Source organism: Medicago sativa, chromosome 8 (genome assembly GCF_051527215.1).
Source record: "Medicago sativa cultivar Bolivia chromosome 8, Bolivia_mono, whole genome shotgun sequence".
Classification (NCBI taxonomy): domain Eukaryota; kingdom Viridiplantae; phylum Streptophyta; class Magnoliopsida; order Fabales; family Fabaceae; genus Medicago; species Medicago sativa.
The window spans coordinates 5,968,802-6,029,749 of NC_140756.1; the positions used below are offsets into that span (position 1 = coordinate 5,968,802).

The 60,948-nt window shown below is 33.3% G+C and overlaps 3 protein-coding genes and 2 pseudogenes across 11 annotated transcripts; 2 read left to right on the forward strand and 3 right to left on the reverse strand.

Annotated features, from left to right (window-relative positions):
- Window positions 1-26,719: 26,719 nt before the first annotated feature.
- LOC146896426 (putative clathrin assembly protein At1g03050) lies at window positions 26,720-30,256 on the forward strand. The gene is made up of 3 exons (XM_085733508.1): window positions 26,720-27,094; window positions 27,628-28,394; window positions 28,838-30,256. The coding sequence occupies exons 2-3, from the start codon at window positions 27,713-27,715 to the stop codon at window positions 29,920-29,922; spliced, it is 1,767 nt and encodes a 588-aa protein (XP_085589634.1). The 5' UTR covers window positions 26,720-27,094; window positions 27,628-27,712; the 3' UTR covers window positions 29,923-30,256.
- Window positions 30,257-31,178: 922 nt separating this feature from the next.
- On the reverse strand, window positions 31,179-35,642 carry LOC146896427 (ATPase, F1 complex, delta/epsilon subunit). The gene is made up of 2 exons (XM_085731526.1): window positions 35,274-35,642; window positions 31,179-31,739 (listed from the first exon to the last, which is right to left on the reverse strand). The coding sequence occupies exons 1-2, from the start codon at window positions 35,520-35,522 to the stop codon at window positions 31,395-31,397; spliced, it is 594 nt and encodes a 197-aa protein (XP_085587652.1). The 5' UTR covers window positions 35,523-35,642; the 3' UTR covers window positions 31,179-31,394.
- Window positions 35,643-42,832: 7,190 nt separating this feature from the next.
- LOC146896428 (transcription factor bHLH25-like) lies at window positions 42,833-46,339 on the reverse strand (annotated as a pseudogene).
- A 929-nt stretch (window positions 46,340-47,268) lies between these two features.
- On the forward strand, window positions 47,269-49,123 carry LOC146896429 (hydroquinone glucosyltransferase pseudogene; annotated as a pseudogene). The gene has a single exon (XR_015021489.1). The product of XR_015021489.1 is annotated as a hydroquinone glucosyltransferase pseudogene (transcript).
- A 1,707-nt stretch (window positions 49,124-50,830) lies between these two features.
- Window positions 50,831-60,700, reverse strand: LOC146896430 (protein ENHANCED DOWNY MILDEW 2-like). Of its 8 annotated transcripts, none has more exons than XM_085732681.1 (19): window positions 60,516-60,700; window positions 58,784-59,221; window positions 58,602-58,698; window positions 57,618-57,668; window positions 57,112-57,530; window positions 56,885-56,981; window positions 56,667-56,765; window positions 56,014-56,261; window positions 55,779-55,868; window positions 55,143-55,664; window positions 54,889-55,036; window positions 54,659-54,760; window positions 53,731-53,823; window positions 53,269-53,310; window positions 52,576-52,686; window positions 52,055-52,126; window positions 51,836-51,954; window positions 51,483-51,546; window positions 50,831-51,388 (listed from the first exon to the last, which is right to left on the reverse strand). In XM_085732681.1, exons 2-19 carry the CDS (start codon window positions 59,191-59,193, stop codon window positions 51,059-51,061), a joined length of 3,114 nt encoding a protein of 1,037 aa, XP_085588807.1. In that variant the 5' UTR covers window positions 59,194-59,221; window positions 60,516-60,700; the 3' UTR covers window positions 50,831-51,058. The 8 variants fall into 8 exon arrangements, with proteins under 8 accessions (XP_085588807.1, XP_085588802.1, XP_085588809.1 ...); XM_085732676.1 differs by having other exon boundaries at window positions 57,112-57,533; window positions 60,516-60,669; XM_085732683.1 differs by lacking the exon at window positions 60,516-60,700 and adding an exon at window positions 59,609-60,496.
- Between the last annotated feature and the right edge of the window lie 248 nt (window positions 60,701-60,948).

Genomic DNA, 60,948 nt, shown 5'->3' on the forward strand with positions numbered 1-60,948 from the left:
AACCCGGCCAAGTTATAACCCTCAAAGACCTTTTGATCCATGTTTTTATGCCTTTTGAAATGATATTTGGATGGACACATAACTTGATTGGAATGTTAACCTGATTTCCGGATGTGTGTTCATAACCCTCGTTTATATGTTTTCAATTGTTTATCTACTTGCAAAGAAGTGTGTTAGGTGTGGTTCGTAAATAATTGTATTATTGTCTTGAAATATTTGACATGAACTTTTTACTTAGGACTCATCCCATGTTGGTAGTAGAATTTTAGATTAGTTGGAAACTTAGACTTGCCAGCGCATTCAGTTTTAAATCATTCATCTGAAGATGTTTTCAAAACCTTTTGTACTTGTGTCTTGTTCTATTAACTTGTTTGATTTTCAATCTTTTGTTTGAGGACAAACAAAGAGTTAAGTTGGGGAGAGTTTGATAAGTGCTAGGAAGTGATACTTTCATGTTATATTTTAAGCACTTTTGTTACTTGTTTTGCAAGTAATTTAGGGAAAAGCCGAGATAAAAGTGATAATTGCCTTATTACGCTTTAATTGCCTTACTTTACCCAATTGTGCAGGATTTGACCTCAAGACACTAAGCAAGTATGAAAAAGCCAAGAAAAGTGCAAAAGGGCCGCAGGTACCCCATTGCTCGCGAGGCGAGCACAGCAGCTCGCAGTGGCGAGCATCAAAACAAAGCCAAAAAGCCGTGAGCACCCTCTTGCTCGCGAGGCGAGCAGAGCTACTCGCCGTTGCGAGTAAGGGCGGTTTCACCCTCCCAGGGTGACGTGGCAGAATCTTAATGGTGAAGGAAACAGAACTCGCCATGGCGAGTAAGGCTGCTCGCGAGGCGAGCTCAAGCATAGTGGGAATTCTATAAATAGCCCACTTGCTATTCTTTGTATATATCTTAGGAAATATCTAGGGTTTTTAGTTTTTCTTAGGCCTTCATTTGTAAGATATTTTATAGAGAGAAATAAGGTAGTTCTTCATAGAGTGAGAGTGATTTTGGAAGTTGGATCTTTCTCCTTTGTTGAGACATCACAAGGTGTAATGAATCTTTCCTTTTCAATCCATCCTTGCAAGGCTCCCATGATGATGTGTAGCTAAATACTCTTTGTTGGGATGAGAGGTACTTGATCCTTGCTAAACATGTAATCTTTTGATCTTGCAATATATGGTTCTAGCAATTTATATTCAATATTGTTGCTATTCTTGTGTTAATGCTTTCAATGAGATTCAAGATGCTTTGGACACAAACTCTTGAATCTAGAGCTAGAGTAGCAATATATCTTAGGTTAACTTACTTGACATCTTTGTTAATCTTGTGATAATCACCATAATCAAGAGTTAAATGCTTTCGGATACTTAATCAGGTTGGACACGGTCGATTAGGTTATTTGATCGACTTTGTTATCGTTTAAGGGATTTGGACACGATTGTTTAAACGATATCTTAGAGTTAATTATATCACTTTGGACACGAAAGATAGTTTAGAATTGATTGTGATAATGTTGTTTATAAAGCTAGAATTTGTATGGATCATTAGGTTACGTGTGACGCTTGGTTAAGGAACGCTACTCCTAACAAGTTTCAATCCTTATTTATCTCAACTTTTACTTTTTGCAAATTAGTTTAGCTAATCACATTTCAAACAAACAAGTACTCTTAATACTTTGAATGATAATTGATGTTAAACTGTCATTGATAACACACTATTCCCTGTGGAGACGATACACAAATACTTATCTTGTTTGATGTTAAAAACAACTTCATCAACGTCCACCATACTAAGGCATGATGCCTGAAGGAACACGCCAATATCAGTGCACCGTATCACATTTGAGCATGCCTCCGCACGCCAATCACCCTACACGTGTCCTCTAACTGCTCCCTAATCGCACGCCGCATATCCCGGAGACGTTATTCTCAAACGAGCGCTATATAAGAGTGACTCAGCTTCACCCTCAAGGTATGATTCACTTTTCACCACACTTCTTACACACTCTTTCTCAGTTCTATTACTGACTTTAACGTTGGAGTGCTAACGTGTCTGCATGCACCTTTCGTCCCACAACACAGTCTCATCACCACCGTACCGAAATACTTTCCGCCACCGTTGCCTCTCATTCATCTTCACCGGACAGATTAAAAATAATAGTAATAATAATGATGATGATAAAATGACTCAAACTAATGACAGAAAAACAAGAAAGAAGAATATAAATAAATCATGTCTCAAGACTCAACTAGGTTCTCTTCACTTGGACTATTATTCCTTGGGCAGGGGAATCCTTTAACTTTGTATACTTTAACAAATTTTTAACTATTTTTATTTTTGTTTCATCAAATTTTTAACTATTAGATGATACACTAAGTTCATTTGCTTGCACGAATGAACAGAACGTGGCACATAGGTAATGATGAAATGCTAAATTAATTCATACAGCATGATCAATTTTAAGATTTGGTGTCATATGGCAAGTGTATCAAATGCAAAGCCTTTACGTTAAAGGGTGACATGAAGGGGGGAAAACAATGAAGTGAGAATCTTTCTTTTGCTTGGTTGGTATGTCTCATAAGTCACACAACTTGCATGTGAGGTCTATAATCTAAGTTATATAAAAAATAAATATGTGTATAAGTTAGATATGACGCATTGTATTTTCATATGCTTATTCATGGAGCATTTTGACACATATACTCCCTCCATTCCTTTTCTTTTGATGTTTTAGCTCTTGACACAAGTTTTAAGGAGTAATTAAAGTATATAAACATTTGTGTGTGTTTTACTTAAATGTCCTTATTTATCATTAAATTCACATGTGATAAACCAAAGGTCACAACTACTTCAATAGTTTATTGTGTTTTCCAACAAGGGTAAACTTGAGAAAACAATAATAAATTCACTAAAACATCAAAAGTTTTGGAATATAGTTGAAGTTCTAAAACATCAAAAGAAAAGGAATGGAGGGAGTATATGCTTAGACTTTTTGAGTTAATATAATATACACCTTCCGGTCACTAATATAAGCAAAAGTTTGATTTTTAGATTCATTCATTAAATGACGTATGTAGTCTTTATTATAGGCTACATACGTCATTTAATGAATGAATCTAAAAATTAAACTTTTGCTTATATTAGTGACCGGAGGGTGTACAAGCCCAATAGAATATGGGTTTAACAAATAACAACTCTTCTGAAAGGAAAAAAAAAAACAACTATACATGGATCCATTATTGTGTTCATTAGAAAAACAAATAGATTTCTTAGAATTTGGATTTATTATTGTTTTGGAATACAGAGAAATTTTAGCTGATTTTGTAAGGACAAAAATAAATGTGATTTGATTGCTCATTTCTTTGTTAGAGTGAGCATGTTTTTAAAGTATTTGTGAGTTGTTTTCACCAAAAAAAAAAGCATTTCTGAGTTGTAATTTCTTTTATTTTTTTCTTTTCTTTATGAGTTGTATTTATATATATAAATTGTAGTTTAGACGTATATTTTTTAATGAAGTGACATGAATTGGTTTAAGTTACAAAAACTATACATGAGTATTTTATTATAATTTAAGACCTCTTGATTTAATATACTGTTTATGAAATTAATATAGATTATTATATTTGATAGTGTTATCATATTCTAGTGTTTGCGTAATTTTTATATCACTTTTTGTACAGTTCTTAATAGTTATGTCAACTGTATAGAGAAATACATATTATACTATTCTCATTGATTAAGATGTCTCCCCTTTTAGCCTCTCCCTTTATTACCTAACAGTGGCAATGCTACCGATCCTGCTAGGTCTAGATGTCTAGTAGTACTTATTTAAATTAAGCTGGTTAATGGCAATATTTAAACAAAGATTATAAACAAAGATGATGAAAATGAGTCATCAACTTCTCATTAAGGCTTCTTCTTGAGGAAAATATATATATATTTTTTTTAAACAAGATGCAAATTGCATCGATTCATTAGAAAAACCAAAAAAGAGTACAAGAAAGAAAAGGGGGACTATGCCAAAACCTCTTCAAAAGGTGTTGAATCTAAAGTTGGGCATTCCCAACCTATTCCTAGTGTACTCTCCCTAATGAAATCAAGGACACTATCAGACCAGAATAAATCCAGAGAACCTAAAGAAAGGCCAAGGTTAGCTAATCTGTCCGCACAAGCATTGCCTTCCCTATAAATGTGAGACACAACAAATCTAATATTTCTCAGTTTTACAAGACAGTTCTGCCATCTATTTCTAAGTCTCGAAGGAATTGTAGAGTTTGTTTTGAAAGCCAAAATGACCAGTTGAGAGTCTGACTCCAGCCATACATTCTGAAAACCTCTGATGTGAGCAATCTTGATTGCTGTCATTGCAGCCACCAACTCAGCATACAGAGCAGATTGAGCTCCCAGGTATTGCGTGAAACAACCAACACGGATGCTATCTGAATTCCTGAAGATTCCTCCTACAGAAGCTTTGTTTGGATTTTTGGTGGAAGCACCATCAGTGTTCACCTTTATCCAAGAAGAGAAAGGAGGAAACCATATGACTTCTTTGATTGTAGGCGCTCGAGGAGGTCTGATGTTGACTTTGAAAGCCTTTAAGATACTAAATTCCAATATATCCCCTCTAGCTGTTTCTTTTGAATTGTTTCCAGCAAGAGAAGTTTGAGCAATGATAGTTGAAATGGCTGACTTCCAGTGCATGGATTTGTCTTGGAATCTGATGATATTTCTTCTATGCCATATTATATTAATGAGGTTGATAATGCAGGCTTTTATAACCAAGTTACATTGTGGGGACCAGTTTCTGTCTAGAAGGGACCAGATATCCAAAGACGAGTTGAACTGAATTGAGGTATTGAGAATAGAAAATAACCAGTTCCAGAGATGCATTGCAAAAGAGCATTCAAAAAAAAGATGGAAAGAAGTTTCACTATGAAGATTGCAAGAAGAACACATTGAGGGAGAGTGAATACCTCTTGACATCAAATTCTCATTTGTAGGCATTCTATTGTGCAACAATCTCCACACCATCAGGGACTTTGATGGAGGGATGTCAGGACTCCACACCTTCTTTGCCCAGCTGATGTTTTGGCCAGTACCATATTTGAACTCAAAAGCATCCTTAGCTGAAAGGTTTCCATTTGTAGTGTTCTCCCAGATCAATTTGTCATCATGAGCTTCAAAAGGGATGATTACTTGTTCAACCAGATGATTCACCTCAGGAAAAGTGTTTAGCACAGAAGGGGGAATGTTTCACTGCAAGTTTACTATGAAATCACTAACCTGAGCAGTTAGGTTAGGGAGTGATAGAACTCTGGCAAGTGCACCAAATACTATCGAAGTAGTAAAAATATCGTTCCCACGAGGACTGTTTTTAACTTCAATAATTCAATCGCGTTATAAAAATAGGATGTATAAAGGTTTATTTTTGTTTGCCACTAGGCAGTAGATTTGGTTTGATTTTATGAAATCAAATAAAAGAATAAGATTTGATTAAGAAAATATGGAGAGAGATGAGATCAGGTCTTCGAATCCTCTATGTTTCCCCTAATTGGTTACTGCACCTATTATTACTAATGATTTTCTAGTTTCACGATAGTTAACAAATTAGCCCTAATCAATCCCTTGAGTTAGGACCCTCTTCTTAAACTACAGCCCCTAATTCCTTAGGTGGTCTAATAATCCTTGAAGGTTTTATGAACGTTAACCTAATATCACTAACAAACGATTATCTATTCCTAGACTAACCATGTTTATCAGAACAATTCAATTAGGTCTAAGTCGAAAGCTATGGTCAGTAGTCATTCGATCTCACAAAATCATGTTTATATTTGATCAGGATATAAAAAGCATTAAGAACAATTGAATTGAATAAAGACTAGAAATTCATTAATAAATAATAGAGTTTCACAGCAACATATGATCAATTAGGGTTACATAGGTTCATCTCCGACCTAATCTCTAAGAGATTTAGATACTCATAATTGAGTTTACAAATAGCATAATCAATGGAAGAATTAAAACATACATAAACTGGGTTAGAGATGATGAAATCCTCTCCGCTGCAGCCTTCTGGGTATTAAAATCGCACTTTAGCTCTCCAAAATCGTAATCCCTTTTGTTTGAGACTGACTTCAGCTTAAATAGGCAAGTTCTGATCGCCCAAAATCGTACCACGATGGCACAAATCGTACCACGATTGGTACTTTGAACCCTAATTTCCTTTAAAACCCTCCTTGAAATCGTATCACGATGGTATGGATCGTATTGCGATCCAACTCTTCAAAAAACATGCTTTCTGACTTCAAGAAATCGTATTGCGATTAGCAAATCGCAGTACGATTGGCTTCTTCCAGTTCTTCCATATTTGATGCTTTTAACTGCTCCTGGACACTTAATGTTGCTTAGAACTCTATCAAAATGTCAAAATAAGTCCTAAAAATTACGTAATGACAGCATGTCATCACAACCCCAAACTTAAACCATTCCTTGTCCTCAAGGAATTTGCTTGCAACAGTGACAAACGACAGTAAAATAACAGTTACCTGACAAAACGATAGTACCCAAAAGTTCATTCTCCTTCTAGCTAAAGATGAGCTAGTTTGACTTGTTCGCATCCACCAATTCACAACTCCACGCATTCAATTGAAACAGGGTTCTACCAGTCGACATGCAGGTCTACATATTACCATACGCTTGAAAAGTTTCTAAACATCAATCAAAGTCAATATCATTACACACTTTTGAGGTCTTTAGGGTTATAACGGGGCTTAGGTGAAAGGTGGGATATATTTGGATAAGTAGGCTACACAAAATTTGAGTTAGGCATTCCTACGGAAGTTAAAGCACAAAATTCATTCCTTCATTCATTCACCTTGTGGAAATACAATCAATGCAAAGGTACTAGAGAACATTTTTAACATTTAGGGACACTCGAGTTTGAAGTTACTCGGATTTTCAATGTTTTGTCCCTTTTTCATCATTCAATTTCTCTTTTTTTTTTTTTTATACACCATTTTTGTGTGTATTTTGCATGACAATTTCTTTTTCTTTCATTTTTGTTCTCTTATTCTCTAGTACCCCCACCCCAAACTTAATTGGTTGCAAATTCCAATAGCAACCCCAAACTTAATCTTTAGCAACATTCTACAATGCCTTAACTCAGAAAATACATTAAGGGACAAGTCCTAAAAGTCTCTAGGCTTGTAATGTAGTTTGTCACCGAACAAAAAGTTCTAATCCTACCGGCTCACAATTGGTTAAGAAAGGATAAATTCAACAAATTAAAACAGGGTAGGCTTCAAAAAGGCTCACAGGACCAAGCACTTTTGCCTCAGTGTGTAATTGACAAAGACCAATCAATAATAGAGAAACAATGCAAGTTCTAGAAATGTAGTTGCATGGAAAACTAATCTAAATATGAGTAAATTGAAAAACAAATTTGGCAATGAACCTTATGGCTGAGATTTCTGGGAGTATGTGACTACCTAGCAACGCCGTACACTTCGCCTTTGAATCAAGTCACCCCTCCTTTTGAACTTTTAGAATACCGTTTCATCAGACAACTGTTACTAAACTGGAATAGGTCACATAACAAACAAATTCGTCAATAATAAACAAGTGCAAATTTATCACAAACGGGGAAATTAGTTCAACAGACTTTTGACAATACGAGAAAATAAAAAACAAACAATACGGAATGAAATAAAATTGTTCAACAGAAAATAAAAATTACAACAAAACAATAAAACAAGCAAAGCTGGACCCTCAGTGATCCAGTCCCATATCCACATCATCATCACCAGCAGTCCCGGGTATCCCATCAAAGAAGTCATCAGCATCTGCCTTCTCTCCTGCCTCGAAATCATCAGTGATCTCCTTCTTCATGAAAGCAGCATATCGCTCTTGGCGATCAAAGTAAGCATCCATAGACTCCCTAGACTTGTCAAACCTCTCATAAGACCCGGTGATAGGCCTCCTATGCATCTGTGCCTCTGCAGCAAACTCAGCGGAGAACCTCGGACGGTTAACCCACATGAGATCAGAGGTCTCGTTCATCCAGTTAGCAGAACTGAACATATACTCTAGAACCATAGGATGAACTGGAGGGTAAGAACCGTGATGACTACTACCCTCTCCATGCTCCATTTGTGGTTGCTGCTGCTGTGGTGGTGCTTCAGGTTCACCGCTTCTCTTCCGCATATACTCAGCATATTTCTTCATCAAGACATCCATAGTCTTGTCCGTGATAGGCTTAGTGGTCGGAGTATGCAAATCACCCTCAAATTCTTGCACCAGCTTCTTCTCACATAGCCAATTAATCATGCTCCCATGCCCATAGACCGACTTGCTTCCTTTTGCAAACATATGAATGTTGTTGGCGATGAGTTCACCAACATTAATGTGTTGTTGATCAAGAATAGCAGAAACAGTGAGCACTCGCTTGAGAGGAATCTCAGAAGAGCAAGATGTGCTCTCAAGCGTCTGAATAACAAAAGATGCCCACGCCTTTGGAATGGGCAAAAACTCAGCATATGTCAACATCCTAGCCCTCTTCCATGAAGCCCCTGGCCTACACATTTGGGGAAGCAACTCAGCCCATCGATCATCACCCCAACTTTTTGCTTCCCTCTCCAACCTCCGAACTGCACACTCTTCAGGAGCAACCAACCCAAGCAAGTTGTTGATTGTATCAGGGCTAAAATCTATAACCTTCCCTCGCACATACGACTGATATTTCGTTTCCGTGAAACGAGCGTTTGAATAGAACTCCATCACAACAGACTTGTTATTCTCTTCCGGTACCATGCTATTCAATTCTTCCCATCCTCTCTCACGAAGCATTGTGTCGAAAATGGGGTATTTTGTGAGATTCACCACATCAAACTGCCTCTCCCCTACAACCTCGAAACCCTTGCAGTAATCAAACCATGCACGAGCATCATCGGAAATGAAACGGTTAACATTGGATGGTGGAACGGGGGTTCGTTTGCGTTTGTTTTGGCTAGATGAAGGTTGGGTGGTTGTTTTCTTAGGCTTGGATTGTTGACGGGTCAATGGTTTGGAGGGTGGTTGTTGTTTGGGTGCCATTGATGAAAATTGGATGATTTGGTGAAAAGGGTAGGATGAATATGTTGGATTATGTGGATGAAGATGAAGGTTATTGAAGGAATTGATGTTGGGAAGTGTTAGGAAGATGAAAAATTGGTAGAAAAGGGATGAATTTCGTGGTTAGGGTTTCTGGAGAAATTTGGGCAGAGTAACACTAGGAAAAAGGGTCGAATGGTTTGTGCTTGCAACTGCTGGGTTTTTATAGAACCTGATAAAATCGTACTGCGATTGTATAATCGTATTACGATTGCAGTTTGTAACGGTTATATTTTTCAAATTCTTGATGCCATCGTAATGCGATTCTCCCATCGTAGTGCGATTTGTTTGAAACAGAAAGGGTGCAAAATTTTTCCATTAGTCGTATTACGATACCCCAATCGTAATACGATTTCAAAAGTCAAAGTCCAGGTGTTTGACTTCACCATCGTAATACGATTTGTCAATCGTAATGCGATTTTGTGAAGTCAGAATGCCAATATTTTTAAAATTTAAATTTTTTCTGGACTTCTACTTTTGAAAAATACTTATTCTTTGAAAGGGGGATTGTGATACAACATCAGTATTGTATTACAATCTTCCTGGCAGGGCTTGCACATATTTTTAAAAAAATTTTAGAAAACCCTCTGCCTGTTTTGTGTTTTGTTGTAAAAGAAAAATTTAAAAGATGAAAGCAATAAATTATACCTGAAAATAAATCAGTGGGTTGCCTCCCACCAAGCGCTTCTTTATCGTCACTAGCTTGACTGATGATGATCCCTAAGGATCAGTTGATGTCTCTCCCTCTTCATTATTTGGGAGCCTTCCTTCACGGTACCTTTTCAGCTTTCGTCCCTTACCCTTATAAGTTCCTTGTGCACCAGACTTCCTTAGGTCCACAGCTTCATCAACATGTTTGTTTCTTGCCAACCCTTCGTCACAGTACCTCCTAATTCTTTCTAAAGTATCAGAGAGAATTGAAAGCATACACCATTGAAAAGCAGCCGGCCCATTACGCATCCCACAGGGAATCCTCTTATAAGCAAATTTACCACCTGGACCAGTGGTAGTAGTCTTTGTTTTATTGTTACCAGTTGTCAATCCCCCATACTTGTTGTCACGGATGTCTCCTGATGATTGTTGTTGCATCCGTTCTTTGCTTACTTCCAGTTGCTTAGCACCCTCTATTTCTCCAACATCTTCAATCACTTCTTTTCTGTCTATAGATTTCACATTTTCCACCTCCGTAGATTGAATAGGTTGAGATTCAAGGGTTTTATCTTCGACTGTTTCTTCCAAAACGTCAATCCGGTAACACTTGGGATTCTCATCTTGGTGCTTCATTGCCTCAAAGATATTGAAAACTACCTGCTCATTGTGGAATCTCAACATTAACTCTCCACGTTCAACATCAATCAAAGCACGACCAGTTGCAAGGAAAGGTCTTCCTAGAATGAGTGGCATATCCTCATCTTCAGCCATATCTAAGACCACAAAATCTGCTGGGAACACCAAGTCATTAACCTTGACTAGCACATCTTCAAGTATACCGAAAGGATAAGAGATTGACCGATCAGCTAAAGTAATGGTCATTCTTGTTGGTTTTGGTTCACCACACTTAAGCTTCTTCATCATTGAAAGTGGCATCAGATTTATACTTGCTCCCAAGTCACATAAAGCTCTTCCAATGTCTACCGGTCCAATTGAGCAAGGGATAGTAAAGGCACCAGGATCCTTCAACTTAGGTGGCAGCTTCTTTTGAAGAATAGCACTACAATTTTCAGAAAGTGCTATGTTCTCATCATCCTTAGGCTTCCTTCGTTTGGTTAACAAGTCTTTCATGAACTTAGCATACAACGGCATTTGATCAAGAGCTTCGCCGAAAGGAATGTTCACCTGTAGTTGTGAGAAAAGTTGCATGAACTTCTTGAATTGCCCTTCATCCTTTTCTTTCTTCTTTGAAAGGTGAGGGTATGGAAGCTTCACATATGATGGAATAACCTGTGGTTTGTCTGCATCTTTCAAAATTTGACTCTTCGACTTCCTCAAGATTGAATCTTCATCAATTAACTTCTCACTTTTTTCTCCCTCTATTTTTTTCTTCCTTTCATTTTCAACTACTCCCTGATCATTTTCTTTTTCAACTACACCCTCATCATTTTTTTCAACTACATCATTCTCCTCTACCTCAACTACATCATCAACCTTCTTTGGAGCTTTTGGAACTAAAGGTGTCAAAACCTTTTTGCTCCTCAATTCAATAGCATTACAAGACTCATTCTTAGGGTTGTCTTTAGTGTTACCTGAGAATCCGCCTTTACTTTGTTCAACCAATTGCTTAGCTAATTGCCCCAGTTGAGTTTCAAGCATCTTCCTAGAAGCTTCATTGTTCTTTCTTTCAGCTTCTTGACTCTTTTTCATCTCTTCAAAGTTGCCTTGAGTCATCTTCATGAAATTCATCATAGTTTCCTCAAGAGCTGATGGCTTCCTTTGTTGTTGTTGAGGAGGAGTGAGCATCTGAGAGTTCAAAGCATTGTTATTTGAGTAGCTTAGATTTGGATGCTTATTAATGCCTGAATTGTAGTATTGATTCTGCCTTTGATAACCTCTCATGAAGTTAGCTTCTTCACTTGATCCTTCCGGAACACATTCACCGTTGGGATGTTCTTCACCACATAAGTCACACTTAATTGCAGCCACTTGTTGTTGCTTATGAGCCAAGGTGAAGCCTTGAAACTCCTTAGTTAGAGCTTCAATTTGTTTGTTCATAGCTGCTTGGTTAGCAAGGATAGCAGTTTGTTCACTCACCCCAAACACTCCTCTTTCTTTCTTTTTAGCTTGATCACGATACTCATTGCCAGCCATGTTTTCAATTAGAGCTTGAACTTCATGATCAGTTTTGCTTTTGAGACTACCTCCCGCGGAAGCATCTAAGAACATTCTAGTGTTTGGTGTTACCCCCTCAGTGAAGATTTGGAGGTATTGCTTCTCGGTGAACTCATGATTCGGGCATCTCTTAAGAAGTAAGTTAAATCGCTCCCAAGCATCATACAATGATTCACCTTCTCCTTGCTTGAAGTTAGAGATCTCCATCTTCTTTTCCCAATATTTAGACATAGGGAAATATTTCTCCAAGAACTTCAGCTCTAACTCTTCCCATGTTTGGACAGTCCCGTTTGGTATTGTTAGCAACCAATCTTTTGCTCTTCCCGTCAAGGTGAAAGGAAACAGCCTTAGCTTCTTTTGTGCTTCAGTCACGGTGGCTGGTTGCACACAAAACTCGCAGGTTTCAGCAAAACGGCTCAAGTGTTCATGAGGACTCATAGCTTCAGTCCCATCGAATTGCTTGTCCCTCAAACCGTTGAGGACAGTTGTCTTGATGTCAAAAGCTACGGGGTTAGCTGGTTGAAAAGTGTGGGTCAGTTGACCACGATGAGTGGCTAACCCGTAGTCTCCTAGCTTAGGTCTTGGTGGTACAACTCCTTCTCCTTCCATAGTTGCAGATTTAGGAGAAGAGACTGTTTCAGATTCACTTGAGAGTTGTTCCGGTATTTGTTCTCGAACACCCGGTGGAACGGACTGAGCTAACCTTTGCGATCGGACAGCTTTCCGAAGTGCTCTAGCAGTCCTTTCAATTTCCGGATCGTACTCTAAGTCGTCTGAGCTCTGTTTACCTCGCATAAATAGCAAAATACCTTAGTAGCACTGCACACCGCAAAGTAATCAAGTGAATATGAAAACAGAAAAATAAAAATTAAAAACAGAAAATTAAATTGCGAAAAACCCTAAATTATAACGTAATTGCCTTGTTGAAATAATTCAACAGTCCCCGGCAACGGCGCCAAAAACTTGATAGAACTCTGGCAAGTGCACCAAATACTATCGAAGTAGTAAAAATATCGTTCCCACGAGGACTGTTTTTAACTTCAATAATTCAATCGCGTTATAAAAATAGGATGTATAAAGGTTTATTTTTGTTTGCCACTAGGCAGTAGATTTGGTTTGATTTTATGAAATCAAATAAAAGAATAAGATTTGATTAAGAAAATATGGAGAGAGATGAGATCAGGTCTTCGAATCCTCTATGTTTCCCCTAATTGGTTACTGCACCTATTATTACTAATGATTTTCTAGTTTCACGATAGTTAACAAATTAGCCCTAATCAATCCCTTGAGTTAGGACCCTCTTCTTAAACTACAGCCCCTAATTCCTTAGGTGGTCTAATAATCCTTGAAGGTTTTATGAACGTTAACCTAATATCACTAACAAACGATTATCTATTCCTAGACTAACCATGTTTATCAGAACAATTCAATTAGGTCTAAGTCGAAAGCTATGGTCAGTAGTCATTCGATCTCACAAAATCATGTTTATATTTGATCAGGATATAAAAAGCATTAAGAACAATTGAATTGAATAAAGACTAGAAATTCATTAATAAATAATAGAGTTTCACAGCAACATATGATCAATTAGGGTTACATAGGTTCATCTCCGACCTAATCTCTAAGAGATTTAGCTACTCATAATTGAGTTTACAAATAGCATAATCAATGGAAGAATTAAAACATACATAAACTGGGTTAGAGATGATGAAATCCTCTCCGCTGCAGCCTTCTGGGTGTTAAAATCGCACTTTAGCTCTCCAAAATCGTAATCCCTTTTGTTTGAGACTGACTTCAGCTTAAATAGGCAAGTTCTGATCGCCCAAAATCGTACCACGATGGCACAAATCGTACCACGATTGGTACTTTGAACCCTAATTTCCTTTAAAACCCTCCTTGAAATCGTATCACGATGGTATGGATCGTATTGCGATCCAACTCTTCAAAAAACATGCTTTCTGACTTCAAGAAATCGTATTGCGATTAGCAAATCGCAGTACGATTGGCTTCTTCCAGTTCTTCCATATTTGATGCTTTTAACTGCTCCTGGACACTTAATGTTGCTTAGAACTCTATCAAAATGTCAAAATAAGTCCTAAAAATTACGTAATGACAGCATGTCATCAGGGAGCAAGTTAACCGGGATGTTCAGTTGGGAAGCTAAAGGAGGTCCACACCATTTGTCCAGCCAGAAATTAACATTGTTTCCAGTACCAATCTGCCAACTAGTATTATCAAAGATTGAATCCACTTCCATCTTAATACTACTCCATATAGAAGAAAAGATGTGATGTGAGATCACTCTCCTACCCCTCAGAACCATGCTTCTGATCAATATTGCCCAGTCTTCATGAGAGGTTAAAAGTTCCCAGCAAAGCTTTAAATTTGTTGATTCATTAAGAAGAGTGAGAGACCTGATGCCTAAGCCACCTTCTGACAAAGGTTTATAAAGATTTTTCCAGGAGACAGTGACAAGCTTCCTCTTAGAAATATCTCCACTCCATATAAAGTTCCTGGTCCAAGTTTCAATTTCCTTAATAAGTTTGGTGGGCCAGGAGTACACAGAGATTGAATGAACCAACATAGCTTGAATAACACTTTTCACTAGCGTGACTCTACCAGCAATGCTAAGCAAAGAGGCTTTCCAAGAGGAGAGTTTGGATTTTATGTTGTCTGCAATGGGCTGCAAATGAGATTTTTTTGGTTTACCTTTGAAGATAGGCACTCCGAGGTAAACAAATGGCAGTGTGCCCTTGTTAAAACCAATCAATTCAGTTATTTGGTTGATTCGAGCTGTGGAGATTGAGCCATAGAAAACTGTGGATTTGGAAGGGTTGATGACTTGACCAGATGCCAAAGCGTAAGAAGTAAACAGTTGCATGAGTGTCTGGACAGATGATACCTTCCTTTTACAAAAAAATCATTATGTCATCTGCATAAAGGGAGTGGGAGGGAATCTGAACTGATCTGGTACCTTTAATGAGCTCAATTTTTCCTTGCTGAACAAGCTTTGTGATGTTTCTGCTTAACACATCTTCTGCAATGCAAAAGAGAAGAGGGGATAGGGGGTCACCCTGTCTCACTCCCCTCTTGCAATTAAAGTAACCGTTTTGCTTGCCATTGACAGATATAGAGAGGGTTGTTGAATTGAGGATGGTGCGAATCCAAGAACAAAATTTGTCATTGAAACCAAATTTGCTCAGAACTTTCAACAGAAAGTCCCATTCCAGAGTATCAAATGCTTTAGAGATATCCACTTTGAAGGCTAGGTTCCCTGCAAAAGATCTCTGATGAAGATGGTTAATAGCTTCAGAAGTAATACAAATGCCATCTTTAATGTTTCTTCCCTTGATAAAACCTCTTTGCTCAGGGGAGATAATGTTGTTCATGATGGGAGCTGATCTATCAGCCAGAATCTTGGATATGATTTTAAATTTGAAGTTGGCTAGAGCTATTGGACGGTATTGCCCCACACTGCTGGCATCAGGGACCTTGGGAATCAAGATGATAGTGTTTGCATTAAAATTGGGGAGAATCCAATCCTTGGTAAAAAAATTCTATGACTGCATTGATGACATCAGATTTCACTATGTCCCAGTATGTCTGGAAAAAACAAGCACCAAAGCCATCAGGGCCTGGAGCTCCTTCCTTGTTCATAGCTTGCACGACAACATGAATCTCCGCTGGTGATGGAATCCTAGTTAGCAGAGTGTTAACTTCATTAGAGATGAGATTAGGAATTGTATCTTCCAACAGATTATCCACCTGCAAATCCTACTAACATGAATTGTATCTTCTTGAGGAAAATATAATAATATTGGGACTAGAAGTCCTAGAAAATTGTACTTGTGAAGAAAATGTATAAGTTCAACTCAAGTGAGACATATTATTGGTTAAAAAAAGGGTTGAGTACAATATAAATATATTTTGTCAAAAAAAAATAGTAGTACAATAAAAATAAATATTTAAAAAAAAATACACATATTGCCTTAATTATAATCTTTGGTAACAACTTAATTAGACTTTGAATTGAATTATAAATTAATATTAGGTCATCCTAACATAAAATATAGAAGAATTGTCAACCTTTTGAGAAATAAATTTACATCATTTCTAATACAGAATTTTCACTTTTGTCATCTTTAATATGTATCCTAAGAATATATATTAGCATTTCCCATTAATATTTAGCTGGATTTTTATGATAGTAGAAAGTAAGTTTAATATAAAATAATTAATTAAGAGACTATTTTTAGATATTTTTAAAGTCGAGAAATTCATGTTAGTAGATGTTGACAAATTAATATCAGTGAAAGGGCAAAAATGTGATTGCCTCTTCTCCCATCCCATAAAAATCAAACAAATTAATGATATATATGCACTATGCAGTGTACATCCCCAACAATTTCTTTTGGCTGTTGCTTTCCCCAGCTCATGACTTCTCATACTTACTATAGAAGAATTGAAAAAAAGTAATAGACATTTCATAGTGGGATTTTTTGATTTCCAACTTGTCCTCCTCCGAAACAAAACTAGTGTTTCCATCAACAATAGGGAAAAAAACTAAATGTGTATTTGGTTTTGCCCGGTAAAATTAACTCTAGTTGAGGTCAGTGACGGATCCAGAAATCTCAACATGTGGGGTCAAGGTCATTTATGATAAATATATTTTTGTTGAAAATTTTATTATAAATTATATTTAGACAAAATATGTATGAATACAACTATAACTAAGCCCAAAAAATTTACAGCATTATTTCTTCAAAATTGAAGACAACTTAACATTTAAAAACATATAGCTTCTCTCCATGTGTCTTTATACACTTTCAAATATATCATTCTCTGTATGTGACTAAACAATTAATAAAAATTTATTTTTAATATTTTAGGACATTGTTTAAGCATCCTAATTAAAATAGTAACTTTTACATTGAAAAATTTATAATTATGACTTTTACATGTGTTTGACTTGTATTTTCAAGACAATTTTCTTTTGAGGGTTCCTTAAACAAGTCCCTTGAGGAATTTGTTAGCAATACTCATACTTTAAATTAATCAATCTAATAGAATTTCAATTAATGGTCTTTGTGGGGTCAAAGCAAAATTTGAAGAGGGGACAATACATTATAATCACTAGTTTGTAGTTACAATTTTTTTGAAGTGGGGTCAAGTGACCCCATTTAGTATAGCCTGGATCCGTGCCTGGTTGAGGTTGAGTTTTTCTCTCTAGATAAATAAAAAACTTATTTGAATAATAAAAAGGAAAATAAAATAAGATTTGGGGATTTTTTTTTTATATAAATTAAGAGCAAATGACAAGACAGAGAATAGAGGATGTTCAACTAAGCTGATAACCAACTCTAAACTTTTTGTCAAATGTTCATATATATTATTAAAAAAGAGAAAAAATACATAAAAATTGGGAGATATAAAACCTAACTCAGTCAATCCAAGTGAATCAAGATTTGGGGACTTGACCAAACTCAATGAAACAAAAAGGCGATTAAAGAGATTTAAATATTAATATTGGAACACTCTTGGAACGGATGGTATAACCACGGTTAGTTCTTGTGGCTTGTTGAATCTTCAATATCTTCTTTGATGATTGGAAAGGTTTTTAGTAAATTCGGCTTCTCCGTCTTTATTTGATGCTACAACAACCTCCTTCATATACCCTTATCATTTACATTACCTCATAGTCCTTGAAGCACATGAAAGTTTTCTTGAACCCACGTCCCACAAGGTTAAACTTGTTTAAATCACTTGAACTATGAACAAGAGTGGCCATTCTAGAGAGCTGTATATTCAGGATTAATTTGTCAATCGTCAAGCTCTTGTATTCCACATCCATATTAAAAGCATAGTCATATTGTCTAGCATAAAAGAAATTCGGGCAAGAATTCTAAGAGATCAAGATCCACTAAGATTCTAACGTAATATCCAAATTTGTTGCTACTAGTTGCTTCATCTAGGGCAAGTGGGATCTCAATACCTTGCCATTGAAGAAAAAGAATTTGTGACCTCTAATATTCAATAGGAACACCATGAATTCTAACCCAACATCGGAATTTAGGACTTTTAACCAAAGTCATATTGAAGTCCAGTGTCCAAAGAATATAAGTGAAGAATGCCTGGAGAAAGACTCCATGATCCTGGTGTTAAAACCCTCATAAGGTCCTCAATAGATGGAAATAAAAAAACAAAGAGACTCCCTACCAATAGTTGAGTTATGTATCTACATATTTAGGTATATTTATGTAAAAATAAGTTGAACAATAAATTTAAATTGTAAAAATAATTATGGAGTAAAAGCCCCAATAATTTTAGACGTAAAATTAATTTTACATTTTTCGAAAAGAAAATTAATTCTACTTTTGTACAACAAAAATAATTCTATTTGTTATAATATTAAAATATTTAAAATTGTTTTTGTTCTTTTAGAATTAGTTTTGAAACAAAAGATGCTAAATTATTAGTAGTTATTTTGGCAAGCTAGTTCTTTAGTGGACTAAATACTCGAGAATCATTTAAAACTCCAACAATGATTGTCGTCGGTTCTTAAAAGTAGAAGGCCATAATCTTCTTTATTGTAATGTTTGAGGTAGTAGATTTATCGATGTCAATTTGACATAAATATGAGAAACTAGATATGTGAGACTCAAAACTAAGCTCATACTTTTTGTTTTCATGTTTTGGTCAAACAAACATTGATCAAGTTACTTCATCATTCATAAAAACAAAGAAGAATGTGGGCTTCTACTACTTGAGGTCGAGGACAATTTGAATCGTTAGTTTTTGGATAATTTGTATAAAACTTCTCCATCGTAAACTAAAAATTTGTGAGGTAGCCTTGACTATCACTCTTTTTTATCATGTCATTGTCTCCATCATAATGATATAAAATGCCTTGAATATCAATTTAAAAGGTAGCAATGTCAATTCTCCTTAAAATTTGAATCTACGGGAAAATATACGTGACATTTATTCACCAAAAATTTCTTCCAATATAAGTAAGTTGGAGAGGTTTACGATATACAAGACCAAAAAGAAATGTTGAAATAAAAATATATATTATATATTAAATTGCATAAAAATAACAAACTCATATCGATGTTTAATGGTGTTGTCCTTCGCAACAATACTAAAAACGCAATTTTACATTTTAAAATTATTGCAACACATTACACATGAATAACTAAGCCAAATATTCAAATATATTGACCTGAAATTTAATATTTTAAGGTCATACTAATGTAGAATCACAAACGGTAAACTCCCTAGTTCTTTTTTTAAACGAAATTGTGAACTCCCTATCAAAATCAATAGTACTAGAGAATACTTGAAGTCATAAAAGTTAGCAAAATCAAAAAAGAGTGTACAAGCAAGTTAATTCATTTTTGTGACATAAGATCATAAACTTATAAGAGTTTAAGAGTTAACTCGGGAGTTTCACAATCTTAACTGCATTGTATTATGGTCTCTCACTTATATATCATTATATAAACAGATTGCAAACAAGTGATGGATGGTATACTTATAGATATATCAAATCAAATCGAATATGATTATCTAGTAAATCGATTATAAACCCTAATTACGATTATACAACTTTCAAGTTATTTTTACTGGAAGATCCATTAGTGTTCACTCTCTAACTCAAACATCTACCTCTTACACTTCTCCCAATTCTTTCTTTCCTCGTTGTATTTTCTTCTACTATATTATTATTTTAAATGAAATGTGTTTAGCATGTGTGTGTAAAAGAAAACATGATGCAACAATACTACTAGAGTTATTTTCTCATAGTTGTGATAGTGTAATAGTTTGTCTTGTGGATGGAGGATGAGTCACTAAGGTTGAAAAGAGCAAACCTGGAGCTGACGGGGCAAGGGACCCACGACAATGAGAAGCAGACAAAGACATTGAAAAGTGGGACCCACTAAGCAATGGTCTTTGCTGGCGTTACCACTCACCTGTCCTTGTCTCACGGGCCCACAACAACTGCCCGTATATGACGGTCAGCCACAACCTCTTCTTCTTACACGTGCGGTCTCTTTAACTCCAAAACTGTTACAAAGATTCCACGTGCAACGTGCTTCTCAATGATTTGTGTTTTGATCAAAAGGGAAACTCAATGATATGACGCTATAATGCAATTGAAATCAAAGTCTTCTTTTTATTTTATTTTATTTTTTGAAAGCATCTTTTTGTTTTATTTAGTTTACATGTACTATATTTTTCAGAGGAGTTTACATGATGTATTGTTAGTCTAAATATTCTAAAAAAAAAATATTAATGTTAATCTAAATCTAATTATTTTACACGTGGCCCTAATTTTTTGAATGATGTAAGCTTCGATTTCTTTGTAAGTATTTTTTTACCAAAAGGGGTGGGAGTTTTTTTCCTCGTGATTTCTTCGTTTTAGTGAACGATATTGCTTGATTTCTCACCTAAGTATATTGTTCGTTTTGTTTATGTGACAGATAAACTTTGATCAATCATTGATTCAATCAATGATTTTCTCGTCAACGTTGTAGATTCAAAAGTATGAGTAATCTGGTAATTTTAATTTATCCAATTATTTGTAGACAATTTATCTTTTGATATTATTAACTTGGATGATGTGAACTTTGGTCGTAAATTTATCATTTTTGTTTTTAGGATGTTGAATTTGTGTTTGCATTGTATGTATGAACTTTGTATTTTTAATCAAAAAATATCAAATTGTTTTAGATATATTTAATTACATCTTGACATTTTTAATATTATTATTTTATGATATATTTACATACAAATTAAAGTATTTCTTGGATCAGGATTTTCCTATGTTTGAACTGTTCATTGAAGACTGAGTTGGCCGGGAGCATGTTGTAGCTTGAACTGAAATACTTGTTCAAAATTGTTGGATCAGGAATTTAAATACGTTGTATTACATTTCTTGGCTAATTCATTTTTTTATCATGTAAACTAGGTTTTGGTTAATCTTTCTCTTATATCTTTTATTAAGAGTACTTTGTTTATTTTGATCCTTAAAATTATAAACAATGATTTGATTCCAATTTTAGGTTGGTTTCACTTTGTAATGTGATTTATAAAATTATTTTTAAAGTTATTGTTAACAACACTAAGCCTTCTATCTCCCTTTTCAAACAAGTTTTATTATGGGGTGCGTTTACCATAATATTGTTATAGCCCAATAAATGGTCTTCCATGACTAAAATGAAAGGTAAGAAAATGTATAAGTTCATCATGGTTGACCTGGAGAAAACTTATGATTGTCTTAACTAAAATTTATTGAAACATTGGGGGATTATAAGTTTCTCCTTAGCTTATTCAGGCAATATTCCACCATTGTGTTTCGTCTCTTTCCTATAAAATCATGTGGAATGGGGAGGAAGCATGTGATTTTAATCCTTCAATACATATGAAAAGAAGATTTAACATATGAAAAGGAGATTTTAATCCTTAATTATTTGTTGTGTGGATAGATTTTAACATATTATATTTGACCAAACGAAGGCTAAGTGCTAGAAACCAGTGCATCTAGGTATGTATGGTCCCCGAATTTCTCACCATCTTTTCAGTAACGATCTTCGAGGTTTATATTGAGCAGACTCACTATATCATTCATTTCCTTGATCTCTTCTGCTAAGCTTCAGGCCAAAAGATCAACAATCAAAAAGTACAAATTCATTCTCTAAGAATGTTGATAATCAACTCAACAAAGATATTTTAATTTATATTGGTTTCTCTCATGTTAATTGTTTGAGTAGATATTTGGGAGCTAATTTAGCTACCAGTCAATCTACAAGCCGACACTTTAAGTATATTGTCCAAAAAAATCCAGAATAGGCACAATAAGTGGAAGAAACTATGTGCAAGTCTTGCGAGGAGAATTACACTATCTAAGTCAATTATTAGCTCTATTTCGTATTATCATATCCAGTGTGAAGATCTCCAAAACTATTTCTAATAAAATTAAGAAAAAATTGTGTGGTTTCTTGTGGGGAGTACTTTGAGCAGGAGCAATAACACCATTTGGTGAATCGGGATGTTTGTTGCTAGTTTAAGTTTGATGAGGACTTCGGGTTTAAGAGTTTGCATCTTATGAATGAGACTTTTTCTAATAAAGATGAAGTGTAACCTCATCAACAAACCAAATGAGCTCTAGTGAAGAATCCTTATTAGAAAGTAGGGAAGAAGTAACAATCTTAACCTTATAATTCTCCTATGTGGAAAACTCTTGCGGGAATTTGGAGTGATTTCCAATGCAATGTTGTTTGGCAAATATGAGATGGTAGAAAGATAAATTTGAACCATGAGATATACAAATCTAATTCAATGGGATGATTATGTATTAAACTAAGGGTCATGCTAACCAGTGTCCCCGTGGTACTAATTAAGAAGTCAAATATAGTAATATTTGCATTAAATGCTTAAATAATGACCAAAAAAGGTAATATTTCCATTCAAAATTATGTAATCAATGCATTAAATACTTCCTCCTTTGCTTAAAATTTCCTATTTTGGCATCATGTTAGCATTACCCTTAAACTATTAATGCTTAAAATTTCCTATTTTGGCACCATGTTAGCATTACCCTTAAACTATTAATACTCACCATTTTTTTGATTTAGAGTGCCTATAGGTTGAACATGGGGATATGCACGCCCTAGAGGAAGATTGGAAGTCTTTGGGTGCGAGAAAGGACCTCATCGTATCTAGACTTTCATATGTTCTGAGGTTCAAGAGATCACATTCATATGTTCTAACTTAAGATTGCCATGTTCAAAGGGAGGCCAATCGATGTGTTGATTTGTTGGCTAACTTTAACATATTTTTAGACTCTTTAAATTGTACTACAATGGAGACTCCACCTAGTAAGCTCCCTAGACTTCTTTTTGATATCTTCGTGCTTACGTGTCTAGTAATATTCAACTAGTTCCTTAATTTCCTATTGGACCTTTAACCCTCTTTTCTAAAAAAAAAATAAAAAAAATCTTAGAAAAAACGGAATGGTTATATCTTTAAAAAAAAAAAAAAAACTAAAGTGGTATTGTTGAAGTAACATATTACTATTATTTCCAGAATAAATTATAATATAAATTGGTTATTTACCGCCGACATACAAGATGAGTTCTCATCCTCAAACCAATTTTTTTTATATACAAGAGTTAAGAATTGAATATCTAATCACTTAATTAATAAGGCTAAAATCTCTTGACATTTAAATCCATATATTGTTGGTTTATTCATCATGTACTTTTTTTTGTATATAAATGTGTTCATATACCTTTATTAAACATAAGTAATTATTTTAACCAAGATATTTTATAAGACTCCTCTAAAGAAATACACTACAAGACTAATTAATAATATTTTAATTTTATAAGACTCCTTTAAATTTAATTTTATGTTTCAAAAAAAATATATTTTAATTTAATGAAATTTATATAGAATATAAACAAAGAGTTGAGTAATGATATACAAGTCTAGATATATCCTCTGGAAAAAGTCTAGATATATGAATACTTTTTTAAAGCAATATATGAAAAATCTTAGCTACTTGTATATTGAATATTTGACTTTATTATTGTTTTTAAACGAAGTGGCAAACACCACTGAAACTCAAACATATAATAGAGAGGTCTCAAATGAATATGTCCAAACAATTGTATTGACAATTGATTTAGATCTTACCATTATATACGACTTAATTTTACTTTTAGTTTTTTAAGTATCAAAGTGACAATAGATCTTACCATTATATACGACTTAATTTTGCTTTTAGTTTTTTAAGTATCAAAGTGACAAATTTGATTCTTGTTTTGTGAGTGATTTTTGGTTCTCATTTTTTAGATCCGGATTACCTATAGTTAATAGTTCGTGCAATCATACAGCGAGTGAAATCAACATTATTCATGTGAGATTAGACCATTCGTGTTAGAAAATACACAAATAATGTCAATCTTTCAAAAGAAATTATGAATGGTACTATACGATGACCAATTTTGATTGCACTGAATCCATTTTTTCCAACTATTTCCCCTTTTGCGATAATAGTCCCCCATAATTTCTCTTTGTTTTTCTCCATTTTTAGTCTCAACTCAGGGGGGGGAATAACTTGGGAAAAATCAACGGTGCATATGTTATTATGAAAGGAAAAATAAATAATAGATATCAAAATTGCTAAAACAGTAAAATGAGGGACTCAAATCCCACATTAGTTGTGATGCATGAGAGACTAAAAGTGATATTAAACAACTTTTTTCATAATAGCCAATCATTAGGCAATTAAAATGTAACGAAATCTATGATTTTCCCATGTTATATCCTCTCTGATCTGCGCATCTGAATAGATTAATCTTTTAAGTTTGATAGAACCGCACCATAAATGACAAAACTCTTGATCAAAAAATTTAACACATCTACATTCTCAAGGCTGAAATCAAATACTAAGACCTCTAATTAATTTGTAAAAGAGTACTCACCATCTCATTTAAATACTCTTAAGGTATAATGAAAACTTTAGGTATTGTGTAACATTCTCTCATCCTTATTTATTCTTCACAGATTCTATTTATCTTTTGAAGTTTCACCGAGAGATACTAAGGTATTCAAATGAAATATTTTAAAGTTAGATATACATATAACTTAGTTCTCTATTTTTTTCATAAAAAAAGTTCTCTATTTTTGTGTGATGAACAACTTAGTTCTCCTTGTCTATATGCTTGGAGTGTATGCCATAATCTCATGTCTACTAAATTTTGTTCTTATGGGACTTGTAAAATTTACAACAATTGATATTAGAGCCTAAATTAGGTGTAGATTATTATGCCTGTTCTATTTTTTTATTTTATTTTTACAAAATAATGACGGTTCTATTGTTGATCTTTTGTGAATAAATTATATTTTAATATTCTATAAATCCCCAATAATATTTGATATTAATTAGTTTGGGAGAAAACTAATTTTAAGTATTATACATGTGGGTTAGACCTTAAAAATCATATGTGAAAATTCTCATAACAATAATACTTATGTGCATTGTACTCTCTTTTTTAAACTGTTACGATTGTTGTAAAAAGTTATTTCATCCCATTAATTTGATTGTTATTTTTTTGTCTTAATCCTTTGGTTTTTAAGATAAAATAGTGCAATCGAGAGATGAATCAAGTCTAATCAATAATTGTTTTAGTCAAAAGTTTAAACTCGATTATTCCTTTTCAATTCATCTTTAACTGAAGTTTATTATTGATTTAAACTCAATTATTTGTTTGATCACTATGCTTGTGTCAAACTTTTGTTAATTTTGAATTTTATGGGTGTTGTAAAAATGATTAATTACTTTTTGCACACATCATGGTCACTATAAATGACTTGTCATGTCTTTGGAGGTAACCCGCTAGCAACATTTCAACCTATGATGAATGATATGTTTTGATCTTTCTTGCAAAACATTATTTTGACATTTTTCAATGATATTGGCTTAAAATTTGACAGGGTTTCACATCTTTGTCGCCTAATTCTCAATTTAGAATGGTTGCATTGACACCATTCATAATATGTTCAACCAAATGAAGTTATCAATAAAAGAGATATTTTAATACTACTGTGTGAAGCATGTCCTTTGGTGTTCTCTCTATTAATTATTCTTCTATGTTGCATTGATGATATTTACTGTTTTTCACTATTGGACTACTGTATTTTCATTTCTCATACATTTGGATCAATTCCATGTGAATTTGAGTTAGCTCTCCCAATTTTATGTAGATCAATGAATGATAAATAGAGATATAAAGACATTGATAATGATAGAAATGAGGGTATTTTAGCAGCCACCCCATTTTCTTCGACCCTAGTGTCTACCTCTTCTTCATCAACTAAGGAGGGGTAGTTTAAGGTAGTTTTTTGACATGAAATCATTCATCTAAATCGTTTTTGTTTGTCTTTTATTTAAATAAGTGATTTTCACAAATATTTAGTTGTCTCTTTTGTTATTTTGTCATCTTAGTACGACGTTGTTTTGTTCGTCGTCTTAATACGATATTGTTTTGATTTCTCGTCTTGTTGTTGTGTTTGTTTGAATCAGGTTGATTGATTATCTTCAATTCAGTGTAAATCCAATCAATGACTTGTGTGTCGTCGAAGTTACAGATCCTGAAGAATGTGTATTCCGATTTCGTCATATTTCTAAGCATTTTGTCATTGTATGCTATTAACTTATGTGTTGTGAGTTTTATTGTAGATTTGCCCTTTTCATTTTTAGTGACGTTGAATATGTGGTTGTATTCAATATACTCTATCAATTTGAATGAATAAATATCATGCTTTTGTTTTGTGAAGAAAACAAGACAGGGTTGTGGATTTGAGATATTTGGATATCGCATTACCAAATATTCAAAGCATATTTGAAGTCTCTTTTTGTGCTAATAAAAATTTAAGGCGAGAGAATGATGTCTTAGTTCAAGACACTAAAGATCTTGGAGTTCAAATAACATTTATAAACATATTTACATTTACCTCCCTTCATTTACAATTGATGGACTTTAAAAAGAACCTAATAGGTTTATGGAAATTATCTCAAAAAAAAAAAAGGTTTATGGAAATTATGGCAATCCAACGAAATTTTGTGACAAACATAAACACTAGACTATAGCATTATATTCTTGCAAAATAATTATAAAGAGCGACAATCTATTCTGTAATTAAAATGTTACATAAAAAAACCTAAGTAATAAAATTAATTAAGTTGGTCACAATTCTTTTGAAAAGGTCAAAGGGTAATCAGAAAATACAAACTAATTAGTATTGATTAGTAATGCATACCTGTAATGACATCTCATATCGTTCTCCACATTTTGATGCTAGAAAAGTGGGCTATGCTTGGCCATTTTGAGTTTTGTCATAGCACCTTGACACACAGAAGAACATTGGGAAGGGAGAGGGAAAAAAAGAAAGGAAAGATAGAAACAAAAAACAACTATCTTTCCTTCCAACATTTTTTATTTTCTTGTTTATTTCCCTTCTCAACATTTGACATTAAGGTCATTTCAAATTCATATATCTAATTGTGCTGCTGGGGTTTATAATAAGCAGGATTCTTCAAAAAATAATATCCATGAGCAGGTATCCTTTTGTATTTTTCTTTTCATCACCCTACATTTCTACTTTTTTTTTTTACATAAATTAGTGAAGCCAATTTTATTGATATTCTTCATTGTATTCGTAAAATTCTCATCGATATTCTTCATTGTATTCGTAAAATTAAAATTAATGAAATGCCATAAGTCTTTTACTGTAAATTTATTTTGATAAAAGAATAAAATTGATGTTATCCTTGAAATTGTCTATCATTAACAAAATTTCAAAATATATTTATCCCGAAAGAAGAAGAAATTTCAAAATAATTATTGAAAATAATAATCTTATTGTCACAATAGTTTGTGTATCAAACAATTTTGTCTCTAAAATTATTTTAAACGGATTAATGTGACCTGAGAATTTTTATTTTCGGATTTTGTTTTAAAACCTCGTTAATTTCATGAACTAAATTGATTAATCATACCGTTTCAATTATTAAATTGGTAATTCACTAATAAAAAAGTTATCTAAGGGAATAATTTGAAATGACAAATGTGCAAAAATATTTTTTTTTTCAGGTCACATTGAAAGAATTGCAGAGCAACAAAATTAGAACATTCAATAGCCTAATCAAACAAGTCAAATTTACCTTATAAAGAAACAATGTCACAAAGCACATTAAGAAGAGCCATTGGAGCAGTGAAAGATCAAACAAGCATAGGCCTAGCAAAAGTTGGAAGCAGTGCCTCAATAGGTGATCTTCAAGTAGCCATTGTTAAAGCAACAAAACATGATGAAAATCCAGCTGAAGAAAGACACATTAGAGAGATTCTAAGCTTAACATGTTACTCACGTGCATTCATAAGTTCTTGTGTGAACACACTCTCTAAACGTTTGATCAAAACAAGTAGTTGGACAGTTGCTTTAAAAACACTTGTTTTGATTCAAAGGTTGTTGGCTGATGGTGATCATGCTTATGAACAAGAAATATTCTTCTCAACTCAACGTGGAACTCGACTTCTTAACATGTCTGATTTTAGGGACAAGTCTAAGTCTAATTCATGGGATTATTCTTCGTTTGTTCGCACATACGCGTTGTATCTAGATGAGAGACTTGAGTATAGGATGCAATATAAGCGTGGAAGGAGTGGTCGGTTCGCGTATGATGAAGACGAGGAAGAACAATCAAGGGAAAGCAAAAGAGAGAGATATAGAGAAAGAGACAGGGATAAAGAGGTTGTTGTGAGATCTACTCCGTTGCGTGAAATGAAGACTGACGATCTATTTTCCAGAATGCAACATTTGCAGCTGTTGCTTGAGCGCTTTATGGCTTGTCGTCCAACAGGTTTGTAATGATTAGAACATGAAAGGTTTGGATTTAGATTGTGTGTAGTGTGATTGCATGCGGTTAGGATCGTATGATCAAGATCAGACAATCCATATTTTGATACAGTTTTTTCTTCTTTATATCTGAAATACCGAACTTAAAATTTGGACTGCCCGATCTTAACCAGATGGTCCATAAGTGGCCGAATGCGCGCAGGGTTGTGTATTTTTGTTAGTCATGTCAGTGTCAAATAATTAGATTGAGTTTGCAAGAATTAAAAAGCAAAAACCTCTATATTTGCATGACCAAAACTCTTCATGCATCTTACATTATTCTTATACTTAGTTGCCAATTGGTTTTGTAAAAATGCATGCTTTCAATGAATGCAAACAAAATTTCAGTAAAACAAAAATGCATATATAAGCACAAGAAGCAATCTGATGCTTATTTGAATTGAACAGGTAGAGCAAAGACACATAGAATGGTGATAGTGGCACTCTACCCAATTGTGAAGGAGAGTTTTCAAACATATCATGACATGACAAACATACTAGGTATCTTCATCGATCGTTTCACTGAAATGGAAGTACTAGAATGCTACAAGGTTTACGACGTTTTCTGTCGCGTTGGAAAACAGTATGACGAGCTAGACTTGTTTTACAGCTGGTCTAAAAGTATTGGAATCGGGCGTTCTTCCGAGTATCCAGAGATTGAAAAAGTCACAACGAAGAAGTTAGACCTCATGGATCAGTTCATTAGAGACAAATCTCTCTTATCACAAGCAAATAAGCAGATTACACAAGAAGAAAATAATGAAAAGAATGAAGAAGAAAATGAAGTAGAAGAAGATATGAATGAAATCAAAGCACTTCCACCACCAGAAGGATTCAATGAGGAACAAGTAGAGGAAGAGATAAAAGAACAAGATCAAAAGGAAGAAGAAAAAATAGTGCAAACAGAAGGTGATTTGTTAGATTTAACTGACAATATGACAAATCAAGATTATGTTGGAAACAAACTAGCATTGGCATTATTTGATGAATTACCTTCAACAACAAGTAATACCACACAAGCTCTTCCATGGCATGCTTTTGATGATGTATCAGATTGGGAAACAACACTAGTTCAATCAAGTAGCAACTTGCCAAATCAGAAACCATCATTAGGTGGTGGATTTGATACATTGTTATTGGATAGCATGTATAATCAGAAACCATCTCTGCAAGGAATGAATGGTTATGGGAGTGCTAGCAGTGTTGCGATACGGTCAGAAGCAACAATGTTAGCATTGCCAGCACCACCAACATCAAGGAATGGTTCTCAAGATCCATTTGCAGCATCAATGCTTGTAGCACCACCAGCTTATGTTCAAATGTCAGAGATGGAGAAGAGACAAAGGTTATTAGCTGAGGAACAAGCAATGTGGCAGCAATATGCACAAAATGGAATGCAAGGACAAGTTGGATTTGTAACACAACAACAACCTAATAATAATTTCTACATGGGAGGGTATCAACAAAATCATTATGGGAACTATTATCATTGACTAGGAAGAATTCTTCATTAGTTTGTACTAACCTATGAAGTACAGACTCAGACACGGAACACGATACGTCAACACCAATAATAATTTAAAAAAGGACATAATTCAATGTAATCATATATGTCGGTGTTGTGTCGGTGCCGGACACGATACGTATCCGACACCGAGACACACCTAATACGAGGAGTATTTGTGCTTCATAGGTACTAACCCAACTCCCTCTCCCTCCCCCCCACCTTCTCCCCAAGGTGAAGTAAAATGTAATTGGACAGCTATAGAAGAACTTGTTTATAAGCTTCTTGCAATTGATCACACACAACAGTGGAAATTCAATCCACCAGCTTATTGCACATATTTAATTGATAGTATAAACTCTTGATATATTTAAGTTAGAACTTTTTTTTTCTTTGAAATTATATATTATTGGATTAATAACTTTTTTATACAAAAAATAAAATATAAATAAGTTTGATAAGCTAATCAATAAGTTGAAAGAAGAATTTTTTAACTTTAAAATTTGAAACTATATTAGAATGTAGGACAAATCATTTTTTTTTTTTATGAATGAGCTGACTTTTTATTAAGAAAGAATTATTGATTGTAAAATTTCTATCATATCAGTTGAATACACAATAAAGTGAACCTTCTACATTTAACTTGTTAAACTATTTGTTTCCTATTAGTATCATTTAAATAAGATTTAGATTGGTTCTACAAGAATAACTATGTATTCATTTGTTCTTGTAAAAAAAACTATGTATTCCTTTGTTTGCTTGGTAATTATATATTAATTAACTATTTAAACGTGTATATTATTTACTACAGAAAATAATGTTATGATTTAACCTAGTTTTAGAAAGACAAGTACAACAAAACTATCATGTCACATGAAACTTTAAATATTCTAAAATAAAAAATGAGTAGAACAAATTATAAATACTTTCCTTTAAAAAAATATATAAATACTCGACCTTATTACAGCAAACAAACACCATGATTTGACATTTAAACCACTACCTTGCTGCTTTAGGATATGGCATCCAAATATTTGTTAACCCACTCTTCATTATAAAAAATTTAGATTAAAATTATCATATTCAGTTTGAACTCAAATAATAGCCTAATTCCTAAATCGATCTTAGCATAAGGAATTTAGGGATCAATATTAGCTAAGGATGACGTACTTACCTTTGATATTATCAAAGAATTTTAATACGCTTAACCAACACGAAGTATGGGCTTATGAAGTTGAAATCATATCGCTATAACCCAAAATATATTTATCAAGCTTTTGCTTCTGATTTCAAGGTCTTGCTCAACTTCCTGGAGCTAGATGGAAGCTGTTGAAATATATTATTCCATCAATTCGGTTTCAACACAAATACATGATGATAATGTTCTTCAGCAACTTTGATTACACTGAGACAAAATAACCGGGGAAATAAACAATTCAAAAAGTAAATCAACTACAGTACTTAGGCTGTAAGAGCTGAGTTGAGAGCACTATGCACATCAACTCCAATCTGAGCTTCAGCTTTCTCCAAATCAGTTGTCGCTGAACTGAGCTTCTGGGTGAACTCTTGAAGACCCTTCTGCACTAGGCTTGCATCAATTTGATCCAGTGGAACAGCCTCAACAGCGATTATATCAGCAACAGAGTTTGCATGGACAAAAGCGAAGCCACTGCTTACAAAATATTTGGTCGAATCATTCCCTTCTTGTACAATCATGACCCCAGGTTTCAACTCTGCAATTGTTGCAACATGTCCTGGGAGAATACCCATCTGGCCTGTTGTAGCTGGGATTATAACCAGATCAACCTATAAAACTAAATCGTGTCATTTTCCAAGGGAAGAAGAATTAAGGAATTTTCTAACATCAAAACTGAAAAGAAAAAAAGAAAAAAAAAACCATGGAACCAGTGAGGGCAGGGAGATGGCAGCATAAGAAAATAAATTAGATAACCAACTTTGTCAGTATAGATAATTAAACTGACAAACACGTGAAGTTCCCTAGTAAAATATTCTATTAAGTATTAACCATCAACATTTTTTCCCATGTGGTTCATGGATTCCACAAGGATTAAGAATGACCATCACACAGATTTGTACGATTGCTGCATGGACAGCCTCAAAATAGTGTGCCATGAAACATATGTTCTGGCAGTCACTTCTTTTATCATGGTTTGATATTTTCTTTTATCACTCACTTCTTTTTTCAAAATTTACCAATGCATATGTTCTAGCAGTAATGTCATTATAAACATTGCTAAAGAAAATCGTTTCATCACTTTATTGGATAAAAATACTACTAAAGACATGAGAAAAGAGTAAAAGAAATTTCTCTATCAATAATGTAAATGGTTTGAAAATCCATTATAACAATATATAAAAAAGCATCGTACGTGATTATATTTTGTACACAGGTTGTAGTGGACAGTTACATAATTCGAAGATTTATAGGTATGCAAACCAAAAGACACTTAACAACAACTACAACTAAAACCCTTTCTTACTAGGTGTGGTCAACCACATGGGATCGAACAGTGCTATAATATCCTATCATGAATCATGCCTGCTGAGACTGCTTATATCCAATTCCCTCTTAATAGTTTGACAAGAAAAACTCTTAATCTCTCTGAGCCACTAACTATTGGTGTACCTTTCATTTGATCTACTCTCCTTATCGATACTTGTGGGTCTTCTCCACAAACCCCTCTTAATAGATTGACAAGAAAAACTCTTAATCTCTCTGAGCCACTAACTATTGGTGTACCTTTCATTTGATCTACTCTCCTTATCGATACTTGTGGGTCTTCTCCACAAACCCCCTATGATGAGACTCTACCATCTTTTACACAATTGGAGTTACTTCAATTCTTTGAAATGCTTTTATTCCAAACCCTAGTACTATCTTGTATTGTGTGAATTGAATACTCATCCATTCTAACACATCAACAACAACCAAGCCTTATCCCATTAAGTGGGGTCGGCTACATGGATCAAATTACGCCATAATGTTCTATCCGTTCTAACACATTAAAAATATACACAATTGAAGCTTTAAATAGCACGCTTGAATCAAGATGCCAGTTTTATATGAAAAATGTTCAATGAAAGAGTTTCAAAACCCAGTCCTTAAAAGAGCTGTTGCACAAACCAAAATGTATACTTCACGATATAAAAAACTTATTTCCTCATATACAAAGCTCAGAAATCACCACATGGTCAACTGTTCAACTTTAAAAGTATAAAATATCAAGGGTGCTGCTCATTTCAAATGTCACTTTCATGGATTATTGGGAAGTCTATCTATGTTAACCAATGTTAAGCACAGTAAATTGCTTGGAACCAGCAACATTGTTCTTTTTCTAAATTTCCAAAAGTTAAAAAATTGTCTATGTTTTGTTTGACTATATTTATACCACGATGTAGCATTTGAGATAAAACAAGAGAAAGGACATGAGAAGACACGCACATCAAGGCTTCATGTTCTGTTTTGTATCAATAAACAATTCATTATTCAAGAAATACGGATAACCTATGTAGTACCAACACTTCTAATTGAAGGCATGTCAATGTCTAGCACGGTGGCACCAACACAATACCAACACAAGTGATTAAATTCAATTAATTAATTATCTCAAATTATTACTGGTGTTGAAGTGTAAGTGCCGTGTCTGTTCAGTGCTTCATAGGAGATAACACACTAAGAAGAAGCACCTGAAATCCTACAACATTACTTTATCCAGGTAATACTAAAATCTGAGGGTTGTGTTATTCCAACAAAACAAAGAATAAAAAAGTCTATAAGCACAAAAATCATTATTTTCTAACTGCAAGTTTCAGCAATAGACGATTCTATAAGATTACACGACAGAAGCAACAAAATTGTTTCAGCAAAATCTTAAACCACTTCTAGGAAGTTAATCAACCTACTAGAAAAGGAATGCAGGTTCAATCCTCAAGCAATTGAAATATGTGGGCAAAATCATAACATAAGGACAATGAAATCTCAATAATAAATGGCAAAATAGAAGGTCTTAAGTAGTGATCACAGCCCTAGAAAATGGAGCATGGTTAAGAAATGAGCTTAAAGCAAGCATTACTACTCGTAAAGAATGCAATCTCCACACAAAAAAAGAAAAAACAACAATAAACACGACAACAACTAGATCCTAAATACATTTTTTTATTTAACATAAATGGAAAAACTATGCATCAAATGTTGTAGATTGTTTATCCTTTGAAGTTAAATCATTAGTAAGCCCCCGTGAATACTACCAAAAAAAAAAACCACTAGTGGAGCAAGCATCACTGGCACTGCTCATAAAGAATGCAATCCCCACACAGAAAAGAAACAACAACAACAAACATGACAACAACTAGATCCTAAATTCAGTTTTTTATTTAACATAAATGGAAAAACTATGCATCAAAGGTTGTACATTGTTTATCCTTTGAAGTTAAATCATCAGTAAGCCCCCGTAAATACTATCCAAAAAAAAAAAAAAAACCACTAGTTACAGTTAACTGCATAGATCTAAGCCTAGTTTCGATAAACAACTTAGCACAAGCGCTTATGTATAAGTTATTTCTATGGAAAAAGATAAAATAAAGTTACTTATAAGTTGTTTTCATAAGCTATCTTGGAGACCTTGTGAAAATAAACTGAAAACAGCTTATGAACAATGTCATCAACTGTTTTCACACGTTCTCCTAGATAAGTCAACTAAGCAGATCCAAACAGGCTCCTAATGACACCATGACATACTATCATAAATCATGTCAAATAAATTTTTCCAATAATTCAATCCAAATCCTAAGCAATTGCTATTTGATAACTTTCCTTATCCCCCTTTTACTCAATTATTAACTGTACCATAACCACTTCCTTATTTCCACAAATGAATTCATCCAATTTAAACCTATTCCACAATGTTCTACAAAAATGCAAAAACCAACAATCTAAAAACTGCTTGAAATGAAAAGCAGCTTCCTTCTCCGAAATAAAAACAATTTTTTGATAACTAATTTGTTTTTTCAAAAAGTGATTCTCATTCCATTAAACAAAAACACAAAGCAGCTTCTTTTATTAAAAATCTCTAAATTATCAAAATCACTTTTTTTTAACCACCAATTTCAAAATAATGCCAATTCACTAATTCAGATTTAACCCTATTCCACAATAATCCCAATTCACCAATTTCCAAAAATGCAGACCCAAAAACACAAATCTAAACCAAATCATCTAAAATCTCACAAATCACAACAAAACCATACATAATCAGCATCGTCATCATCAACAACAATAACAAGAACAAATCTGAATGAAATTTAAGGGAAGAAATGAACCTCTTTAGCGGACAATTGAGAAGCATAAGGAAGAACGAAATTGACAGTGAGTTTGGTGGGAAGAGTAGAAGGAATAGGAGGACGAGATTTGATGAAAGCGAGTGGTGTCTTAGGTGGATCAAGATTGGGGCTAACTTTATTCCAAGCTTCAACGAAGGAGGAATCAGTGACGGGGGTAGCTACATCGGTGGAGAAGCGGCGAGTGGCGACGGCGCGTGAGAGAAGGGAAGATGTAGCGCGGCGGAACATGGTGGTTGTAGGGTTAGATCGCTCGGGCTCGCAAGTCGGAGAGAGAAATGGGTGAATGTGTTTTTGTTTAGAGAGAGAAAGTAGAGAGAGAGAGTGTAAAAGAGAGAATCGGATGGTTGTGAAATTGTAAGCAATGTATGTGACTTGGACTTGTATGAATGGGTTTAGTATTATGGGCTTGGTCTTGGGCTTTGTGTTATTGTATACGCAAGCCCAATACAATAATTTAAGACTATTATTTTTCCCACACCCGGCTGGATTCTAGCACGCCCTATTTTATTTCTTCCAAAAATACCCCTAGTCCGGATTATATATTCCGAACTACTTTTGGATTATATAATCCGGACAATTTCGTGCATTTTGGAGCTTGAAGCATCTTGAAGGATCTTGATGCCAAAGTGCATTAGATGGATTCGGGTTATATAATCCGGACAGGTTTTGCTCATTCCGGATTATATAATCTGAAATGTGTTAATCACCTCGTAAAAAGTCAACATTTTGGGTGAAAATGTGGTTTCCGGATTATATAATCCGAACTGCATCAGCACAGAGGCAGAAGCCATCTGTTTTGGACTCAAACTTTGTTTTGGCGCATTTAGGTTGCTTCTAAACGGCATATCATGCATTGACCATATTTAAAACAGAAAATTTAATTCATAACATAAAAATTAACAACACAACATAATTTTCAAACATAAAAATAAAATTATCCAAATGTTACATCACTAAAAATTATCCAAATTATTCAAACATAACATAATTAAAAATTACAATCATCCAATGACTACACCCCTACCACCCCTGCCATCTTAAGTTTGGACAGATTTGTGCAATTCAGATTTTGGGATAAGGGAGGGAGAGAGTGAGAAAATGAAAAGTTGAAACTGTAAAACTGTAAAATGGGAGAGGTGAACTTCCTTATATATATCGAAGCAGTTCGGATTACGTAATCCGAAGAGCATTTTGGGAAATTACATATGGCGCGCGTGAGTATGGCATGGGGTGGAAAAAGTAATAGTCATAATTTAATTTGAAGCTATTGATAAATTTAATAAAGACTAAAGATTAAATAATTAAAATGTCGTCCTCGTGAGTTTAGCTCAGTTAGCAAGCAAGAACAATGCATTCTTATATGGACGGGTCGGTTTTGAACTCCGGATTCCCCACTTATTCATTTTAAAAGGTCTGTAAAAGAAAGTTGGTGTATTTAGAATTACTACAAAAAAAATTTTTTTGAATAAATAACCAAGAATATTGATTTAAGTTATATAGTGTTATAACAAAATTCTAAAACTTATATCGTTGAAACAAAATAAAATTACCAAAAATCTAATTGTGAATTATGTTCCCACAATTTATGGGTTGGCAGTTGCAAATTAAAAACATAACGAGAAAGTTATTCATCTTGATAATATTGAGTTACAACCTAAAATCTCACAATAAGGACTCAAATAAAGAGAAACTAAGAGAATTAATATTGATGATCTAACATGGAAGGGAAATGTTTTTGAAAGAAGGAACTATAAAAATGGAGATGATGGACTCATTCTCTAGCTTTGCCAAAAATCTCAACCAAGCAATTATCTAACACATAGTCTTGATACCAATTGAGTCTTCTTTTATTCCTAAGAGAATTGTTGAGTATCATAATATAGATGTAAAGAAATATAGTAAGATCATAATATAGATGTAAAGAAATATAGTAAGTCTTCTTTTGTTTTTTTAATATTATATATATAAAAGCCACTTGGGTTGGCCTGGTGGTATTGACTTGTGACCAGAGAGTGTGCTCCTCCTCAAGATCTCAAATTCGATTCTCCTAGGTACCAATTTGGGTGGGCTAATTTAGCTTATTCAATATATATATATATATATATATATATATATATATATATATATATATATATATATATATCACGTTAATAATTGCGCTTAAATATATAATGCTCTTAAATTTAAGCCTTAAGATGTTCTTAAGTTGAAGGAGTTGTGCTTTGATGTCATCAAATTTCAGGAAAACAACAAACAGAAAGGTAAATATCCATACCCCCATCAAAATAAAAACGAATTTGTCGTTAAAGAGTCTCACAAAAACAAATGACATAGCACCGTCAAGTACGATATAGAGTAAAAACTGCATAGTTAGAAGGTGTTTTAATAGAAGTGAGCCAAAGGATGAAAATGAAAAAAAACATGTATGATTATAACAAAATCAAACACAAAGACCTTCAAGCTCTTGTTTTTGCTTAACATAGTTAAAATGATATTTTGAAGTTGGATAGCTACAAAAGTACCAAGCATGAGGGTGAATTGGATTGAATGTGTCACAATATTTTTTTACCAAAAAAGTTTGTGTTTTTTAAAGACTTTTTATTTATATATGTTGTCATTTAAATACATTTTATTTATATATGTTGTCATTTAAATACAATACATATCATATTATGTTAATAGCAAATTTGCACCTTCCTTGGAAAAAAAAATAATATGCACCAAACACATTATAGGATAAAATAATATTATCTTTATAATTATGTGTACACCAAACAAATGATATGATAAGTGTTTGTTAACTTATTATCATATTCTATTCTTATTCACTTGTTTATCATATTTTGTTTTTATCCTATCATGCACACCAAACACATGTTAGAATAATTTAAAATAATTTAATTTGAAGTTATGTGGTTATTTTAATTTATTTATAATATTGTAATAAAGAATAAACTTTGCAGCCGACGATGGTAGAACATAATGCTTCCATCCAAATGTGTGCAATGAATATGATTTAGGCAAAAATATAAGATTAATTAGTTGTGAGGAAGTGAACAAAATCGTTTTGCGTTGTTGAAAAGAGTGGTAACAAACTTTTTTTAAAGAAAATACTCGTACCATGTGAAATGAACGTTGTTGAAAAAAAAATAGTGAGTACAAAATGTTTTAGTTTGTTTTGAGAGGGTAGGCTATTACATTAGACTTAGTTTAAAAATGTAAATAGTTTTTTCATCTACCCTTACATCTTTGAGAAGCAAAAACGAATAAAATAGTCAATGTTTTTGACAACATTATGTAATGATAAAAGTGAACCAAAGTGAGGAAACCTTGTTCCTGTTGTTGTCGGGTTTTCAACCAAAGTAAAATATTCTAAGTTTTTTAGTTTAGTTTAGTCTTTTAGTTAGTTGGTCAAGTATCTTGTTTTATCTTTAAATAAATTCAAGAAACTAGTTTATCTTGCTTATTGAATTAGTTTACAAAGTTGTTTCTTCTATTTCTAGGTTTCTTAGTTAATTGATTATTTTATGCTTAAATAATATAAACAAGATAGCTTATCTAACTTATTGAATTAGCTTATTAAGTTTGTTTATGAGTTATATGAAGAAGGTGTAAGAATCTTATTCCTTTCTTTTATTAATATAAAATGTTCTACTCATATTAACTCTTTGTTTTGTCTTATTTATACTTTTCTTAACCTTATTTCTTGAGTGTTAAACTTGTGATGGTTCAGCTAATATCACCCTAAGTTAGTTACAGCTAATATTAGCAACTTATTTATTGTTGGTAAACTAAGGTTAATTTTTTAAAATGGTTGAGAAATCATTTATGTGTTTGTGTTGTTGTTGTTATTACCAACAATAAAGAAGTTTTCTACTGCTGTGAAAAAAATGAGGATTTAAACTATGTTTTAAAGTATTGATTGTTTGTTTTTTTAGTTCAATATTATATTTCAATTAATGAGATTTAAGAAGAAATGTCGGACTATATACCTACAAAGAAAGCTTTTCTAGCTTCATCTTCTTACTACAACGATCAAAAGCTTAATTGTGCGCTACAAGCAACGCTTGATCTGAGGCGTTGTCTTGTGAAATATCTGAATTTTAAAGAAAAAAAACACACAAACCAAATTGGATTAATGTCCAATCGGAAACTTTCAAAAGAATTTCTGCTATCCATGATGTCTGATTTTGTGCTTGATAGTAAATCAGGAGATTTGTTGCTTATTCATTTGTGTGGTCATGGCTCTTTTCGAGTTGAAAAAGACAACACTAGAAATTAGGTGATGAAGCATTTCTATTTGACAGCTAACAAGGAAGAAATTTTAGGCCAAGAGTTCAGGATGAATGTTATTGATAAAGTACCAGAAGGAGTGACCTTAGCTTTGATTTGTGATTTCTGTTTTTCGGGGGGATTTGTAAGAGATTTGGAAGCCCGATCTTTTGAGTTTGTTGATTGTATTGTCGACCCCAAAGCAGACCCACTGCCTAAGTCAATAATTTTCATGCACAGTGCACAATCATACCAAAAATGTTATTCTGCAATAATGAAATCAGTAAGTAAAGTGAAGGAAAAAGCAATATTTACGGGTGCCATAACACAGTTTATTAAAGAAAGTGAGGGTTTTTTTTGTAAGATTCACCTATTGGTATTTGATCAATGTCGTAGAAAGGTTGAGGATGCTGTAACTATAGCGAACAATATTGTCTTAGTGAACATTGACATTGTTGTTTATGAATAGGAGCCGGGATTGAGTTGTACAACCCATGAAGCCGAGTTATTATTCTTAGGCGGAAATTAAGGCAAGAGAAAGAAAAAGGAAAAGGTAAAATCAAGAGATGGTAGCCTCCACCAACATACTAATTTAATTTTTTTTTTGTGAAAATTGAATTATGCGTTTAGCCGTTTGTTTTGTGAAGAATAAGTATGAACTTATATTTATTTTGTTTAGCCTTGATTATGAAATTATGCTTACTACTTGGTGAAGAATCAATTATGAGCTTATTATATTTGCATTTTAAAGCTCAAATTTTGAGTTTTTGAAGTATTGAGATGGAAAAAAAATGTTTTTATCTAAATAATGTTGAGTTTATAGCGACAGTTTTGTCTTTATGTGCATGACATATCACTTTAATTTAACAACATATCTTCCAATAAATTTCTTTCTTCATGTATGAAGATATGTTTGCATAGATAAAACAGATCTCAATAACAAGCTTTTTTTTAAGTCCAAACACTCTTCCATACATTCAAAACATTGATTTTTTTATTTGTAAGATTAAATTTTGTGATTACATCAAATTTATTTTTTAATATTTTATTCAATTGTAAATCTTATTTACATCAATATGCATTGAAGTTTTAGGTTTGGAGTGACTATACCTCATACAAATTTGAGTTTCCCTTCTCAACTTTTCTAAATTTTTATATAAATCACATTTTATTTTTTTAAAACATGAGAAAAACTTTGTCTCATTTTTCAAATTGATTATTCGAAATCTTCATGGAATAAGGAAAAAATTATTCGTTTGTGTGAGGTCATGGATTTCAACATGCCAAATATTTTATTTTCTATTGAAATGATTTTGTTGGATTCAATGGTGAGAGAATTCATGCAATAATAAAAAATAGTCTGCTATGTAAATTTAAAAGTTAGATAGTTGAAGGTAAAATTCATGGTTTTGAAAATTTATCTATTGCAAAAATTTCAGAAAACCTTCTTACCAACCACCATTATAAAGTGAAACTTGAATATGGTTATAATCTTTTAATTAATACATAAAACCAAAGTAACTTGCTCTCCATATATTCCAATTTTAGATTTAGTTGGAGGTGTTATATATGATACAAACTATTTGGTTGGTGAGTTATGTTTAGATAATAACTTTGTTACATTCAAACACATTTATTTTTAATTAAATTTGTCGTCAATTTTTATTCACTTAAATTGATTGTCAATTTTTTAATTCTGGAATATTTGTTTGCACAACGTTGTTTCCTCTTGCACTTTGTGAAAACTTTTTTACATCATATGTTTACTACCTAATTTAATTTTCAAATTCTAATATTTTAGATCTGATCGGTGTTTTAATTGGTTCGAGCAATGAAAGACATCTAGAAATGCATAGAATAATATTCAAGTTCAATGTTATTAAGTTAGAGATAGGAGGGGTAAGCTATTGTTACAAGATTGATTTAATATATTTGATTTTACTCCGTTCATAAAAGAATATTGTAGTATTTCATATGTATTAACAACATTTGCCTCAAACTATTAATCATGAATTTACTATATTTACAGACATAAAATACAATGTTTCCTTTATACAAGCTATATGAATCATCTCAATAATTTTATTAAATATGAAGAAATCCATAATGTTATTATTACCATCCAGTTTGCAAAGGCAACATCTTTTGAAGGTTATATGCAATTTTGTTGTCTTACATATTTCAATGTTATGTATTTAAATTGTTAGTCAAATTTTAATTGTTTGGTCTTTTGCATTTAGTGATGAAGCAATCGGTATGATTTGCTACGCAACACGTTCATAATTTTCTAAACTTTACACGCTCGATATTCAACCGAATAACTTCATATGAGATAAGCACGTGGACACAACATGTTTAAGTTTGATTGTAAGTATGATAAGCATTTGAATAAATCTGAATGAGTTTCTATATAATACACTAAGAACCACACTGCAATGTCATAAGGAAGTCTGGTCTAAATATTTAATATTGCTATATATTTTTTTTGCCATTCAATTAAATAAAAATCATGAGAAATTTGTTAGTCATTAAAACCATATATTATACAGGAATCACCTTTTGTGGTACATTTGCAGCAAAAATGTAGCGCCATATTAAAAAAAAGTGAAAATTGTGAACAACATCTGAACCAAGTTTTTCCAAGGTAAAATTAAAGCCATTAAATAACATAGATGTACAGACCACATCATAATAACATATTTTTTAAGCTACATATTAATGTTGCGTTTTTGTATGTTAGGTATTGTTTAAGGATCCAAGTCATTGATCATAGTGATTGAGTCACTTTGATTGTTTTTAACTAAAATGTCTATGCTTAATAAGACATGTTCTGAAATGCTTCGAGATAATATGTATTGTCTTATCCATTCTTTCCATTCAAATTTTAACTCAATTACTACATCTTTCATCCTCTCTTAATCAATTATTAGGATACAAATAATTTTTTTTTTATTTCTAATGGCCAACAGTTGCTTCGGCCCATGTCCCTTTTGAAATATTTATATTGATGAAACAAACTTTTATTTTTAAGGTTGAGAAAAAGAACAACATTACTATTAGAATACACAATGTCTCACTTCAAAGCTTAATTTAGGTCTCATTTGGTGTTTGGCTGACCCTTTTTCTCAAGTAAGCACATGTCAGTGTTCAACAATATGGTACAATTTTTTATTTTTTTATTTTTATTTTTATGGCATAAGATACAATTTATTTTAGAAATGACAAATATGAAACAATGCTCGAACTTCTTCCTTAAAAAAACAAATGCTCGAACTTCTTTTAATCAATTTGACAAACAAACACATGTCATTTTAAACATCATTTGACTCACAATACTTTCCTCAGGTCTTTCACCAGATCATTGATTGTCATGCTATACTCGTCTTTCATCTGCATTATAGGTGCAACATTTTAGAATTCATCAAATGCAATACTAATAATTGTTTAGATAAAGTAATTTCAATCTCTTTAAAATTATTAAAGTAATTGTTTTTAACATAAGAAATCTATAATTGCATGCATTTTATACCTCAGCAATAATTGTGATATGAAGTGTGGAATCACGAAATGGGAAAATGGTAGTACTTGTTATAGATAGATGAATGTTTGCAACCAAGTTGAGTATTTTGTGCACAATATTATCATTTTGCTTCTTCTCACATTGGATTCCAATCATCACACTCTTCTCTGAGACTCTTAGTGTGACTTCAGGCAGTACTATTTCATCACTGAATCTATAACTAGCCAAGTTGGATTCACAAGTGGTCGAGTCATGTAGTTTCTTTTTGACCATTGTTGAATATGCAATATTTATCTTTTCATTTTGAATTTCTAGTTCTCTTACACGTTCTTGAAGTTGATTCACATAATTGATTGCTTCTTGAAGCATATAAGACTTTTCTGTCCGTACAGATAAAGAGATATATTAATAGCATACAATAATTCAAGACACAAAAATTTATGGTTTAATATATTAATTATCTACAAATATTTAACAACAAATTTCTTTTTACAAATAATGTAACATTTTATAATTAAAAGTATTAAAAATAAATTAATTTGTACATTTTTTTAATTTCTACCACATGTTTAAAGAAAGAAAATAAATAAATTTTTGGTTCAAATCAAAGCCAGTCCAACATAATTAGAAGCATTCTTGTGATTAAGAAGTATTATCGTGATTTAGAAGCTTGATGTTCTTGAAGGTGCCATCTTAGTCGGGATATCTACGCTTCTCCATTTAGTCGGGTTGATATTTTGGTACATGGTTAGAAAGAGTTTACGAATATAATTATTTTATTTTGGTGTTCAAATTTCTCATTTAATATATTTTGCTTGCAAAAAAAAATTTAGTTTATGATTTCAATACGGATATATTTTAATATGAGACTATCTCCTACCACTTCGGATACTGAGGTTTTTGAATTTGAAAAAAAATTCTGGGACGTATCACGCAAATAATTGGTCTGGTACTCGATGTAGAATTTATTTAAAAATCAAGTAGTTTGGAACCTGTGAAGTAATGAAACCTTTTGAATAATTTATGTAGGCTTTATTTTATTTTATTTTTATAAAATTGTGTAGAACTTTTATTTTTTGATCAAATAATTTAGCGATCAAAATTAACAAGTAATCGGAGAATCTTAAGTTCGAACTCTGACCTTTGCATAGCTAATTGAGCTATACTCTCATTCGATACTTATGGTAGTGCTTGAATATATTTCTACAAATAACTCAAGATTATAGAGTAAATAAAAAAAAAAAATTGGTCATCAAAACTGTAAGTAGCCATTAAAATATTCTCTTGCTTTTTACAAATTGACAAATACATGTAAAATCATTAAACGTTAACCAAAATTTACCATTAGAGCCTATGTCACGACACATTAAGTGAAAATGTATCTCTTCATATTGATTTCACATGAGTATCTCCTTTAATTTTTCTAGAGTCTTAAAAATGTTTGAAAACTAAGTTTTTTTTTTTTTTTTTTACGATCAAAATTAAACTATACAAGAGATACTCTAACCCTATATATCAATGAGTGCAATTGCATATGGACAAAAAACATTTCATATAATCAAAACATCAACCTAAAAAGCAGTACAACCTTTCTACCTTCAATACTCAAGAACAACTCACAAGACAAAATCTTAAATTGAACTATCAATGTGTTAAAATCACTAAATATATCTAACTTTTTTGCACCTTTTTCCTTCAACAAGATCCTCATGTGTTTTTATAGTTTTGGTGTTTGTGAATATTATATGACTACACAATCAAGGACTAATTTCACCAATATTACTTGAATAAAATCAAAACAAGAAGGCAAAACAAGAAACCAACAATTTTTTTAATCTAGATTACAAAAATAAAAGGTGCATAAGAATTTTTCAGCAGAAGAATTATAGAGTTAATTAATCCTAATTTTTTTTAGGGTCTCGTTAACCAGTGCCCCCGTGGCACTGGTTAAGGAATTCAAAAGTGAAAATTTTAAATAAAAAAGAACATTTTTTAAACTTTTAATGCAATGACTGCATAACTTTCAAAGCAGGATACTACTATATTTGACTCCTTAACCAGTGCATTTCCCTTTTTTTTTTAATTGAAAAAAGTGTGTTTTTTATTAGTATTTTTGATGTAACGTTTTATGTACTTACCTTCTTCAAGCCAGGAATTATAGCTGAAAGTGCAATGAAGTTCCGAGTCAATTTTAATCTCCTTTTTCTCTCAGATGCTATGTGATTTGCTGTCTAAGAAGAGCTTCTAATCTTTCTCTTAATTGCACAAGCTATGGTTGACTTGTGCATCTTCATGTGTGTTGACCATGTTAAAATTACATGTGCTATCACCATCCATAAAAAGATTGTCAATGTTAATATTGGCATTTGAAGGGTTATTTTGTACATGAAGTGGGGTTTCAAAATTTGTGGTATTATTATAAGCAGCCTCAACAAGAGAGGAAGAAGGGTAGAAGATTTGTTGATGTAAATATGAAGAGGTTAATCTACGGCTTTGTTGATCGAAGACATTATCATCCTCCATTTCCTATAACATAAATAAATAAATAAAAAAAACAAAAAGAAGACGGTTATTACTTATTCTATGCTTAAAATAAGCATGATCAATTAATTATATATACTTCATACGTACCACTATCATAAAAATGTAGTTGATATATTGTTAGAGTTTGGGAGAGTGTTGGAAATAATAATTGATTAAAAGTTGGCGGTCCTTAAGAGATATTGACATCACATTTTTAATCAAAACTTTAAGAAATTAAGTATAAAAGTCATAAAAGTCACGCTCTTTTATATATCTAATATTTTATTCACTCTTAGTTGTTGTGAGACTAATCACTCACACTAGAATTTCAACAATTCCCCCTTCAAGTTTCAGTCACTCATATCACAAGACTTGATCCAAACTAGGATCATACTCACACTCCCTGCCAAGCCTAACCATGGTTCTGATGCCATTTGTTTGTTAGAGTAAAGGAGGCGCCCAGAGCAGTAATGGGCTAAAGTCTTTGAGACATTCGCACCACATTTCTACCTAAATTCTTAAGACATTACATATATAAGTCATCATCTCTCATATTCCAACATTTGTTCCATTCCTAGTCCATATGAGACTAACCAACCAATCAGTCACATTCAAATTCGTAACATGCATATACTACTATATGCAACTCAACATCATAGCTCAATTATTGTATATTAATTTTAATTACCAAGCGAAGAATCCAGCTCTCTTGTGGTTCTTCCATTTGAAAGATCAATTTAGAGGCACTAGGTAATTTGCACTATACACCCTTCTCCCGTGACGTGATAATGTTGGACTGTCTGCAGCTATAATTACATATGTAACAATTTTTTTTTTGTATGACTATCATACTAGAAAACGTTGAAATAGTGATCGCAATTTAGAGACGGGAGAAGGTAAAATTCATCTCCAATTATATCGTCAAAGCCACTCTTCTCTGCTACATCAAAGTGGAGTGGGAGTAAGTAACCATTCCCCGGCGAAAAATGAAAGTATTGGTACTTTGCTTACTGGTAGTAGAGGAATCTATAGAGAAGATCCAAATCCAAAAGGATGTCTAACATTGGCAACATGAAGATGCAGAGAACCCAGTTATTCAATGTATCAGCTTTGATAGCCGCCTTAGTCATGCATCCAAGCCATGTAAAGATAATTGGATGTGGCCAAGTTCTCAAAGTCAAATCCCCCTAGTCTGCCTTCAGTTGTTAATTAGCCAATCAGAAGTGATTGGCAAGCTGGGAATACCCTGTGGACTGAGGCATTATTCTTTGAAGAACATTTGCACATCTTTAATTGGTGGAAGTTGAATGTTGGATCTCACCAATCTTCCATTTGTATATATTTCTCTCCTAAATAGAGCTAGCGCTCTATTTTTTGTGAAAAAACAAAAGCAACTTGACCAATAATGTCATTATTTAAGGATATGTTACTGTCATATAACATGATATTCGGGATAAAATGTTACTATATTGATTCCTAAATCTTCTACATCAAGATATAATACAATTATGGCCCTGTCTAACCTGTTTTAAATTGTTACTTACTTACTACATCAATCAATACACATATCATTTTAATAATGAAATAGAAAGGTATCTATATCATGCAATAAATCATTTGATAAAACAATGGTGCATATTAAATTATTACATTAATGTTATACCAACATTTTGCATAGTTAGGGGAGTTCTATCATTAGTTCTTCCTTTCAGAACTCACAAAATAAAAGCAAATATCTTATCTGATACATTGTGAACTTGACCACAAATTTCCATGGAGAAAACAATTCATATTGCAGTTGTTCCAGGTGTTGGATATAGTCATTTAGTCCCTATTCTTCAATTCTCCAACAGACTTGTTCAGCTTCATCCAGACTTTCATGTCACATGTTTCATTCCCACACTTGGATCTCCCTCAAGTGCCACAAAATCTATACTTCAAACTCTTCCATCAAACATCAACCACACTTTTCTTCCACCTGTGAACCCTAATGACCTACCACAAGGGACTACCATGGAAAGCCAAATGCACCTCACACTGAATCACTCTCTCCCATATTTACATCAGGCTTTGAAGTCTTTGGCTAAAGAAATTTCCCTTGTAGCCTTAGTGGTTGATTCTTTTGCAGTTGAAGTACTAAATATTGTTAAGGGATTCAACATGTTGTCTTATGTATACTTCCCTGCAGCTGCTACTACACTTGCTTGGAGCTTCTATTTGCCTAAGCTGGATGAGGAAACATCATGTGAGTACAGAGATATACCAGAGCCTATAAAAATACCAGGTTGTGTACCAATCCATGGCAGGGATCTCTTGAGTATAGCTCAAGATAGATCAAGTCAAGTTTACAAACACTTCCTCCCACTTTTTAAACTTTTAAGTTCTGCTGATGGTGTTCTTGTTAATAGCTTCCTGGAAATGGAGATGGGTCCTATAAGTGCAATGAAAGAGGAGGGAAGTGACAACCCTCCAGTGTATCCTGTTGGACCAATTATCCAAACAGAAACAAAATCTGTTGATGATGCTAATGGCTTGGAGTGCCTGGCCTGGTTGGATAAACAGCAGCCTTGTTCAGTTTTGTATGTATCTTTTGGGAGTGGAGGTACACTTTCACAGGAACAACTTGTGGAGCTTGCTTTGGGTTTGGAATTAAGTAATAAAAAATTCTTGTGGGTTTTGCGAGCACCGAGTAGTAGTTCATCTAGTGCAGCATATCTTTCAGCACAAAATGATGTTGATGCTTTGCAATTTTTACCATCCGGGTTCTTGGAGAGAACTAAAGAGAAAAGATTTGTCATTACATCATGGGCGCCGCAGATTCAAATCCTTAGTCACAACTCAATTGGAGGGTTCTTGACGCATTGTGGCTGGAATTCAACCCTAGAGAGTGTGGTGCATGGTGTGCCACTAATCACATGGCCTTTGTTTGCTGAGCAGAAAATGAATGCGGTTTTGTTGAGCGAAGGACTAAAAGTGGGACTGAGGCCAAGATTTAATGAAAATGGCATAGTGGAAAGGTTAGAGGTTGCTAAGGTGATCAAGTGTCTCATGGAAGGAGAAGAAGGTGAGAAATTGCGCAATAACATGAAGGATTTAAGAGAAGCTGCTTCGAATGCAATCAAAGAAGATGGTTCTTCTACAAAAACTATTTCTCAATTAGCACTCAAGTGGAGAAATTCAATGTAGGAAAACTTAAAATTCCTTATTGTGTTACTTTCTGTGTTGTTGCTCTTCCTCTTTAGTAGTGTCACTGTCAGCCTTCAATGCATTCACATCAATGAAAGTAATCTTAGTCATTTTATAGCAGATGATAATCATTTTCCATAGATTTATATTACACTACCAAGAGATGTTGTTGATGAATTGTATAATCATTTTTCATTAATAAGTAGAATGAATATATGGTGACATGGTACTCACTTCTTGTAATTTCTGTGACAGCATTTAAAAATATGAAGCTGGTCCTAAATTAAAGAATGAAATACACAGAAACTCTCCATTTTGTCTTTACTAATCCAATTATATTCTTTTGCAACCTCCCTGCTTGATAACTTTTACTAGTCTTAGATTCATTGAAATTCCTTTTATTTTATTATTCTACATAATCCCTGAAAGAGTGATACCTTTTAGTTTTAGTGCCATCACTCATCAGCCCTCCCATGTACAATGATATAGCCACCAACAACTCTCTTGATTATATCTCCTAAATATAAAATAAGATTCATGAGACTAGCACACACAGTTACTTGTACAACAAGTATTATACAATAAAACATGGTATGTAAGAAGATTGAGTTGGAATTGGAATGCCAAAATAGGTGATGTACTTTTTACTTGAAATTATCCTTGGAATGAAAGTTTATCAGTGTGTTTGAATCTATTGAAAAAAAACTTGATTCCCTGGCTAGAGATATCTGAATCTGTCTTAAACAGAACTTTGAAGGGTTCCAATTCTATTCTATGGAATCTAGCACCAACACCTTGCATGCGTATAAGGTGTGCAACATGTGCCAATGTTTGACATCGACACACGTGTTACTTCAATCATTATTAACTTTGATTTTCTTAAGTTTCGGGTATAAATGTCAATGTCATGGATATCTATATACTCCATACATACTATATTCCTAGGCAGCAATGACAGGAAAAACCGCAAGGGTTAACATCAATACATCATAATTTCTTGTGGGTCATGCGAGCACCAAGTAGTAGTTCATCTAGTGCAGGATATCTTTCAGCACAAAATGATGTATTGATGTTAACCCTTTGCTGTTTTTACCATCTGGGTTTTCGGACAGAACCAAGGCGCAAGGGATGGTTACGCCATCATGGGCACCCCAGATTCAAATTCTAAGTCACAAATCAATAGGTGGACTCTTGACTCATTGTTGCTGGGATTAAATCCTTGAGAGTGTGATGCATGGTGTGCCACTAATCACATGGCCTCTGTTTTCTGAGCAAAGAATGAATGCGGTTTTGCTGAGTGAGGGTTGGACTGAGGCCAAGAGTTGATGAAAATGGAATTGTGGAAAGGGTAGAGGTTGCTAAGGTGATCAAGTGTCTCGTGGAAGGAAAAAAATGTGAGAAATTCTGCAATAATATGAAGGGGGTTAAAAGAAGTTGCTTCCATGCGTCAAAAAAGAAGAAGTTGCTTCCAATTGTTGAGTGGTATGAAATTATATATTTGTTGAGAATATCAATGTTATTGTTAAACAACATACAAGTGAGGAGACTCATAACTCTAATGGTTTAGGTTGGTTGAAAATGTGGTGTTTAAACCACTTACTCCCTCCGTCCCAATTTATAAGCAAAAACCACAAATTCACACTTATTAAGAAAACCAAAACATAGTAGTTTGAGGTATAATTTTTTGTGTTCTTCTTGGAATAAGTTTCATGGAAAGATGTAAACAATTCTTATTGGTTAATGATTATGGAGAGAATAGAAAGGAGAACAAATTGAATGCAATTTGCATTTAATTTTACTTCGGAAAAGATGATTTTTTTGAAATAACATAAAAGTTTGTTTTTTTTTGCTTATATTTTGGGACAAAGAAAATGAGATTTTTTTGCTTATAATTTGGAACGGAGGGAGTATGTGATTGTTCTTTGTCAATATAGTTGTCTCTATTATGTATCCACTCATATTCTCCTCACCCTTTTAAAACAAGAGCTGCAACCAAATGTTAATTAGCTTATTAAATATCAATAACATATTAAAATTTCAACAAAAATAGAGAACATTTGTTATACCAAACCACATTAGTTAGACTATATATCAAGTATTACTTACACTATACTACTGGATACTTTGTTCAATATTTATTTTACATATTTTTCATTGTAATGTTTCAACCCAATCATCCTCATTCTAGAGATGATAAATCCATATAATTTTTTTTTCCTCAGCTTCATCATAGGTAAACATCCTCCCATTCTAGTTCTCTTCATCAAGGAAACCTAGTTGCACCATTCTCTGGTACAATGTCACCATTATCATCTGGAACACCATCAAATATGCTTAAAAAATTATTGGGTGCATGTAACCCAGGGTAATTCTGATAACAATCATGATTCTCCTCCATAAGATAATTTGTCACTTCTTTTCCTTTATTATTATCATTATACACATCATATTTGATGTGGCGATGCATTCGAGCAATTTGCATGTGCCAAGCAGTCCAGTCAGGGCGACTCCAAAGGTAAAGAGGCGGCGGCTTTAGGTTCCAGTCTTCCAATTGCTTATCTCGAGTATCAACAGAACCAGGTAGATAAAATGACTGGGGGAATAAACAAAACGAAAGACATATATAAGCCCTTTTGGGTTAGTCGCACAATCTTGAATTAAAATCATCGGAATATTAACAAACTCACCTTCCCCGAACATATTTCATCATCCTCCCAAATTAAATTATATCCAGCTTTCTTTCTGTCAAGTCTGGCAAAGTAGAAATTAGTGGAGAAATTAGTATTTTTCTCATTAATAAACCAGCAGAAAGACATACTAATCATGTCTGCTTTTCCATTGTGCTTTGGTGTATATATAATGTTTCAATTTAATTTATTTGTTTGAATTTCATAATATCTTCAGTTTCAATATTCATGTTGTATGTTCCTAAATTAAAATTTGAAAAAAATTGTGTTGTTGATGACAAATTTGTACAGAAATACTTCAGGCCAAAATTGATGACATAAATATTGGGGCTAAAGAAAGAAATGATACTAACCTTTTAGTTATTTTTGGCACAATAAGTATAAGGAGTTTTGGCTTAAATGTCAGTGCCTTGTCGATAAATTTGTTAGCAAGAGAACCCCTGACCCCAAAAGGAGGATTCAGCCCTATGATCTAGTCAAGTACCAAAGTGAAAGAAGATCATATTAACAACAACACTGAAATATTTATATGTTTTTGTAAACTAATTGGAGCAAAAGATTTAAGGCCTTACAAGATTAGAACCATGGGGTAATTCCTCAGCCTGGACACTCATCCAATCTCTCTTTTCGAAGTTGAAATCATTCTACAGGCAGAAGAGCACAATTAGCGATAAAAGGAAGTTTTGGCAGGGAAAAGTGTGAAAAGAAAGGAAGATCATAAAACTACTGTAGGAATTCAAGCATCTTGCAATTTTAAATTTGAAGCAGGAAACAACCATAGATAGGTGAGATGTAAAAATAACTATTCCATGTATAGATTCTAGACAAGTCAATACAACAAGCACCATTATATTTTATTGCACATGAGTTTTAACACCTTAAGCAAAGTAAATGCTAGCTGAACCAAAGAATGACCATGAATCTGCATTTGCGTTAAGGTTATAAGTTATAACTAAATCTACAATATCTATATTAGTTGCTGGCATCCAAAAAATGCTCAAAAAGTTGAGAAACAATTTACCCATGTCATTGATAAGTAATAACCAAATTTAGTAACTATGTTATGTATCGGTAGATAGATCCAGTAATGTACCTTAGCTTGGAATAAATCATAGTTCTTAAAGGAACATAACTTCCCAGTCTGCTCAAGCTTTGATTTCATTAGACAGCTGAAGTCATTTGCACCACAGCAGAAGTCCAAAACCTGGAGAAGGTACCACATAAATATGAGGATGCAAATTAGTTGAAATAACAATTAAGTTAAATTGAAACTATCAACATCGATCATTCATATAAGAATTTTCATTCCAATATCATCTTCCAGTCATTTAAAGGACCAGGAAATTAAAAACTGATTTCCTCCAATCTAATTGACCAGGAAATTACCCAGAAACTTCATACACTAAAGCTGAGTATTTTATGGGTTTGTTTAGATTACTTATTTCTGATTATTGTATAATGGCTTAAGGTTTAGAAATACGAGATTTGTTCATGTATCCTAAGATACTGAGCCAGAACCATCTTTAAATTTAGATATAAAAAATACTAGTGGTAGAAATCAAAAAGCAGGCAGCTATCAGCTCTGAAAAATAATTACAAACAATTAAGAATGCTCGACATGCATGTACTTGGTGACAATATCTTCAATACTTTTTTTTCTGGAAAAGGTGATGATAGCTGGATGGAAATATTAATGCAGTATACTTGCAATAAATTTATATCAATTACACAATGACAGTGAAGTGTATACTACCAACATAGATATGCATAAAAGACAACTACATACCGTGTCACCACTCTGGACATACCAATGAAGCCTATCAACAATCTGCATTAGAAAGCTCTACATTAGCTATAGTAATGAGCAAGAATTCAAGAAAATTTAAAACATTAATGAGTTTATACACATTAATGAGCAATCAATTACAATCAATTATCCCTGAGGCTAAGAGCAAAGTAAAACAATCTAGTTTAAAATATAAGCATCTAAGTTAGCGATGTACAATAAATTCCCCCAAGTTGTGTTGATAATACGAACAATATCATGCTTATATAATAAGTTAATAACTATAGGATAGTTTTGTCTATTGTGCAGCTTTCATTTTCATCAAGACAAGGCCATACAAGCATAAATTTTGATGACCATATATCCAGCATAGTTCATGCAAAAGATCATGAGAAATGTAATACAATTTCAGCTTATTGATAACCAATACTTGAAAACAATATTCTAAAAGAAAGTATTTACCTCCTTCAACTTATCTATTTTAGTGAAATGGCGACCAAATGAAGTATATCGCCTGCCATGAAGAAAAGGTGCAAGATATACCTTGAGCTGCTTCTGCAAGTTAATTATAATCAGATCAGAGTTAAGCGTTTTCTTCAAACAAGCACTCCATTCATATCTCTACACTAATACTAACTGATAAGCTTTTGTATGAAGTTGAAAATTATAACAAACACTCTCATGCAGGTATAATTGAACTTATAATGCCATCGAAATCAAATATTGTGTTTGCTTGTGCGTGTATGTGTGTTCAATGCAAATATTAAAGTCATGACAAAAGGGTGAGAAAGATTAGAAAGAAGGTCTGCCTAATTTTGTGAATGTGTGTATGATACAAATACCTGTGAAAAACTATGTATACAAACAATATAGGTCATGTACTAGTTTATCATAAGTTAACAAAAAGTGTAAGCCCAGCTCAGCAAGACCAGTTGTTGTTTGCATTAGCTTACACTCAAGTTCAGTAAACACATAATTAAAATCATGATTTAGATTTTCAATATCAAAGTATTCATGTTTTCATCCAACAAATTAGAGAGTTTACGATATGTGATTGATGACATGGAGCCTCTATAACCAAGCGGTCTAGAGTTTGATTTGATCCCTGCCACTTCATTCAAATAACAAAAAAAAAAAAGGAATTTCACCACAAGGAAGAGGGGCTTGTGGAGTATCCACACTTCAAGCCCACATGTTAGGATTCATGTTGCAGATGTAACAGAAAATCATTAACGTGTCTTCACTCTTCACCTAACAGCTAAAGCTTTCAGCGTAATTGTTCACGGAAATAACTTGAGCAGTTAGAGAGAGACATATGAATGTTTGTAAATTACACCTCTATGAATCTAAAAAGTACTACAAAAAATTATGTAGGATAACATGTTTCAACCTGCCAAGTAAAAATCTGATGAAGGATTTTTGGATCACAGATAGCTTTTGCTTCCTCAATACTACATCCTTCATCTAGCTTCTGTAAAGCTATTTGAACAGCCTACAAAAGAGTCAGAGATCCTATCATCAGAAGCAAAATGGATACTTAACCATTTAACTTAACATGCTCAGATTCTATTTGACATCAAATTCTGACAGCTACATTGAAGTGGAATGAAGAAGACAAACCTTAACTGAACCCTCAACTTTTCCTTGAGTAAGGGTCTTACGAAATACAGTTTCTGTGAGACTCGAACTTGTATTGACGGCTTGATGGTCCTTTTTATATTTTTCCATGTTCAATGTAGAAGTGGCTTCTTCCATTAAAGCCAAAATTCTGCATAGCATAACGTCCAAATGTAAACAAGTGAATTTGCAATCAATCTTTTTCTTCAATTAATCCTGATAAAAAGAGCAATCATATGATAATGCACATAAAATACCGTTTTTCCATATCTGCTTTTCTATCCACAAGTGAAGTTTTGACTTTCTTTACCGGAGGCTTCTTCCAGCTTGTTTCTTCAATTCTACCAACAGATCTTTTCTGTTGGTATCTAGCTTCATCCAACCTTGGATTGCAGGAAAAGTTATCATTTTTTAAAGACACTTTGTTTACATAATTTGGTAACGACCTATTTGACCCAGACATGGTTTCAACTTTCAAATGTTTTCCAGCCCTGTCAAAATAAACTGGTCCAGTTGACATATGTGTATCTTGGTTAGAACATATTTTCTCCATAACTTTTGAAGAACCACCCATTTGAAGACCAACTCTTTCCTTTATAGTCATTTTTGGCTTCAATGTCTTATTAGGAAGAAGATCTTCAAAACTTTTCTTCAATGGTATAGCGTCCTTCTCTTTGTGTAATGATTCGGTACTGATTATCTTCCTTTTGACTTCCTTATTAGGAAATATCAGATGGTCTCTAGCAGGAGTTCCGAGTTCCAAAACTATTTTGTGATTCCTAAACAACAATGGGTTGTAAAGAACACAGTGTAAGGCCTCATATGACTACTAGTTTGAGGACAGTGTATCAAAACACATTTTAATATCCAGTTACCAAACACTAACAACTTACATGCAATACATCAAAATTCGTTTGTCAAGGAGATTGTCCCAAGCCCTCATCTCAATGCCCGTATAATAATCATATGTGAAGGAAATTTCCCTGAAGAAAGTAGTAAAGTTAGAGATAATGAGACAGCACACATGATGCACAAATAAGAGGTATAGAAATAGAAGGGTGTTCAACATAGGACACATAAAACTGTTGAAGGGAATACAAGAAGAAATAAAAACAAGAAAAAACCTACTTGGGCAAGCATTTCCTGTGGTAAGCTTTAGGGCAGCGTCTACACATCGCAAATTGCAGATCATGAACATTTCTATTTTCACCTTTTCTGCATAAAGAACACATATGAAGAGGACAGACAAATGTTTTTTCGATGATAACGCGCTTTCTCATTTCCTCTTGTCCAATGTCAATGCCAGGGTAGAGTAGTCTTGCAACACATTCAGGGTGGTAATAGTGACCACAATTTGCAGTAACACAAGGAAATACCTAAGAAAAAACAAAAGAAATGTTTAATTACACATTGATAGTTGGCAACATTTAAATTTACTTACGTCAATAAATGAAATGATCAACAGTATAATCATGCAGCAGTCAGTTAGACGGTAAGAATAATGGCATAATAACTAAATAAATTGAGGTTTGGATTGAAGTCCAAAATCAAAAGGCCAGAAAACAAATAAAACAAAGGTTCTACACATTTTCAACACCCGGTTTTTTGCACAAAATAATAAAGAAACTCTTCTGGACACTTAACTAATCAGAACTGAAAACCCCGTGGGAGAGAAAAAACTAATGACATATATCCTTGGATGTAATTCATATGAAATTCTGCCAAGGCTGAGAAAGGCCAGATGCATTGTATGTGAAAGCTAAACTTGATCTGAAATATACCTCTGGATTAGATGATTCATCGGATGAACCCAATTTGCCACATGCAAAGCATTGATGCTTCTTATGTTTACAATTTTCACAATAGAAGTTTGGAAAAGCCTGCAAAGTTAAGATTTGGTTTTATCAAATTCAGTTGGAATCAAAGAAAAATAATGCAAACTCTGAGTTGGGGAATTTATTGAAAAAATATAGTAAGGGAAAATTGGGACAACACTCACATTGACTTCAGTACGAGTGTAACCAAGAGATGCACACAATGAATCTCTACCATCCTCTATGGTTGCATGGAAGGATCTCAAACATCTTCCTTCACAACTGGATCATTAAAATAAATATAAACAGTTAAGTAAAAAAAGAGTAAGGTTGTTTACTTTTCGATGAAAGATGATAAGAAAAGGACAATAATAAGTCTTTATGGTTAGAGACTTATATGGTGAATACATACGGAAGTATTTCACCACCGTTATCACAAATTGCACAAACAGTATCGTATCCGATATCTTGCTCTTCATCTAAATTGAGTTCGCCTTCTCCGTCAGATTTGTCATTCTCCTCCTTCGGATCCTCATCCGCTGATTCAACCATGTCATTCTCCTCCTCCGGATCCTCCTCTGCTGATTCAACCAAGTCATACTCCTCCTCCGGCTCCTCCTCTGCTGATTCAACCATGTCATTCTCCTTCTCCGGATCCTCTGCTGATTCAACTATGTCATTCTCCTCCTCCGGATCCTCCTCCTCTGATTCAACTATATCATTTTCCTCCTCCGGATCCTCCTCCTCTGATTCAACAATGTCATTCTCCTGCTCCGGATTCTCCTCCTCTGATTCAACTATCAGTTTTAATTTCTTTGTAGTGTGAACATCCTGCTAATTAACCAGCATGATAATGAGTAAGAAAAAACATGAAATATTACATACTAAAAACGAAAAAGAAAAAACAATTATGCTCACCGCATGGAAGTCTTCATTTGAACATGTCTTTCCAATGAAATTAAGCAAATACTGCCCAATGAAATAAAACAAAAATTAGGAAAATGCCACAGTTACCATGAATTCTAATATACTAGGCTCAGGGGTTCCATTTATTTTACTAAAAAATAAGGAACAGGACAGCTCAAATGAATTATACTTGATATAATTTTTAAGATATTCTAATTATTGGACAAAAAGTAGTCTGAGGACATAATGAAGGTGATGGTGGCGCAATGAAGGTGACTATGGTTTCGAAATAGAAGGAAAGTCTCCCGGATCGAAAGCATTAATACCAACTTAAAAGGTCATTTGATGAGTTACAAGTTACTGGATCTAATGCGTAAACTATTGTACATGAGTCCCTATAGATATTAATAAGGAAAAAAGGAAATAAAATCATTTCATGTAAAAGCAAAAGGCAAATGTAATTGAAAGATCTAGCGTAGAATGGAAGTACCAACCCATAATAGATCTTTCTATATACAATTACTTCAAGATTGCTAAATCAGCTCTAGGAAACTGATTTGTGATTATTAAGCTGTTTAGCACATTGTCTAAAAACCAGTCTTTCCTGAAGAGACTAAGATACGGAGATTGACTGATTTCATGTAAGAAAATTTTGTTTTGGAGAAATTACTACCTTGTTTGTGAATTCTAATGATAAACTAGTAAACATCTTACCTAAAAATATGCATATGAACGCAAACTTGATGCATGTAACATATATGCATTTGCATAGGGGGGGACTAGGGGAGTGTTGATATTATTCGATTTGGTTGATATCTCGTAACATTAGAAAAAGAAAGAACTTTTTTTTGAAAGAAAAAAGAACTTGAATATTCACTTGATGCATACAAACATATTTCTGAAAATAAATATAACTACATGAGGCTGAGAGGGTTTCTTTCTATCAAGGAAATTCAAACATACATACAAATCCAAAATATTAATAGAACTATGAACCTTGGATTTTGTTAAATCTGTGTTCCTTTTAACAGCCTCACTAATCAATGCCATATGACTTAGAACATCGTTCTCAGATGGTTTAATATCAAATGAGCTGCAAAACAGACAATAATTTCATTGGAAATGGATCGGAATATGAGAACAAAAGAAATCTATGAAGGATGAAAGAAAGTGTTCACCTAAACTCCTTCAACACTCTGACAAGAATAGATACTCTTGATTCCTCTGGTTTCCATTTCACACAGTGCAACCAATAAACTGTAACCAAGACTGACCTAATAGTATTTTCAAAGCATTTTCTCGGTTTTAGAAGAGTCATCCAGTATTTCTCCCTCAAAAGCACTGAAATTTCAGGCTGCTCACAGGAAAGCTCAAATCTCCATCCTATAATCTGTTTGTGAATTTTCTGGAGACCATTATCGGTGGTGCCATGCAAAAACACTTTGGCTTCTGAGTTACATGTGACATCATTAACGCTCCACAATAATGTCAAACTAGAAACTGACACAAATTCAGCCTTATCATTTTCAAACCAATAACCATCAACAGAATCCGGAACAATCTCCCCCTCTTCATCTGATGACGCCATTAGTTGCTAAGAACTATGTTCAGAAAATCTGTGTAATAATATGAAATATATAAGTTTTTGCATCATACGCGGTCAAAGAGTTTCTATCTCAAAATAAAAATGCACACAAGCTTTCAATCAATCATGTCGTTTTAATTAATTTCCCAATAAATAAATAAATAAATAAATAAATAAATATGGCATGAAGAGCATTGCAAGAGAAGTATAAACACGCATTACAATTCTATACGAACAAAAGCTGATTTAACACAGGTGAAGTGCTCATAATTAGATACAAAAACTCACAGTTAACAAACAAGAAATACCAGGTCAAGTAATTGCAGGACTCACAGAACAAATTATTCTATCTAGAAGCCAAGAAAATAAGATGAACATTTCATTCATGTTATTTAACTTACTAGAAAATGAAGAATACCTCCGTTGGAAGAAAACAAAAACGAGTTCAATGGAAATGCAATGTTGATGTAATTAGATTTATACTGACATCCAATGAGAACTCGACGCATTGTCACATAAGTCTACTTTTGTCATTGTAAAAATTTAAAAAAAAATTGAGGAAGGGGATATTATCATTAATAACGATGCACTAATGACCATATTTACAACCGTCCCTGTTCAGATTCGAACTATGTCCTACAAAGTCAACCTCTTACATGAAGCACGGACACCAGACACGCCACTAACAAGTCAACACCGGTAATAATTCGAGAAAATTAATTATTATTAATTAAATGTGATTTATCACACAGCGTCAGTGTCGGACACCGGACACGCCTTTGATCAGAGGTGTGGGTGCTACATAGCTTACCAAATGCATTTCCCCTTTTCTCAAAATAAAAGAAAATTAACAATATGCTAGACCTATTTTCTCTCTTCAATACAAACAAACAAAAAAACCTCAATCTACAAAACCCTTCAAATGTAAATAAAAAATAAACCCGAATGTTGAAATTGAAGCACCACCTTTTAGTTTTACTCTCTAAACCCTTGTCTCAGCTCAACATCCTCGTGCAAAGCACGTGACTTTGCAACTCCAACATAATTTTCATACACTTTCTTGTAAACCCATTTACAAAAAAACCTAAATTTACAAACCCATTTTGCTTCCTTGTAAACAATCACACTCAGAAACTAGAAAAACAGAAACACAACACACACAAAAAAAAAAACCTAAATCACACACACATTTTGCTTCGTACTATGATTCCTTTCAAGTTAAAAACAAACAACAATGTTACAGTAAAAAAAATAGAAACAAAATCAGAAAAATAACTAGAAAGTACAAAAAATGAAAAATGTGAAGAAGAAGGAGAAGAATTTACCTTTGTGAAGATGAAAAGTGTGAGTGATTGATTTGAAGCTTGCATTACACGCAGCTTTCTATTTTGATATTCATTTTCTATTTTTTTAAGATTTCTTTGAAGCTGTTGAGTTTTTGTTTTCTAGTGAATTTTTGGTGAAGGTTTTATCATGGTTCATTTGTGATTTATGGTCACACTCTTAGTATGTCATAAATTTCACATGGGACATTATGGTAGTATTTTTTTTTTTTTTTTTGACAAATTTTGGTAGTATGTTTATCATGTTGTGGTTACATACACGCAAATCATAAAATTAGAAAATCTAAAAATGTAATTTGATTACTTTTTTAGAACATAAAATTTATTTTAAACGGAGAATTTGGACAAACTTCGTGAGTGGTTTATTATAGACTGGTATTTAAAATTATTCAAAAATTTCAACGACTATTAATGA

What these genes read in the sequence shown, in the direction of transcription:
- LOC146896426 (XM_085733508.1), top strand. Translation starts at nt 27,713, where the DNA reads ATGTCACAAAGCACATTAAGAAGAGCCATTGGAGCAGTGAAAGATCAA. An exon ending in TATGGCTTGTCGTCCAACAG is followed by an intron (nt 28,395 to 28,837) that starts GTTTGTAATGAT and finishes TGAATTGAACAG; the next exon opens with GTAGAGCAAAGACACATAGA.
- LOC146896427 (XM_085731526.1), bottom strand. Translation starts at nt 35,522, where the DNA reads ATGTTCCGCCGCGCTACATCTTCCCTTCTCTCACGCGCCGTCGCCACT. An exon ending in CTCAATTGTCCGCTAAAGAG is followed by an intron (nt 31,740 to 35,273) that starts GTTCATTTCTTC and finishes TTAGTTTTATAG; the next exon opens with GTTGATCTGGTTATAATCCC.
- LOC146896430 (XM_085732676.1), bottom strand. Translation starts at nt 59,193, where the DNA reads ATGGCGTCATCAGATGAAGAGGGGGAGATTGTTCCGGATTCTGTTGAT. An exon ending in AGAGTGTTGAAGGAGTTTAG is followed by an intron (nt 58,699 to 58,783) that starts GTGAACACTTTC and finishes TCTGTTTTGCAG; the next exon opens with CTCATTTGATATTAAACCAT. An exon ending in GTGCCAAAAATAACTAAAAG is followed by an intron (nt 51,547 to 51,835) that starts GTTAGTATCATT and finishes CTACTTTGCCAG; the next exon opens with ACTTGACAGAAAGAAAGCTG.